At 46.1% G+C, this 71,615-nt stretch overlaps 1 protein-coding gene across 1 annotated transcript; it reads right to left on the bottom strand.

The window, feature by feature from the left end:
* Window positions 1-31,999: 31,999 nt before the first annotated feature.
* LOC111156500 (heart and neural crest derivatives expressed 2) lies at window positions 32,000-34,795 on the bottom strand. The gene is made up of 2 exons (XM_022517441.1): window positions 34,241-34,795; window positions 32,000-32,868 (listed from the first exon to the last, which is right to left on the bottom strand). Exons 1-2 carry the CDS (start codon window positions 34,793-34,795, stop codon window positions 32,770-32,772), a joined length of 654 nt encoding a protein of 217 aa, XP_022373149.1. The 3' UTR covers window positions 32,000-32,769.
* Between the last annotated feature and the right edge of the window lie 36,820 nt (window positions 34,796-71,615).

Genomic DNA, 71,615 nt, shown 5'->3' with positions numbered 1-71,615 from the left:
GCAGAGGGCGCAGAGCGAAAGCGCCCGTCTGGGGCCGGGCTCTTCCTCCATCTCTCCTCCCCACTCGGCGCGGGCCGGAGGATCCGCCCGCTCTCGCAGGGGTTGAGAGTTGGCGCCACCTGGCTTTTTAAAGAAGAATGGAATCGGCAGGCGGCGGAGGTCGAAGAAGATCCGCAGCGCTCCTCTGCACCGCGGGCTTGGGCGGTGTTTAGCAAGCCCTGGGGCGCTCTGCACTTCACAGTCCCGGGGGCAGCCGGGCAGCTGGCAACTGCGCGCTGCGGAAGGAGAGGCAATTACCCTGCCGGGAACTGATGTGACAATCGCGGATTCCACACTTAAGGCCGGTCCAATGTACAGAAATAACTGTGGCAACTCAAAGCATTAGACATAAGCACGGCTCAGTTTACACCTTGGTCAGCTCTGGCTCGTTTGCAGCAATCACTTATTCTGTGCAAACTTCCTATGCCGACACGGGGAAAAAGAAAGAAGACAGGAGAAAGGGCATCTGAGGGTTCTGATCTCCACCCGGTTGCGACACTGGAAAGAGGGCAGGTTGTTAAAGGAATCTTCCGTGTCTCCGTTTGTTCACATGCAAGACGAGGAAATCAACGCCATCCATCACTGCTCCAAGTTACCCATGTAAAAATAAAATGAAAAGCTGGCGGGAAAGTGTTTCAATGTTACCGTTGGAGTAGGAAGGTACAATAATAGCCGTAGTAAATAGTAATGGGCTGTAATTACCCGTTCAGTGCTCTATAAATTTGCACTGTTTGTGTATGTGTGTTTGGATATAATGATTCCACAGAATGACTGCTAATTGGAGGACACTGCTACAAACTGCTTTATCCAGAACCTGGACTAGTTATCAAAAGTATTTATCCACCTATTGAGCAAGTATTTTAAAGGGTAGAATCTAGAGAAAGGTATGTTTGGAAATTGTTTGTAAAGGTTCTGCAAAACTGTATGTTTTTCCATGTAACCATGCAGGTAAACAAACACAGACATATGGATGCATACAATAGGTGCACATTAAGTGCACGAATGAAAACATAAACATGCATCGGAAATGTGGGTCTGTACTGATAACAACTGAGGTACAGCACTACACAGTTTACAGAAGACTTGCATTCACTTTTCATTTAATCCTCAGAATATTAGGGGATATTCTTAGTCCCCATCTGAGGCTGAGGCTCAGAAAAATAACTTCCCCCAATTTTGATGATATGAAGCTACAGAACCAGTGATTTATTTTAATTCTGGGTCATTCTCATATTCAGCAAACATGTGATAAACACCTACTGTGGGCCAGGCATGAAAGCCTTGTGGCCACAGAGATTAAAGATTTATTCCACTGCCCTCAAGGAACTCACACCTAGTGGAGAAGAGAAAGCAATTATAATCCTATAAAACTCTGTAAGGCTCAGGAGTAAAACTCTGTAATCAGCCTGAGGCTTGGTGAAGGCTTCCAAGAAGAGAACACACAGGGTGAATCTTGAAGGGCAAGCAGCAGGAGTCTGATGAAGGAGGCAGCTGGGTACCAGGCGAAACACAACATGTGCAAAGCATGAAGGCAAAACAAAAAACAAAACAAAACAAAAAATCCCACAAAGAAACTCAGTGTAGTTCAATAGAGCCAGGGCTTCGCAGGTGTGAAGGGAAAGTGGTGAGAAAGAAGGCTATAAAGAGCATTACACACTCAGCATTTGGGTTTTCCTGCTGTCTATGGGGAATGCATAAAAGATTTAAAGTAGAGCAATGACATGATCAAATTGCATTGCATAAAGATCACTCCCACTGCTGTGAGGACAGACTGGAGAGTATAATGTAGGGGAAATGATGGAATGATAACAGGCAAAACTCACTCGCTGTTTGTCATTACTAGGCAGGAGGTCCTGTGTGGATTTGAGCTATTGGGGAGCACCTGGTGACAGTTCCCAGGTTGCTGGCCTGAGCTTCTGACTGGTAGTGGTGTGGTCACGGAGACTAGGAGAACAGACTCTGAGTGTGCAGCAGAAACTAGAAATCCAATCTGTTTTGAGCATAGTGGGTCTTACAAATCGAAGTCCATCTACATGTAAATGACCTCCAGTACAGGGTTGGATATTCAGATCTAGCAAGCCCAGAGAAGGTCTGAATTGTAGACAAATATGTCTTTACCACCAAATGAAATCATAGAATGGTTAATAATAATTGCTAAAATGCACTGATACTTGCTATATATCTGGCACCAGGGAAAGCACTTTTAGTAGATTTTCTCATTTAATCTCCATCACGACCTCAGGAAGTCAGTATTATAATTATTGCTCAGGGAGAGGTTTTCATATAAGCTAAGGCCCAAAGCAGGATCCTGAGGATGATGTTAAGAGGATCTCTTCCTACAATGCTGCACAGCTATAGCCACAAAGAACAATTTACATTACCAGCCAGATTTATTAATTAAATATTTTATTCATTTATTTTTTTATTTTTCAGAGAGAGAGGGAACAAGCAGGGAGTGCAGCAGGCAGAAGGAGAAGCCGAGCAAGGAGTCCAATGTGAGACTCGATCCCAGAACCCTGGAATCACACCCCCAGCTGAAGGCAGAGGCTTAACCATCTGAGCTACCCAGGTGTCCCTATCAGCCAGATTTAAACACAAGAGGCAACATGCCAACTTCCAGTTGGCTGAATTTTCAGCTCTATCCTTTCTCTGCATGCCTAGGACAACATCCTAGAGTGACTGTCTGGGCTGGGCAGGCCAATTCCACACGCCTAAGTCCCTGCTCAGGGAGATTCCCTCAAACCTGGTGCTCTGTGGGGTTCTTTTAGCCCCCAAGGCATCAAGGTCCTAAGCAGGAAGGTGATAGAGAAAAAGTCAGTTTCAGTGCAGAGAAGCTTCCTGTCTCACTCCATACCCAGGGAAAACACATCACAACTGCTCCTTGAAACACGCTGGATTCCAACCAGGCAGCATCAGGCTAGTCAAGGTCAACCAGGGCCAGGCGGACAGGAGGGAGAAAGTGCCCTAGACTTGATTTTTCAATGTGGCAGACAGTCCCCAAGTCATTTTATCATCAAGAAGGTGCTCTCCCCAAACAAGCAAGAACAGTTTCATTGTCTTAATGTTGGATAATTTGTTAGCTCCCCCTGCAACTCACCCCAGATATTGATAATTTGGGAGTTTGTTGTGTGAGGGGAAAGGATCAGTTGAATATAAATATGAACATTGGCCTTATTCTATTATTTGCTTATTAAATTTGACTAGGGTTATGTTGGATCTGAGACTCTAAAAACAAGTTAAGACCAGCTCCTATACTCCTCATTAGAGGAACCCTAACCTTTGTCCCAACGGGCCTTGAGAGCTCAAAGTCTCCTGCAACAGAGCTGATCAACTTAAAGAACCACTGCCCAAGTAAAATGGTACTGACTTCCAGTTCTGCTTTAAATTCACTGTCCTGAACCCAAAACTATTACGTTCTAGCTAAGTTATTCCTGGTTTGAATGAGAAAGTGGGGGCAAGGAATGTGGATAAATGCGTAGTAGAAGGAAGCATCCTAAAGAATTGACCCATGCTAGAAGGTGGCCAGCAGCAGAGCTGGATGGCTCAGTCAGCAGAGCATGCAACTCTTGATCTCAGAGTTGTGAGTGTGAGCCCCACTTTGGGAGCAGAGATTGCTTAAAAATAAGAAATTTTAGGGACGCCTGGGTGGCTCAGTTGGTTAAGCAGCTGCCTTCGGCTCAGGTCATGATCCCAGCGTCCTGGGATCGAGTCCCACATCGGGCTCCTTGTTCTGTGGGGAGCCTGCTTCTCCCTCTGCCTCTGCCTGCCACTCTGTCTGCCTGTGCTCTCTCTCTTTAAAAAAAAAAAATAAGAAATTTTAAAAAATCTTTAAAAAAAATGTTTAAAGAACCTAATTAATCCATGCTCATTTAAACCTGTCATGGAGACTGGTGGACACCCCCCCCATTTGCAGTAACTTTCTTCAGGAAGTAGGAACTCTCTTCCTGAGCAGGAAGCTAACTTGAGCTCTCCAGCTGTACAATAACAGCATGGGGAAATCGGCTCTCAGCTCCAGAATGAAGGGGCAGAAGCATCTCTAAAGCACTTTGCCAGTTTAATATTCACTCAGTACTAATACAAGAATAAGAAGGGTTCTAGTGTTGACTCTTGTTTTTCCATCTGGAATGGGTAAGGTGTTCACTGTATGTTGATACATTAGAGATACAAGAATTGGATTTATGAACAGATCACCTAGATTAAAAATTAATATATATGTGTATATATTATTGACACATAATACACACATACACGTGTGAGTGTGTGTGTGTGTATGTATATATACATATGCATACACATACATGACAGAGAGAGAAAAACAGATCCAGCAAAATTGATTGACTGGTCAAGATATGCAGCAGGTTGATGGTAAAGCCAAATCTAAAGTCCAGATTTTTGAACTACTTGTCAGGTAATTTGCCCACTGCTCTCTCTGTATAAGTTGTATAAGGCATCAGAACACTGGAAGATACGATAAGATTCATGTTTAATCAGCTTCATGTGCGATGTATTTCCTTCCCCCACCATCATTAATATTGCATTAGAAAAAGCTGAACTTCTGGCAACAGCATGCTTCTTCTTTTAAATGGGAGCCCCAAGAATTTACCCCTGCTTTTAATACTTACCCTACATGTAAATTTGCAGAAGGAGAATATCATTTTTCAGAGGTGATGATAGGAATCCATTTAATAGGAGAAACTAAAAGAGAAGAAATTATCCAGCTTGTCCTTCCCTTGAGGGTAATGTGAGGTAGTGAGTCCTGCAGGCACTAGGCAAGGAAAGAGGGCTCTTTCCCAGCTCCCTCCCAGCTGTGTGCCCTGAACAAGTAACTACCTTTCTGTGTCTCAGTTCATCTTCAGAGATATTCAGAAGTTGAACTAGATCAGATGAATGACCCTGACATTCTGAGATTTCTTCTAGAGAAATTCCTGTAGCAAACTGCCTGATCTTTCAGCCAGCTGTTTCCTGCCTCTCTCTGCTAAATAAATAAGAAAAAACCTGGGATAGTGGTCTACATAGTAGTAATAGCAGCAGCAGCAGCAGTAGTAGTAGTAGTAATAGCAGCAAGTTAAAGAAGAGGAGGAACTTTGCAACTAACTCTTGCTTAGACTGAAGTTAAAAAAAAAAAAGTAGTTTGCAGGCTATTGCCTTCACTTAGTACATTTAACATTCGTTCAATAAATATTTAAGGGCCCCCTATTTGAGCACTGTACTAAGGCCTGGGGATTCAGCCAGTGTAACTTGACCGCATTAAGGAAGCACTAACAGGAAAACGTGCTTTTTCAGATATAATGCCAAAAGCGACCTACAGCCTCTGAATCTGATAAGGCCTCACTCTGCACGGCCGGTTCTGGGTCCTGGGCGAGTCAAGGCCTCCCCAGCCTGGCTCCTGCAGCCGGCCGGCCCATCTTCAAGGTTCCTGTCCTGGGCTACATTCAGTTCCTGAAAGGCTTCACTGATCGCCCCGGCAGAGAGGCCAACTGCCTCCTGCAAACGCTACACGTCCTAGGTAACCCCAGCCCGCGGCTCCCTCCCATTTGGGGAGAAAAAAAAAAAAAAAAAAAAGATGGGGGTGGTGGGATCGAAAAAGGAAAGGAGAAAAATACTGAGAAACATGTTTTGGCAGGCAAGGCCTTCGGAGACTACCATATGTGCTCCATATTGAGCAGCCCCTGGTCTTTGATGTTTTTTCTGAAAGTAAAGACATTATTCTTTCTCAAACTGTGCCTAAGTACTACAGACATTAAAACAATGAGGCCAGAACGGGCAGACCGGGCCCTAAGTGTTTAATTCGTCCTTCACCCAAGTGCTCGCCACCGATTCGCTCCCCAGCGTGCACCCCGGCAGCTGGCAGGGCTGCCACCCCGACCTGGCCTCGTTCCCCGTTCAGGCCCGCGTTTGTCTGGATCCTAGAACACCTTCGCGCCAAGTTCGGAAGTAAGTAGTTTGCCAAACGCCCCGCGCAAACTCCCCAGATGTTTCCTGCGTCACGGAAACGAGCCCAGGTTGGATCTGAAGCATTCTTAGGACGGCGGGTCACGGGGCCCGCCCGGCGCCCGCGAGCCCGGCTCCCCTGAGAGCAGCGGGGCGCGCCCGGGGGCCTCCCGCCCTCCCCGCGTTCGCGCTCGCTGGGGCGAGGCCAACAAAGCGGGACACTGGAGGGGTGGGCCTTTTATGACTTGGCAGAATTGTGAATCACAACGGAAGATGCCCGGTAAATTTACACTCTGATCTTTCGGGAGCTTACGAGTCATCAGGCACCGATTGTAAATTCCTCCTCCTCTGTGCCTCCCTCCACCCACGGCCGGACACAACGGCGACCTTAAACGAGGGACCTAAACACACTCGGGGTTCCTCCGGGAACCGGGAAGCCCCGGGCGCGCCAACAGTGAGACACCCAGAGGCGGGAAATTCCCCACCGCGTGGCAGGAGGGTGACGCGAACCCGGGACCCGCCATCGCGCGACGCGAGGCTTCGCAAACTGGGGTCCCTCCAAGGTGGGCGGGACGAGGAGGGCTCCCACGCGGGCAGAGCAGCGCCCGCGCGCCCGCTGCTTCCGGGTCTCGGGAAGCGCTTCCGGGGTGCGCGCCACGCGGCAGCTCTCTGCGCTTACGGATAATTACCAAAGGCAACGGGCAATTTAACGCAGGGAGGGAACAGCAACGTCCGTGGCCGATGATGAGGCCGGGTTGGATGACATCAGGACCCCTCTGAAGAGTCATAGTCAAGCCCTAGTGCTCGAGCACGTCCACATCAGCTCTCCGCCGACCAGAGAAGGGGATTCCTAGGGGCTCGGAATGACCCAGGCTTGCGTGAAGCGGGGAACCAGAGCGCCCGCCTCGGCATTTGCAGTCCCACCCGTGGTCGCAGGGACTTGGAAACGGCCCAGGGCCCCACTTTACCCAAAGTATATTCAGTGGGTGCACGAGGAATGGCCTTTCTGTGCTCTGACCTCCAGAAAGTTCTCTGCTCCTGGTCATCTGGATTGAGTCTGACTCAGTCATGTGGGCTCAGCTCACCTTGACCCTCGAGGGTGAGGAAAGGAGCAGGCAGAAGTCACAGAGATGCGTGTCTGCAAATGGGACCGCTGGAGAGGGCTCTCTCGATGGCAAGATTAGAGTTATCCAGGGGAAAACGGCTTGTGTTGGGGCGCTGGGTTGAGATGTAAGAGCAGATCCTCGAGGTAATCTTGTATGTGAGCCTGAAATTAATGGAATGGGCACAGGCGCGCTTTTACTTAGACTTGCTCTTAAATAATTGCCGCCTTCCAAGCATCCGTTTTGTCAACCAGAATCTCTTGTCTGAGCTCCTACTGTGCGCTCAATACCTTTACCAGACCCTATGGGAGAACAAGGCCACAGAAGGCTAGGTTCTTGCTCATAAACCTGACTCAGAACTGGGAATTAGCTAAAGGAAGGGAGTTTGCCCATTAAAATTACTTCTTGTGCTGTACTTTTTTTTTTTTTTTTCCTGAAATGATTCAAAGGCACCCGGAGGAGAATATAATAATGTATGCTTGGACTTCAGGCTCAGCTTCCTTTTTCTGACCTTTCTCAACCCAGCTTTCCCCCCTCAAAAGATTTGGAATTCCCCTTAAGGAGGGTGGGTGGGGAAACTGCCAGCCCAGGTAAGTATGGGAGCCACATGGCCTCTGAATGCAAAAAAAAGGAAATCATCTCCAAATGCATCCAGGCTGGTGGGGGTAGATCGAATCTGAAAGGGAATGGGAAATCTGAATAACCCTCAAGGCAGCAGATTCAGTACCCAATAGTGAAGTGTGAGAAGCCGTCAACATTTGGAGCAGTGGAGTCAGGAGGGTTTTGGCAGCTGTTAGATAACTTCCTGATCCACAATAAAGTTCATGCGACTGACCGAGAGGATGTTTTCCGCAATTCCGTTGCCTGGCTACCTTCCTCTCTCTGCAAGTCTGCAAGTTTAAGAGATTTTTCTGGGTCCCAGTTGAATGGTGGTGCTGGCTGAATGCACGCCCTGGAGGGGGTTCCTGGCAGACAGCATCTGCTCAGGTTGGACAGGTGCAGTCCAGGTCTCACTGATTTGTTGCCTCCCCAGCTCTCACCTGCAAGGGGACAGAGGCCCCTGTTTTGGAATGGGGAATCCAGGTTACCCCTGCCTCCAGCCCTGTTTCCAGCCCTGGGATCTATTTGTTCCGGACCCTACCCAGATTCTGCAAACTAAAGATTTGTTTTTGTTTCCTATGTAAAGTCCCAAGTGCCTTACTCCGCCCCAGGGTCCTCAGGCCACAACAGCCAAGTTTCTGCAAGGCCATCTTCTATAATTATTAGTGCCTGACCACTGTGGAAATAGACCCAAGACATTTACTTTCTTAAGTGAAAAGAAATGTGAAGGGAGCCCATGAGCTCTTCAAGACTCCATGGGAAGCATTGTGCATTGTGAGGGACCCAGACACGTGGACCTTGAACCTTCCTCTGCCTGGGCAAAGGTTGGGAGAAGGGGTAGTGGAACAGAGGCCCACGATACTTCCCACAGCCCAAATTCTCAGGTTCATCCTAGCAAAGGATCCTGTACCACCAGTGGGGGTGTTGCCCCTGGGTCCCTGTGGCCAGCTAGTCCTCACATCCTTCCCATTCCTAGAACACCTAATCATACACATGTGGATTGGCCCACCCCACCCCCAGGCAGGAGGGCAGGGGGCAGTGCTCTTCTAGCATCAAAGGTCTGAATTTTTGCAGGGGGTTCTGGCCTGCTTTGAGGGACCATCTTTTGGGTCTGTTGAATATGGGCTTTCCGGAAGTGTAGCTGGAGGTTAGTAGAACTAACTGAAGAGTGATAACAAGAATGCAAAAAATCAAACCTTGCCACCAGAGTCAGAGAATGCAAACAGGGGCAAGATCTAGAATGCATTGGTGAGATGCAGAGGGAAGGATTTGAAAATTTCCGAGTTGCTGGTAGCTGGTGGTGGGTGGGGAAAGGGAGCCTAGCAAGCCATACCTCTTGTGGGAAAGGGAACTAAGTTTTGTTACATTTCTGGAGTTTCTATAAAGAAAATACATCTTCGCTCCCCCCACCCCCCGCCCACCCAGTATGAATAAACATATGCACGACCTTGAGGACTGCCAGGGCTAGGAATGCCACTTTCAAACCCCTTATTGGGCAAATGTCCTGGTTTTGCAAACGCAGAAACAAACTCTGTGAGACCAAGATGCTAGCTGGAGATCACAAAATCAGTAAGTCCAGAAGCCAGGACCCAACCCAGCTGTACCTGGCCACAAAGCACAAAGCACTTGCCTCTGACAGGGAGGTCAAGAGGGATCTTAGATACTTAATTCTCCAGGAGTCCATGATTTGTCCAAACTCCTGATGGATGTTGGGGGTGTTGGTCATCCTTAACGAAGGAGAAACTTACCTTAAACATGCTGCTGAGGAGGAATTAGAGGTAGTAAGTCTTAAGTATGCCAGGAGGGCACCCCATTTTCTGCCAGCCGTAAGCAGGCATAGTCTAGTTGTTTCCTATAACTGCCTTCCACCCCCATACAACTACAAAGCCTGGAGCTCAGAGCCCACCTGCATGTACCTCGTCGCCTGGCAGGGAGTGGATGCTGAAGAAGCAGCTAGGGACTTGGTCAGTAGTGCAATCCCCTGGCTCACGGCCATCATACCGAATCCAAGCTGCCCTGCTTTCTTCATTTGGATCCATTTCTTTTTGGTCTTGGCTTAAAAAATCAGTCTGGTCATTAATAACTGTAATAAGCACTCTGGCTCAAGTCACCTGGAAGGACCTGGAGCCCAGAGGCTCCCCAGGGGTGCTGGGTGGCAGCTGCTAGTGCCCTTCCGTAGGGATGGGGAGGGGCTCCACCTGACATACCCCACTTCACAGGGCTTTTCTCACCTCACTCCCTGCTGCCACCTCCCACTGTCCCTACCCACCACTGGTGGGTAGAGCCCTGCTGGATACCGAACCTACTTGAATGTGCCCTTCCCAGGCAAAAGCCCCCAGAAATACTGAGCAAGGGAACTGGGTTTGAGAAGCCAGTGGAGAAACCCAAAGGAGACAAACAAGCTTTAGCTTCGGTCATTGGAAATTCAGGCAGAATTCCAAACACCCTCCCAATTTTGTGTACGAGTATTTTCCTTTTCCATTCCCTCTCTTCCTACAGTTCCCTGTTCTTTTAATATTGCTCTCGAGTTTATTGATTTTTTTCTTTTTTTAAGAGTTTCCAGACTGCCAGTGTCTCTGAGAGGAGAGATTTTACACCCGAGTCATGTCATTCTGGTCAAAGGAGGGAAAACCAAGTTCAGTTCAAACTGGCAACCTAGTCGTAGTCTCAAGGTCAGGCTCTTCCAGTTGGTGTTCCTAAAGTCCAGTGAGGTGCCACTAGCCATAAGCAGCAGCAGAAACTACGGCAGTGTGTGCTAGAGGAGAAATACGTGTATGCGGTATAGCTTTCTTTTTTTTTTTTTTTTTTTTAGATTTGTTTAAAATTTATTTGACAGATAGAGATCACAAGTAGGCAGAGAGACAGGCAGAGAAGAGGAAACAGGCTCCACGCTGAGCAGAGAGCCCCATGTGGGGTCATGACCTGAGCGAAGGCAGAGGCTTTAACCCACTGAGCCACCCGGGTGCCCCAACGGTATGGCTTTCTTAACTTGATTTGTACTAGTTTGCCATCTGCCTTGCCACTGAGCTAGATAATCAATAGTTGTAAAATAAAACCATGGGGAGGAGGCAGAGAGACTTAACTAGTTGGCACTTAGGAGGTCACCATTGTTTCTCCCTCTCCCACCACAACCACTCACAATAAAGTGAGTTAATATTCCCTGGTAGGTTTTTTTTTTTTTTTTTTAAATCCTATTCAATGACCACCCATTTAGCTGCCTCCAGGTTTGCAAGAGTGCTCCAGGGGCAATTAGGGTCCAGAGGTCTTAGATTAACCAGAAATTCAGGAAATGCCCCTGTTACCCCAGAAATTACCTTCCATGCTCAGTGGGAACAGAGGGCTCAACAGGATGGATATAGCTTTAGGGACTCTTCACCACAATTTGTCCTCAATACCTACCTGGAATCTGTGTCCCATGCAGCAACTAACCAAAAGAGAAAAATATGGGTATCTTGCTCTCTATTTCTCCTCGGCCAGGCCCAACATTAGGAGAGTAAAGAAGAAGGAAAATGGGAAAGTACGTAGACAATGGAGAGGATCTAGACTAGGACTGTATCTGTGTAGGAGAAGAAACAGAAAAAGTTTCCCTAAGCAACTCCCAAACCACAATCGCCTGCCCGCCCACCCCCAGAACTGTGCACTCTCCTTCCTTGCTTTCCGGCTTTGCCTGTTCTGTTCTCACCCCTCCTACCTTCCGTGAATGCCTCAGATCCAAGATCCAGATCTAAGGTGTTTTCTTGAGTGTGAGCAAACAGTCATCAGAAACCTCTCTGCAGATGGAAAGTCCGTGACACCAAGAAGCAAATACTGAACCAGTGCTGATAGGTGGGTGCGCCAATAAAAATGTCTGGGTGGTGGAGCTCCTAGGGTTTCACTGCCAAAAGTTGAACCATGGGTGTCCAGAGCCCACACTCAGTCCTCCCCCAGCTTAGGGGTAGGTGGTCTCTTTTGTTCCCTGGACAAACTCTGGTCCTGACAAGTGGAGAAAGGTCTAAGGTGTCACTTGGAAGTTAGGAACCAAGGTAATTCCTTTGTTGGTCTCCCCAGGCTTCAAAGCCCCAGGCTGAAGGGGAGTGCTTTGGGACCAGTTTAATTGTTATTGGCAAGAACAGAAAATCAGATCCAGTGAATCTGAGTTTAAGTCTTCTCAACCCTGGTGTGATGGAGCAAGAAAAGTGACAGTGAGGGACATGTGTACGACAGACTCTGGACTCCTCTGGTTGTGTAAGAGATTCCTGCTAACTTAGACTTTGTCATGAACATTTTGGAGGAATAGGTATAAAGGTCTTACAGCTTAGAATGGTGTTCAAAGCTTCAACTCCTTAGATCTGGATTTTCCATCACTTAAATCACTCCCTGGGAATGTATATAAGAAGCTCACGGAAGGCAGCTCATCTTCCTCTTCAAGGGCAACAAGAGACCTGACCCAAGCTGCAGGACCCCTCATGGTGTCATCAACTCTCAAGACATTGCTAGAAGCAAGAGCCTGGTAGTAAGAAAGCCTGGAGTTTGTTTGGATGCACAGATCTATGGCGTGGCCAGGTCCTCCCTCTCTGCACCTCAGTTTCCTGGCAGGCACACAAGGTGTGGAAATACTCCTCTTATGGTTTGTGAAGATTAAACATTATACAAAATGCTTGACACTTAATAGGCTCTCATTAAAAGTAGTTATTTCTCCCATGTTCTAGAGGTAGGAGCAGGCAGATTTTATTACTTTATTAAAAATTTTTTTTTGAAGATTTTGTTTATTTATTTGACACAGAGAGAGATCACAAGTGGGGTGGGGGGAGGGAGGAGCAGGGTCCCCGCTGAGCAGAGAGCCCAATGCAGGCTCAATCCCAAAACCCTGAGATCATGACCCGGCTGAAAGCAAAGGCCCAACCCACTGAGCCACCCAGGCACCTCCCACCAAAATTAATACCTACCTGGAATCTGTGTAAGCTCTATACCCAAGGTGGGGCTTGAACTCACTACCCCAAGATCAAGAGTCACCTACTGTATGGACTGAGCCAGCCAGTCACCCCTACCCCTCTTTTCTTGATGATAGAACTGAGGAGAGGTCCTGGAAGAATAGCAGAGAACCACCGTTAACTTCCCTGACTTTTCAGATTAAGCCTCACGGCCGCCGGCCTCACTCCTGCTGTGGTGGCAGATTCTCAGTCCCTCCCCGCAGGCACCTGCTAGGAGCCCAGAACCAAGCCTAGGCAAGCCCCCAGCACTGCGATCCCTAGTGCACCAAATGGAGCACAGTCTGCGGTAACTGGTCTCTGAAAGCGGCGGGTGGAGGTCCCGGCGCGAGTCACTCCCAATTCATTTGACAGCCAAAGGGCTAGCAACTCTTGGTGTGAAGAGTGGTGACTTCCCCTGGCGAACCTTGCTGCTTTGTGCTCTCCTCCAGAACGTTCCTTACACCGACAGGCCGCAGGGGTCTAATTTAATTTCCCCCACCCCACCCCCACCCCTGGCTCAGGTTTATGGAGCTACCCCAGATTCTCAGAGCTGCTGCAAGGCTGCCAGAGGGCGTGGGGGTGGGGAGAGCATTGCGATTTGCTGTCTCAGAATCCCTTAATGTCCAAATGCTACCCGTTGGGCCTGGAGCTCCAGAACACAAGTCCAGGAGGTGGTGCTTATTATGTGGGACAGGACTTTCTCCTAGCTTAAGGACAACAGGCAGGACTTGGTCTTTACAAAATCGCCAATCTAGGCTCACGCAAGTACCAAAAGCCAAAAGAATCCTCAAATCTCCAACTCCTCCCCCCGAAACGCCCCCGCCACATCTGAGGGCTTCCAAACAGGGGCCACCACCAGCACCACCTTACCAGGGTTTGGAGGTAGATCCCAGAGAGCCGAGAAGAGGCCGACTATTCCCCGCAAGATGGGAGAGCGATATTCGTTCCCATCACCGGGGGAAGGTGGATGATCTGGACCGGTCGTGTGAGGGCTGGCTTGGTGCATGGAAGTATTTAGTAGGTCCAGTGCTATTACTTCCTAACAGGGTGTGAAAAGTAATATGAATGTGAAATAGTGTGGGAAAATGGAGAGATTCCAAAGCAGGAGGCGAGACCCCTCCGCCGTCTGGCCTGGAAGGCTCGGGGTCCCTGCTCCCTCATGAGTGGCGCCAGGAGGCGCTGCTACCGGACAGGGACCACGGAGGGAACTTGCGCGGGAGGCATTAAGGACCGAACGAGGGGACGGAGCGCACAAAGAATACTACGGAAGGGGTGGGGGTGTTGGGGGCCAAGCTGGCAGCATAGAGGAAGAACCCCAGTAAGTAATGCCTTGAGGGCTCTCCGTTCGCGGCCGCCAAGGTTGACACTAGGCATTTTCTTGGAACTTCACCACCTCTCTACTATTTATGCACCTATAAAGACCGACTTTTTACTTATTTTTTATTCATTTTATGAAACAACCTATGAATCGACTAAGTGAAGCCGCCAAGAGGTATGTGAGAGCTTTCCGCAGGAGGTGGGAGCGGAGGTGAAGCGGCAAGGTCCTAGTTGATGGAAATTTCTCCAATCGATTCCAGATCAAGAACGCACAAACCCATCAAGCATCCTCACACACACCTTGTTCTGAAGACAAAGACTCCTCTTCGTGGTCTGACAATAATCCCCCCACCCTGGCACACGGAGGGGTTCAGACTTTTTTCTCCGTCCCAGGCCTCAGCAATCCCTAATTGCAGAACGCTCAAACCACAGACCGGCGACAGGGGGAGACAGACCACAGGCCGAGGCCCCGCGTTAGGTTGGTGCCCAAGCGCTTCGTCCTGGGGCGATGGCTGCGCCCTCCAGGAAGACACTAGAGAAGAGAAGGCCTGGGGCCAGGGTCTCCCCAGTACAGCGTCGAACTACCTCTCAACCCCCACTCCAACCCCCACCCCCGGGAGCCAGGCTCTGGGCGGTCGCCAGGTGTCGTCCAGGCGCGAACCCTCTCTGCTACCATTAAGCAAGGACTTCCCGCAGGGCCCGTCTGGCTGGAGTAGCACTCGCGGCCCGGGAGGCCGAGGGGCGAATGCTTCTCTTTGGGATAGGTGCCACTGCATTTGCTGGGCGCACTGTCAATTTGGAAACGCGTGTGGCTGCAGTCTCACATTTTCTGCATTCAGGGCCTGGTGCGGGAGATAGCCGGCCTCCCTGTTGTGGACGTTTCCCCAGACCAGACTGTATGGAGCAGTTCGGTGACAGTGTAGTTGGCTACATATGGTACTAGATTTGGAACAGACACCCGGAATATCCTAATTCACTAGTACTAAGGCGCATTCAAGAATTGGTGGCCGCGGTCACCCGGGTTTTCTCATGCAAATCCCAGTCGACGTTTTAATTGTAAATCGGAGTTCCAGGACCTGGTTTTGAGAGGGGCGCTAATGAAAGAGAAGAGTAGGTAGGGTTGTGTGTGTGTGTGTGTGTGTGTGTGTGTGTGTGTGAGAGAGAGAGAGAGAGAGAGAGAGAGAAGAGAGCAAGCGCAGGGACAGATGGAAGCAAACGCTCACACGGCGGGAGGGTGGGGAGACACCGGGATGGGGTCCTCGTCCACTCGCATAAAGCCCTCGCAAGTCTCCAGCCTCAGGTTTCTATCCTCCCGAGTCGGGCCCCGCGTCCCTCGTTCCCGGGAGCGGGAAGGACAGAATGCGCGGCTCCAGGTGGAGTCTTTGCCCGCGGCCCCAGCACTTGGAAAAGCCAGCCTCTGCCCCGGGCCTCCTCGGAGGGCGCCGGTGGTGGGACCTGATCCCGCAGCTCCTCCCCCGGGCTCCGCGCGCCCCAGCCCTGCGCCTCCGGCCTGACGGCGGCCAGCCGAATCGCCTTTCTTTCCTGCCTTCCCCAGTGAGCTCACTTCCTCCCAGTGCGGCTCCCTTGCGTCAGCCGGAACCGGCTCCTGGGCCCGCCGCAACCGCGGGGCGCGCGGACTCGGGGCGCACGGGATTCCGGCCGCCGCGCCTTCTACGCGCCCCTGGATTTTCTTGGGGCGACGTCTGTGAGCGGAGAGAAGTCCTACTAACAGGAAAGGAGAGGTTGAAACCTCTGCGAAGACAGGAAGTGGCTTGATTCGTGGCCAAACTTAGAGCGCGGGCAGGAACGCAGTGAGAGCGAGGCCGGGCGGGGAGATCCAGCGTGATAACCCCTTGACTCGGGCCCAGCAGCCTGCGTCTCTCTGCTTTCCTTTTTTTCTCCCCCTCTCCCTGTCCCCTTGTTTCTTTTTTAGTTTTCACATGTGTTAAAAAATTCATATGCCGGCAAGTTTAAAAAGCAATTTCGCATTTTAAAGTCGGCAGGAGCAGAGGGAGAATTACAAATAGGATTGGATTTAATTAGCTGGTAATTCTCCTCTCATGCCCCCATAATTAAACAGAGATTCTAGAGCTGCTTCAGGGCTCACAAGTGATTATTACAAGCATATTTTACATTTACATTAAAGTGCTGTCCCCGGGGTGTAATCCAAGATCTGGCTCCATTTATTCGGTTTTCGTACCTGAGCGCTGAAGCCAGAACGTTGCTCTCCAGCTATGTTGTGGGATGGCTCGTGGGGGCTGTTGTTTAGTTTCCTTGGCTGATTTTTAATTTTGTTCAGTTATGTTTCCGGGGCGTAAAGAAAGATAGCTGAAGGCTGGGGGAGCCCTCAACCTCAGATCCCACGGAGAACTCACGCCAAAAGAATTAAAAAAAAAAAAAAAAAAACCTTTTAAAAGCGTGAAATTGTGCAAAGTTCAAAGCCACCTTGGTGGTTCCCCACCACGCACAGAGAGGGCACACCCAACCCAAGTATGCGCGATCTTCAGCCCCAACAGCGGACCCGATCTGGTCACCCTATGTGGGTGGACTCTGTTTCCCTATAGAGATCCGGAAGCCCCGTTTCGTGACTATTCAATATCTCTACTCCCGCGATCTCTTCTCCCCCATTTCATCTTTTTCTGTCGGGGCCATGTACCAACCTTCCTTCCTCAGCGATTCCCTGTGAATCGTCGTTAGTTCCCTAACCGAGCCACAGCCTCTGTCCAGGGATACAGCCCTCCCCGAAACTCCAAAAAGGCACTGGAGAAGGCCTGGGACCCCAGTCTCCCTAATACGGCGTAGAACTACCACCACCCCCACCCCCGCCACCGCCAAACCCCAACGCAGCCCTCGCGCGCTCACCTTGGGACTCCGCGGTGCTAGCTGTCCCCCACCCCGCCTCCACCGCCTGACAGTTTCCAGGCTCCAAGAGAAGCGCGTGTCCGTTTTGTCACCAGATCCACGAAGGCTTTTGATGAGAACTGCTTCCCTTTTGAAAACACCATTCCCTTTCCCCAAGAGAGAAGAATCTATTCTCCTGGACTGGTTTAAACACACACATACGAAAAGTATCTCTGTTGTGAAAACATCAGCCTTTAATAATTTCTTGGAGTCGAGTAAAGACTTTCAGGAAATGATGGAGATAGGCCTGCTCAAGTAACCCATCCCCCAGATTGTCATTTCTCTGGCTACCTCTTCTCTTGCCTGGCCCACTACATCACTTTTTCTTTTCTGAAAAACTGCTCTTAAGCAACGTACTTCTTATTTATGCCTTTATTTTAAAAAAGAGATCCCTGGAAATAACAACCTAACCAGAGGAGAGGAACTCACCACTCCCAGTGTCACTAATTAGTGGCACATGCTGGCTAGGTACAAGGAGCATCTTTGAGCCCGAATCTTCTCATCTGGAAAAAAAAAAAAAATGACTAGAACAGATAAATTCTAAAGGTCTATTTCCAGTCTTAAACTCAATACTTTCAAGACAAAAACTTTTCTCCTTACTTCTGAACTCTCTCTGTGTGTGTGTGTGTGTGTGTGTGTGTGTGTGTGTGTGTGTGCCTGTATGTATATTTCCAGTAAGTGGTCTGTCCAAGACGCAGATGAAGAGGACATTTTAAACTTCTAATGTGCCCTCTTTGGCTGGTTCCTCCCAACCCAGCCTTTCTCGCTGGGCATGGAAAGAGAACAGGAGGGATAGATCTCCAGAACACAGTCCACTTATGGTCACATGATTCATTAAGAACCTTAATCCTCATCTGATCTGGCCAATTCAAGCACCGCCAGTGAAACCTCATAAACCCAGCCAAGAGGCTGGCCAACATATGCATGCTCTAATTAGAGTTATTGTGGGCCTTTGGCTTGCAGTCTGATGAACAGCTCCAGGGCTTCAGGGGGCAGAGGGTTGGAGGTCCTTTCCACCAACCAATGCCCTTTGGTCCTACCAGGGCATCAGTTGAACTCAGTGGGTGATCTGAAAGCTAGTCCCCTGAAAGCTAACCACAACCACTACGACTGAAAGCTGGCAGTGGGTCCCTAAGAGAGACAGGCAAGAATCTGTCCAAAGGAGGTAAAAAGGGTATCAGCAGTGAGCTTTTCTTATTATTAGTGCATCTAGTTTTACTATGAGAGAGAGGGAGGAGAAGCCCAAAGCGAAAGAAGAGAAATTTTTAACATTTATACACTTAGCAACCCTCTCCCTGAACACACACACACTCAGAGTAATGACTACAATTTATTAAAAAAAAAAAAAAAAAGAAGTTAAAGATGCTTTCCACCCCTATTTACAAGGATAAGGGAAGGCGTGGTGAGGAGGCGCATGCGGGCTTGAGCCAATTTAGCAACCACAGTTCTGGACAGGTACCAGGAAGTCACAGAGCACCCTAGATAGCAGAACTGGCTCCATCCCTGGTGGGGACTCTGTGCATGGTACTTTTTCTACAAAAGGTGTCACGGAGGATGGTCAAGGTCAGTCACTGCCAGCCATCAAAGACCTTTGAGCCTCTCTCAGAACCGCTCTGATGTAACTGAAGGTGTTTTGTATAGGGAGCAATCAACTCTGGCTTTATCTTCATCTCTCCTTGAACTGTAAAGGGCAAAATACCTAAGGTCTCTCAGGTCTACATATGCTTACTTATTACATTGCCAAACTTATCTGTTGTTTTGTAATACCTGTGCATATCCCAAACACTTTCCCCATTATTTATAACCCATTCAAGATATCTGCAGGCTAGAACATCGCAAAACCTCCCTTAGAGTAGGAGAGAATTTGTTACTTATTTGATGCATAACAATGTAGTACTTTCCAATGTGTCCCAATGTGTTTGCTTCAAAAGATGAAGAACCATACAAAAAGAGAGAGAGAGAGAGAAGCCACATCCCTACAACTCTAGAATGTTACAACCTCACTCTTTCTGCTTGCTTTCCTTCCTTCCCTTCTTCCCTGTTTCTTTATTCTTTGAACGCAGTCACAGAGAAAAAAAAAACAACCCAGTTTGGAACTTTAGAAATCGTGTGTTCTGCATGTGCCCCATCTTCTCTTTCCCAGATACTTTTAATTACAATCGGGAGGCATCTTACACCCTGGCCAGATTGTATTTGATGAGAGCCTCTTTTAAAATTCTTCAAAGCTTCCAGGGATCTTCCCCCACTCACTGCCAAATCCTCTGGACCAGCAAAATGGATACAAAAGGAATAATTTGCATCATTCTAGATTCATAGAAATTATGTTCCTATTTGCTTTTCTATGCTTAGGAAGCTTGGGAAGGATGTTCAAGAAATGAACAGTGGGAGAAGCACCTGGACAGATAATGAAAGAGAGACTATTCACACGTACATTTTGTAGATTTTGAACCATGAGAATTACTGCCTATTCATTAGAATTAATTTGATCAGGATATATATGAAAGATGTTAGATGCTAACTATATTTAGAGATAATATCACCCATTAGGGAGGAGGATCTAAAAGATCTAGAAAAAAAACATGAAATAATCTTTGTTTGCTTAATTGGTCATAAGCTAGAACTATGATTAGAAAATAATATTTTATGCAGATATATGCAGAAGTATAAAACTTTAGGTGAGGCAAAATGCACACTACTCCTCTCTTCCAATATCTCTCTCCTATTCCCTGATGTGAATATATGTCAGTTTAAAGCTATTTGCTACTCAAGCTAAGTCAGGTTTTACTGGGAACACAGACTGGCTGAGCCCTCAGTCCTAAGTAGAAAGGTTAAGCTAGAACACACTGTAAAGGACTGACGTTTCCTAATAGACACTTAAAAATGGACAATTTTCCTCTTTGTATGAGGAGGACAAGATCCTTTCCTAGAAATGGCTGCCCCTCCACACACATCCTTTCATTCCTCTGAGGGTGGGCTAAACACTTTGCCCTAGGACGTCTGCCCCTTTCCCTAAACTTTAACCAGGTGTAAAAGTTTTTATTAGGCAAATTCTACTCAGGAAACAATATTTTAAGCCTAAATTAAAAAAGGGGGGGTATAAATTCCTTTAGTGATGTTAACAAAATCAACCTAATTCCCCAGCACCCCCAGGTCATTAGATACCCTTGAATGCCAAAAAGACTTGGAAGTTCAAACTGCTATGCCCTTTAAAAAGTAAGCAAACAACTCCACCCTACCAGGGGACGCAGCTCTTCAGCTAACACTAGTGTTTACATCTCCTGCAGTTTTTCCTGTTGCATAGTCCCTGCTAGTAAACAACCTAAACCGATCTCATGGCAAAGGTCAAATTGCAAAATTATAAGGACTTTCATATTTAAAGGTATGCTATATAGAAAACCACATGGGGAATAATCTCAGTTCTACCCACTTGTGTTAATAAACAAATCTTCCCCAAACACAAAATCAGCCTTTTTCTGAAAACAGGTGGTTAACTACGTGATTTCCAAAGAGGTACTCTATATTGGAAATTAGGAGAGATTTCAGAAGACAGACCGGAAAAGAGAACAAACAATGTTTGTGAAACCCCAAAAGGTGGCATTTGGGGAGAAGGGGAGGGCAGGAAGGAAAAGGAAGGGAGTTGAAAGAGCCCTTGGTTTCCCCAGCTGCTTGCAGAAGTTGGAACATATGGAGCCAGGGTTTTCCAAAGATGACAAGGGATAGAAGAAAAAAAATATTTTTTCCCCAAGGCATGCCTTTCCCCCAAACAAAGATACATCTTCAGGCTGGAGACATTTTTTTCCTTCCAGAGGGAATGAGCAGAGGTCACTTAGAACGAATTGTCATAATTTAGTGAAAATAACGGTGATTATGGAAGCAACAGAAGGAGTCAAGGTGTTCGTGCTAAAAAACTTCAAGATCAGGCCTGGCCCAGAGTGGGGATATCCAAACAGGTTCTTCATATTTCACGTTTTATAGACAGAATTTTCCCTAAAGGATATACTTTCATTAGGTCATAAATGCACCAACAGAGAAGGGGGGAGAGAGAAAGGGGGAGAAAGGGTAGGAGGGGTGTGTGTATGTACATGCACGCGTGCGTGCGACTGGCAAGGGGGCGCCGGCGTTGGAGTACCTCCAGGGTGAGAGGTAGGGTCTAGGCACAGAGGTGTGTGCCACCCTGGGGGCAGAGTTCTGGGACGGTGACTTGAGACCAACCTCGTTGAGGCTTCCTAGGGCTTCTGCTTTGCCTTTTTAGTTCTTACATTTCCTTTGGGTTTCACCGAAGCGCCTAATTGCCCCACATCCAAGTACTTACTTGCCTAAAGGCCACAAGAAGGGGGTTGGGGGAGAGAAAGTGTTTTTTTCAAAAGTTTGTTAACAGTTTAACTCGGGGAAAACTTTTAGTTGGGGCCCTAGTACCTGAGCCTAGATGGCAATGAAAGGCGTTGTCTGAAGACTTTCGGGACCCCATTCCTGGAATGGAGAAGTTTACCTCTCTCAACACCCAAGGGATGCGACTTCGTGCTCTCAAAGGAGAATGCTCACCGTGTCTGGGCTCCCTGTTGGTGCCAGGAGAGAAGGCTGCAGACCCAGAGTTGCCCTGCCCCAGCTAGATAAGCCACGTTTGGCTTCTTTCAGCCCATTTCTTAAAAGTGAGTTGGAGTTGTGCAACCAGCATAGTTAGCCTCTACTGAGTCAAGGAGAATATTTAAATCCACGGCGCTGATTTCACACCTAGAAGTCGGTAGCAGTTTCGAAATTATTGTAAAACACCGCCGGGATGATATATTGTCTGTCTAGGCCAGGTTAGCAAGACACTGGCGCATACTCGACGTTTAGATCACACGCTGAAAATGCGGAGATGTTTCTATGGGGCTTTACACGTGACACAGAAAAACTGAACAATTCACTATTTCTCGTTTTTGATTACCTGTTTCTAAAGAAAGCATTGGCATCAAGGACGAGTTAGGTAATGTGAACTAAAAGGCTCGCAGGTCGCCCAATCACAGTTCGTTGTAGTTCAAGGAAAACTGCTTTTAATTGACACCGTGTATATTCCTCTGCTCCTCTCGAGCTGCCCCCAAGAGTATTTATTCCTAGGGCTAGAAACAAAACAACTAACCCGGTCTGCCGCATAAGAGAGCGCTCCAAGATGGACTGCCAGAGAAAGGCATTTTGACCCCGATGGAAATTAGTCATATTGACAGACGCCCAGGGAAGGTAAATTACCCAGCGCGCTGACGTTATGCAGAAGCGCGCCCTGTTGCGACTCTGCTGCGGCGCCCAGGGGCCAGAGGCTCCCTGTTGATTTCCCCAGATTCCGACAAAGCCCATCTTTGCTTCTCTGGGCCTAGGATTTCAGCGTGAAGGCACGGAGAGAGCTGTAAAAAGGTGCTAGAGAGGAACAGGGCCAGAGAAAACCAGAAAAAGTAGTGGGAAAGAGAAGAGCTGCGCCACAGCGCAGGCGAGCTGCGGAACTCGGAAGAAAACGAGCAAAATACGCAGGGGAGGGAGTGAGGGAGGAGGAGGGGGTGGAGTTGGGGGGGGGTGTGCTGAGAGGACCGCGCGGCTCTGGGCTCCCAGGTCCGCCACTTGGGAGGTCTCGGCCCCAACGCAGGCCGGGCCATACGTCCCCCCGGGAGGCTCGCCGCTCGGGCGGGGTCACAATTACACCTCGGCTCCAGGCGAAGACTTAAAAACCGAGTGGTGGGGGCTGCAGTCTGGAAGCAAGGCCCTGCGGTCATCAGAGGGGGGCCGGGCCAGCGCGCAGGAACTTTTTACAAGGCATGTGGGTACAAGGTGGGGGGGGGGGGGATCAAAATAAACCACTTTCATCCAGCGTGGGCCATGAAAATAAAAGCTACTTTATAAAGGGGGGGAGCGGGAGTTTTGAAATTTAGTGTGTGTTTTGCTTTTATATAAAGAGTTTTGTGGTTTTACCTGATAACCAACGGAGAACCGTGGGGGAAATAACTGCTAGGTTTTTGTGGGGGTTTTTTGTTTTTTTTTTCCGGAAGAGAGCTGCAATAGAAATTCACAGGTTTCTCCCAAATCAGCTTGTGTTCCAGGACTGCAAACAACTGCGCACATCCATATAGATCATTACAAACTGGGGACAATACACGCGTGACCTGTTTATTGTTGACGGAAAGTGGGATCCAGTGGTCCCACCTTCACTTTAAAAGTGAGTCCTTAAAACTGAGTCTGCAGAGGAGGAGGAATGGAAAGGGTCAACTAGTGTAACATCTCATTTTACCAGCGGCTGGACCGGAAGACTTCTCTAAGAGTAACCGGCTCAGGGTGCAAAGACCAGGCGAAATTCGCCCGGCCTCTGCAGTAAGGGCGTCCAGCCAAGCCGGTGCCCTTGTCTCAAAGGAAGGGACCCCACGGCCGGCCCCTCCAGGGCAGGGCAGGTCTGGGGGGAGGTGGCTACGGCCTCCTGGACTGGGGCCTCCTGTCTGCGGTATTTTTAGCTTTTCTCTCTGCTCCCTAGAGGCTCTTTTGTAAGCCGAATGGAGGCTCTCCAAACTGCCCTCACTGGGAGGGGGTGTGGGAGTAGGTGGAGGCGACTGCACGGGGATGTTGAAAGAAAAAAAAATTACTTGCGTTTAAATTAAAACAAAACTCTCTAGGTTTTGATCCTTACTGCCTTTTCGACCCTTGCCCCAGCCCAAGTCCGTGGGAACACGCCAAGTTCCATAATTAAGTGGACCATGGGGGTAAGGATGGGTGGGATCTAGATATAAGAGCAGAATCAGAGTGTCGTGTGCCTTCCTTTCTGCCTTTCATGCCCGCTCTTCCGTCCACTACTGCTCCCCTGGAGCCAGCCTAGGAACCCTCCGGAAGGGATGGGAGGAGGGGAGGAATCTCCGTTGCCTTCGAGGAAGCAGGGACACGCGGCATTTATTTATTTTTTTAAATAGAGACTTAAAGTAAGTCCAAATGTTTTTGCAACGGGGTTTCGAACCCAGTGTACGCCCAGGGATGCGAAACTCGGGACCCAGACTCACAAATGAACAGAAGTTTCTTGCATAGAAAGCCGGGTCTCACTGCGCCCCCTCTCACCTGGGAGATGCCCTAGTGTAGCTTCCCATCTGAGGCCGCAGCCAGGAGGACTTTCCCCGTCCCGCTTCTCCCCATCCCGGATCGGGCTGGGCCCCGCTGGCTCCCGTGGCTCGCCTTCACCCCACTTCCCGATCCCCGAACGCAGCCCCCGAACACACCCCCACCCCCTTCTCAGGCTCGGCGCCGCCCCTCGGAATTGCCCAGGCTGGGTGGATGGCGCGGCGCTGCGGAAAAGGGGAGAGAAGCGGCAGCCCAGCGCCGCCGCTCTCTGCTTTCGCCTTAGGTTCAATCCTCCCTTCTCCCCCACCAAACCCGCCCCACAGGAAGTGTTGGGCCTTGCGGTCCACCCCAGCTGCCTGCGGTGCTCCGCGTTGCCCCCGCATCCCGGACGCCGTGCCTCTACCCACCGGATTGCTTTCCTGGCCCCTCGGTGCTCTGTCGACGTCGCGGCGCTGTGGGTCGCGCGAACTGGAACAGCCAGGCCGGCCAGGTCCGCGCTCTTAGCAGCCGGGTAGCCCAGCGAGTCGAAGATGCTCAGAGGAGGAGGAAGTGCAGAGAAAAAAGAGAAGAGGAAGGAAAGGGGGGTGGGGTGGGGACCTGACACACACACACAAGCACGCAAAACCAGCTTTGGTGATGGACTTTTTCAGTTTCACACGGAGCGACCTGTAGTATCTGGAGAAGGTTTTTGAAGACGTTTAGGAGGGAGGGTGAGTTTTCTGCTGAGAAACTCAATCTGCCATACAGTAGCGGCCCCATCTGGGATCTGTCACTGCTGACAGCACCACAGGGCACAGACGTGATCTTCTGCACAGCCTGCACTCCCCGAAATACCCTCCTTAATCAAAGGATGTCTGCGCGCCGGAGCTCAGCTGACCGCGCCGGGAGCAGAACGGCCAGAGAATTCCACCCCCGCCCCCGCGCGCCCCCTCCCCACGGACACAGCCGTGGCCCCTCTCCTCTAACCAGAACATTATTAAAAGCGGAAAAGAGAAAGAGGGTGATGTCATTGCTCTCAGAAGATCATAAACGTAAAAGAGTCATCCTGTGAGAATCCCTGAAAATGACTTTAATGAATAATTTCAGAGACAGTTATGGCTTTGGGTAATTACTGAGCGGGAATATGAAAACCAGATTTGCAAAGCGAAGGCGATGGTCAGGCGGCCTGGGGGCCACTTTCTCCCATTAAAACTGCACCAGCTTTTCTTCACCGCCAAATTCCAGTTACAGACTTTAGATGTATATTTTTCCTTAAAAATAAAAGCAACAACTACACGTTTTTCTTTTTCCTGTGTTTTTGCCTTATCCTAAAGACAAAACTGTCAGCTCAAAGCATCGACAGCCCACTTTAACTGGAAGTCAACCGTGCAGGGGCTTCAGTGGCCATTGGCTTCCATCTTTTCAGGAAGGAGGTATTAATGGCCACTTTGATTTAGAATGATGTCTTTTTTGGCCTCTTCTTGAGGCAGTATACTTAATAAAGGTTGAAAACTCCTTCTGCCCCGTAAGAAATTGTTTGTTTTAAATCCTTTCAGCTGGTGAAGGAGCAAACAAGTGAACAGTGAATGACCCCACTTCTTACAGGAAAAATATCTGCAGGTCTCCTTCACTCTAGTTCTTGTTCCCCATGATGATTTGGTTCTACAGTAAGGAAAGATATTTTGAAATACTCCATCTGGTCACAGGGAAGCATCAGGTTGGGTCTAGCTGTTCATAATTAGTGGTGCATTAAATATACTATTTGAGAAAACTGGATTACTGGAGAGGAGGTTGCTGAGTACCCGATCTTTTATATGAATGGCTTAGCTGCTTGCAAGCCTGTCTCCTTTGCTTGGAAATATTAACTGGGATTCTCGGATGTGTGGCCCATGTGAATTCATTCTCTCTAATTCAAGTTAAAATTCATTTATGCTATATGCATGAAAGTATTGATAAAAAGTAATGTAGCAACGTGGGGTTTTGTTGTTGTTAGTTTTGAGTCTGTATCATTTGGAAAACTGCCTTTTTGCCTGAGTAGACTCCATTATTAAGGAAGATAATGGAGAAGCCACTTACCAGCACTGTGGGAAACTACATCCTGCAGCTATTACCTGCCCCTCCTCCCCAAAAGCAGAGTTAGGCCCCTCCTTCTCCAGTCATCAGAGTCAGCTGTCTAAAGCCTTCTCTATTCCTAGCCCCCAAGCCCTCTCCACCACCCCAGCTCAATTTTTCTTTTCCCTTCTGCTAGGGATAAAGCATGGGTAAAAGAGAGAGTCAAGCTCTCTCAAACGTGACATTTTCACTGACTTGGGAGGAAATGGTCCTCATCCGTTCTAGATTACATGAAGACACTTTAGAATTTGGAGTTTTGAGTTGCCTCAAAAACTGAAGAGAGGTGAACATTTGGGAAATTTTCTCCACTGGATTTCCTGTTTATTTTTGATATCCCAGGCCCCCCAAATAGATCTTCTAGTCGCTACTTTCAAATCACAGGCCATGAATTCTTTCCCCTCTAGTTAAAGTCACTGTAAATGCTGGCTTGGGCTTTGCAACCTGTGTGGAAGTAAATAGCTTTTTCCGAGTTTGTTTTGAGTCCTTGCATTGCCCAATTAAATTGAGGTGTAGGACTGATTCGTGGGATGGTCACTTTTCTCCCTGTAGAGACTTTAAATAATGTAGGCCTTGCCCTACCTCTCCTCCTAGATAAAGCCATCCTCACCCCTAGGGTCCAGTGTTCCACAGCAGAGGTTGACAGAGTGCCAAGAATGTGGGATCAGCTGAGGTGGGTGTGTGTGGCCTCAGGCATTGGTTCCTAAATCTTGAGGTGGGGGGGCAAGCTTTTGAAAATTGAAGATTTCGTTTATCCTACCTGACCTGCTGAACCAGGATTTCTCATAAATGGGTCGAAATGAGGAGTGAATTTATAATTTTATCAAGTTCTTCAGAGATATTGCATAACTAATGTGGTAAGCTCCAACCTACAGTATTCTGGAGTTGGATTCATCCCAGAGACCAGAACAGTGTCCCGAGACGCCAAAGGCGGAGGTCTGGAGTGTTCTCTTCCGGTCCAGGAATTACACAAATATACCTAGCTTCTGTTCTGGGCAACGAGATATAGTAGGGGACAAGAGGATGCCAGTCATTCTTGTTTCAGCCAAAGAGCACTCCCACTGGGGAAAGGGGGAGGATAAACAGAAGAAGGTCTAGCGCCTCCGTTCCTTAGGTCCATTGGACTTTACTAGCAGGTGCAAGACAGAGCCTCCGAGAGAGGCCTGTTCTGTAATAAGCGTCTGCCTGGCCATCTCATTAGGCAGAAACTCCCACTGTTGCTGCCCGAGGGCTGTGGGGGCCAGGCAAGGAGTGTGCGGGAAGGGCAGCCCTAAGCGCCGCCTCTCTTCCCTCTCCCTGCACGGGCACCGCGGCAAGGGCCGCATCTGTTGGTGTAGGAGAGCAGCACGCCTGCGCTGGGGTAGAGGAGCGCCCGCAGGTCAGTCAGGGCCGGCTGTGGGAGGCTTTTCCATGCTGAATGCACCAGGCGCAGCGAGTTGGAAAATTTAAAGTGAGGAGGGGGCCGACAGAAACTTTAACCGGCCCCGCCTTACCTCAAACAAGAAAAACAAAAACGTCTTCTGGGCTAAAAATACATATTTAGAAAGTCCCTGCGCGCAAGCAGGCGGTGCGTTCCAGCTGCCGGCCTGGCCCGGGGAGGACTTGGCCGCGCGGCCGCCGATTACACCCAACTCGGCTGGGATGGCTCCGAGCCGTCTGCCCTGACGTCAGCGAGGCTCCGGGCCCCGCCGCGGCGAGATAGGCACAGCGGCCGGGCGCGGGCGCGGCGCTAATCACTCCCAGATGTCCCTAATAGCGGAGATAAAGACGGACGGAGCGGCGGGGAATAAATTTGTAATCAGGGCTCTACCATCTGATCATCAAAGCGGACCAAATGCCGGGAGAATTTGAAGGGAATGGGTGGGTGTGGGGGGGGGGGGGGTGGTCACGTTTAGGGGAGAGGCGGGGGACGCGATCCTCGAAGGAAACTGACTTGGGCAGGGTGGAGCGAGAACAGGGAGAGAAGTCTAACTTCTGTGCGCGTGAGTCAGATACGCAGTGCACTTTAACTTCCACAAGACTGGCCGAAGCCGCTGAGCTGTTAGCGGCCAGGTTGAGCCCGGCAGACGGTTGCTGTGCGGAGAGTACTCGCCGGGGTAGAAGCTGGATGGTAAAGCTGCGCGCTCGGAGCTGTCAGTCCCCTGGAAACGTCGGACTGTTTCCTCTCCTTCTCTCGCCCTGCCCTTTCTAAACAGTTAAAAATACTTCGTTCTCCCACCTTCCCACCGCCTTACTGCCACCCCGTAGACGTGAACCCTACAGCTCGGCTGAGCTTCCTCAGGAAGGGGGATACTGGGGCCTCGAGCCCCAGTCTGAGGGCGTCTGCAAGGTCTTTCTCTTCGAGGGATCCGCGGGCTGCGACAGGCCAGGAGTCCAGTGCGTCGCAGAGATTTGTCAGTGCCTCTTCTTCATGCAGGGGTCTGGACGCTAGGATTTGGGCTGGGTGGAGGGAAGGCGTTCCCTCAGGTCAACAGATCCAGAAAAGACAGAGCCCAGGGTTCAGGTTCAGCCCTTTACGAGGGCTGACGCCACAAGCCTCCTTTGCAGATCATCTCGGCTTGGCACCTACCACCCAGTTCCTTTTCCAAAATCCAGGCGCGTGGGTGGGACTCGCGCGCAGAGAGAACGCAAGGCGGCTGTGGAAGAGAAAATTGCGAGCCGTACAGGCAGCGTTAGAAACAGCATTTCTTTAAAGCTACAGGAATAGCGGAGAGGTTTCCCGCGCTTTGTCAGACCCGCAGTACAAATGCAGTTCCGGCTGTTGTGGAATCCTTGGGCCAGTTTATTGTCCCCTGCACGCAGGACTCAAGCGCTCCCAACTGGCTCGGGTTCTCTCTGCAAAGTTAAAGTCTCCGAAGTAGCTCACAAGCCTGCCTCCTGCCGCTCCCCGTGGCTTTGATTTTGAGCTCACTCTCACCCTAGGCACCCCTTCCAGCGAAATCAGCGTGCACGGAACTCACCCTCCCGCTTCTTTAACAACACGTGGGATACCAGCTCTGTGATCCTCACCAGTAGCAGGCAGCGGCCAGTAGAGGCACAGGCCAGGGGGAAGGGATCTCGCCACCCTCCATCCCCGACTCAGGCGCACTTGCTACCCTTTCTGGAGCCAACGCTGTCCCCACCGCTGTCCCCACCTCATCGCAGGGACGACTAGGCCACCTGGTCCTGAGAAGGGCAGTGTAGGCCAGGAGGTCCACCCTTCGTAGGTGCCCGGAAGATTCGCTAGCCCACTGGGATGCTGGAGCTTCCCACCAAGCCTCCAGAGGGTGGGGCGGGATTTAGAAGGCAGGAAGAACCCCTAGTGATCTTGCTCTATTCTTCTCATAGTTTTGACCTGAAAAAATCTCTTAAAGCTGCCGTTAGTGTTTCAGTTGGGGGCGAAAATCCTAGAAAAGGAGTGTGCTTGGTCCCGCTCTCTTGAGCTTTCCAGATTACTTCCCAAGAAGTTGAGAATGGGTATGTAGGAAGGAACACACACACACACACACACACACACACACACACACACACACACACAGCGGCCAAGCCCTCTCCCCGCCAGTGCTTCGGGGTTATCAGGCCCTGGGCCTGTGCGGCGGTCTGGGGCCGGGGCCCTGACAGCCAGATCTACCATCAATTTACCTTCCGCCGCCCCAGCTTCCCATTTAGCTTTTAACGTCAAATCCTGCATTTTTGTCGGCTCCGGCCTGTCTAGAGAGCTTGTGATTTCGCTGCAGGAGTGATTGCTTTTAACAAAATGGCAGCAACCACATTATCCGAGCAATTAAAACAGAGGCCTTTTAGCCGGTCCCGCAAGGCAAGAGGTTGGAAACTTTTTTTTTTTTTTGAGCAAAGAAGAAAGGGAGTTAAAAGAGAAATAAATGTGTAGAAGAGGTAAGCATGGAAGCTCAGAAGAAATGCCAGCCCAGCACACCACTCACTTCCCAGGAGCCGACAACTTGTGGCAGGGATGTTGGGTGGCTGGGAATGTTCGGAAGGTTGGGAAGTCCCCCGTGACTGTAGAGATGCATAATCTGGGGTGTCTTGATCCTTAGGGTGTGCATCCAGTTAGGAGTCCGGCCCCCTGGAGTGTCAGGTCTGCTGGATGTCTGGCCAGTTGGGCTTTCACACAGGTTGGGACGATGAGATGGTTGAGGTCTCGGCCTGGTGCTGCTGGGCCAGAAGAAGTAGCTTCTTCTGGCGGACAGGCAGGAGAGAAGGCCGGCAGAGCCTGGCCCTGGCCAGACAAAGAGGACGAATTTCTGCAGCGTGGGTTTTAAAGCGTGTGTAGCCACAAGCCGCCCCAAAGCGATGTTGCAGCCAGGCTCTTCGGGATCTCCTCTGCTGGTGTCTAATAAACCAAAAAAGGGTTAGACCAGCAAGAGTGCATTAAGGCCCGGATGGTAAAGAAGACCAGCTACGGAGGGCAAGCCCAGGCCCACATGCGTGATGTGGGTTACTCCTCTTCAGTTCCTGGCTGAAAAACCTCACCACTGCCACCACCACTCTCTCTACTATTTCAGTAAACCGTTTTCTTCTACTGCTGGGATATGAAGTCTTTCTCCCGATGGGATTAAAGTAAAGATGCAAAAGGCCCTTGGAGGCAGGAAAGGGAGAGAGCCACTCGGTCCAACCGACAGGAATCCCAAGAGTAATAGAAAGTCAGGGCGCGCCTCCCTACGCCCCCCAGTGCTATAAACAAAGGCAAGTATCTGTAAACACAGCTCGTGCCCACCACGTCCGCCCAGCGCCGCCTGACCCGAGGGGAGAAAGTTCAGATCGCTTTGGCCTAGTTGTTCTAACCCCTCGCCCTCGCGTTGTCAGCTGCCCGCAGAAGAAACCCGCAGAGCCACTCGCCCGTCTCTCCCCCAGCGCTTGCGAATTTGCCCACTGCAGGCGGCAGGCTCAGTGTGGGCACCCCCGAGCCGTGGGAAGCCCTGGGGACCACTGGGACATCGGGGGGAAGGTCTGTGCCTGGAGTCGAGGTGCGAACATCACCCCGAGGATGGGTTCCAAGATGGAAACCCTCTGGCAAGCCTCCCTAACACCAGATTTATATACGTGGCGTTCCATGAAACAAACCGCTTTTTAATACATTTCACCTTTCTTCCCCACCCCCTCTACTCCATCGTTCCCCCTCCTCCCCACCCCCTCCCTGGCCTGCCGAGTCCTTTATGGCACTTCAGTTTCTCTGGTTCCTAGAGCAGAGATTCCGGCTCTAGCCAAGACTACGGGCAAAGGAGGCCTCCGGGACTTCCTTTCGGGATGTGCTGGGACTCGAGGAGACCAAACCTCAGGTGGGGTGAAGTCCCCAGCGGCTAGTAGCCTGGGAGGGAGCAGCTCGCTGGGCTGGCCTGGGGCCGGGAAGACTTCAGACACTGCACAGTTAATATTGAGTTCCCTGTAGCTCCTTGTAAATCTAACCCCCCCTTCACCCCCCTTTAAATCCTTGGTTGTGTTCGCGATTTCTTACTTGATGTAAAATTCCTTGTTACCTAATCATGGACTTTCCCCCAAAAGCTCTCCCCCCACTCCAAGGCCGGCACCGATGAGAATTCCCCTGATGGAGATTACAAACAAAAAAGTCCTCTTTTCCTCTTTTTTCTTTTTCTGGACAAAAGACCTACATTTGAATTAAAAACTATAGACTATTTCCTGCGGCTGCAATAACTCCTGGGATCTTCCTCAAGTCTCCTCCACCTAAAACACGTTCCCCAAACAAAAACCAAAGGCCCCCCACAGAATGACATCCGGTTGATTTCTGGAAAACAAGAACACCTTTCCACCTTTCTAGTGAACTGCCAAGCCCTTTCTCTGACCCAGGTCCTCCTAATACTGACTCCTGGGCCTACTGGGGTACTGGGGGTGGGGGGGTGAAGGGACAGGGGCAGGAAGAAGACAGAACTCTGATAGAACCCAGGTCCTTTAGCAGGATTTTCACCAAGAACACTTCCCTGCGGGGGCTGGAGCTCACGGTGAGGACTGATCCAAACTACTGACTCTTTCAAACAAAGTTAGAGGCAATCATGATAATTTAGTTTACTTCTGAATATTTTAAATATTATGAAAACAAGTATAACAGTTTTGTTTTCAAAACTCTTTTGAGGTATCAACCATTAAAAGATTGTTTTTTTTTTGTAAAAAAAAAACACACAGTGGTTTATTGAATACTTACAATGTTTACACCTTCAATATTAATTAAATTCCACTTAGTTTTAGAGGACGGAAGTGCACGAAACAAGTAGCTGTTGGAAACATCTTCGAATAGGGAACGACCACAGATGATAAGACAGCACTAGATATCGACCCCAATGGAAATGTTAGCGGCCCCGTTTTCTGCTTTGAAATAAAACTTTATAATCCCCAGGAATATTTATATCCAAAGGCCAAGTATTAAAGATACACTTCACATACACACTGTTGTCTGCTGTCTTTATCTGGAAGGGGTTGGGTAAGTGGGGAGGGGGCAACGCTGGTGCCTACGCAGCCGTGAGGGAACATTCACACACACAGAATCTACGAGACGACGGGATCCCTTACCACGCGGGAGTGTCCTCTTCATATTAAAATATGGAATGCTTTTCTTCAAATATCCACTTTTTTTTTTTGGAGGGGGAGGTGGGGAGCGGATGCCTCAAAGGGGGGCAAAGAGAGGGGAGGCAAATTGCACATAAATAAACCGGATGATTCCAAATGCAAGAAGTCCTCAGAGCGGAGCCTGGAGAGCTTGCCCGGAGTCCTGGGTCTGCTTCCGGCTCCTGGGCCCTGGCTCACTCGTGCTCTCCTCCTCCTCCTCCTCCTCACTGCTTGAGCTCCAGGGCCCAGACGTGCTGCGGCCAGCCCGTCCGGCCTTTGGTTTTCTTGTCGTTGCTGCTCACTGTGCTTTTCAAGATTTCATTCTGGGCAGAGGAGAGGCGAAAGGGAGAAAAGTGCAAAGAGAAATTCAGAAGGGAGACCTGGTTCCACGCCACCCCCTCACTTTTCCGGCGAGAAAAGGAGACAGTGAGAGAAGGAGAGCAAGAGATTAGAGGTGGGACGTTTTCAAGACCTAGCTTCTGTAGAAAAGCTATGAAGATTTGCGTAGCCCAAGCTACCGGCCGGCCAGGCCTCCCCGCGCCTGAAACGCTCAACTACCGGATAGTCAAGCTTATAAACAACCAGCCATTTCCAAGTCGTTTATGGAGGAGCTGGGGGCCTTTTCTCTGACTCCAGATGTAGGGGCGCAAGCGGGGGTGGGCGCTAAATCTGGTTTCCCTGTTTTCAATGGCAGTCCCAGGTTCGCGCTCTGGGGGAAATGGGGTTAAGTTCCCTCTGCCCTGGCCTGGGCTGGGGGCTATCGGCCCCCAACGCGGCCGTGCCTCTCCTCCGAGGCCTCTGAGATCCCTAGTTATTCGGAAGGTCAGTAGATTATGCACAGACTAAAGCGCCGCGAGCCCCAAAGAAGAAAAATGAGACAAATGGTATTATTTTCCAGGCCCTCCACGGCAACAGCCCTGCTCCGACCACCACCAACCTATGGGCACTTGGTAGGAACTTGAGATAACTAATTTTCAGTTATAGTTCCATGTTACTGTTAACAACAATAACAATGACCATATTAATATTTACTGTTTCTCTTAAAATGCTCATGCAAATAAAACAAGAAATACCCAGAAAGTTCACTAATCGGGGAAGTTACGGTTTAACCTCATGGCCAAAGAGAAACTGGAGGTGCATTCTGAAGTTAAAAATACTGATTTTATGTTTACCTTTACGTCTTCGGACCACTGTAGTAACAACCACAAAACTTTCTTAGAATCAGTGGTGGCCAGGTTCTCCAGAGAGGGATAGGGATCAATAGTGAAATAATTGCTAACTAGCGCTTCTGGGCGATTTATTTTAGAACCACCTGAGAGCAAGAGAGGACTGGAGGCCAAATGAAGGCTCTAAGAGACATAGAACACTTGGGCCAGGGCAATCAGAAGATCAGTGGGGACCCCGAAGTCCGAAAAGCTCGGCCGAAGTGCGGGTGGGAACAGCGATAACCCGGAGGGAAGATCAAGAGCGCGAAGCATCCCTCTTAACCTCCTCCTCCTGTAGCTGCTGACATCCTCCCCCATCTCCTCAGCTTCTTGGGGACACCATCCTTTCCAGAACCTGGTTCAAACAACCGTGGCTTAGGATGCAGCCAAAGAACGAGGGATGTCATTGCTCAGCCCAATTGGAAAGAGTCCGGTAGCACGGGTCCCACGAACCCCACACCCCTTCTGCCCCCTGCCCCTTGGTACTGACCAGCTCCTTCTTCCTTTTCTCTTCTTTCACATCTGTCTTCTTGATCTCCGCCTTGAAAGCCTCCGCTTCGCCATTCTGGTCGTCCTTGGCCAGCAGGTCCATGAGGTAGGCGATGTAGCTGGTGGCCAGGCGCAGCGTCTTGATCTTGGAGAGTTTGGTGTCGGCGGGCACGTTGGGGATACACTCGCGCAGTTCGGCGAAGGCGCTGTTGATGCTCTGAGTCCTGCGCCGCTCCTTGCGGTTAGCGGTGCCCCGGCGCTTCACCGGGCGCGGCCCCCCTAGGCCCGGGGGCCCGGCGCCCGGCGGCACCCCCCCGTAATGGGAGTGGTCCAGGCCGGCGGCGCCGCTGGCGTACTCGGGACTGTAGGACAGGGCCATGCTATAGTCGGGGGGCGACATCTCGGGGTGGCCGATGAGCCAGCCATGGAAGTAGGGGTTCTCCTCGTGGCTGCAGCGGCTGGCGGCGGCGGCAGCGGCGGCGGCAGCGGCAGCGGCGAACGGATAGCCCTCATGGTGCACCACCGGGTGGTGGGGGAAGCCCCCCACCAGACTCATATCGCCCTCCGCGCCCCTCCACGCGCCCCAGCGTGCGCGTAGCCCCGCCGCGCCCTCGGCCGGGGCCCTTGCTTCGGCGCTGGGCGACCTCCCCCACCCCCCACCCCCCAGCTCTCGGGCGCCCGGGCCGGCCCGGCAGCCGCAGAGGGGACTGCTGCAGCCCGGGCCGGGATCCCCCGCCTGGCCCGCGGGGCCCGCCTCAGCAGCACTTCGGCCGCCGGCTCCCCATAGGGCGCGGCGAGCTGGTCCCGGCACCGTGCGCCCCTGGCCGCCGCCGCCGCCGGCTCCCGCCTTGCTCCTCGGCCTGCGCGCCGGCTCCTGCTTCCCGGGCAGCTGCAGGGAGGCAGAATCCTCTGGTGCTCATGCAAAGGTGCCGGGGCTCCCGCGAGGCTGCTCTGCGGAGTCGCCGGGCTCCACCGCGGCCGCGATCCTGATACCGAAGCTAACTCGGGAGTCCCAGGACGAGTCCGAGCCGCGGTTGGGAGAGCCGGCCCGGCTCTGCAGGGAGGCGGCGGGGTCGACTGCTCACTGTGAAGCTACCTCCATGCGACCCTCCCCTTCCCGCCCCTTCCCCTCCCCCCCACCAGCCCGATCTGGGTTCTTGGGCGCTTATTGTTTTAATGAAATTTTTGGTTGTTGTTGTTTTGGTCCTTGAATGTGATTTTAGCAGCGAGTAACGTGTCCTCACTCCTCTCGGGCTCCCTCGGAGGGTTTTCAGAGAGGTCTCAGTGCATCCATTTTCTCAGATCCTTTCCTTCTTTCAGGGGAAGGATCTGGGGCCCTGCAGGCGCCTCGGGGCGCGAAGGCGGCGGCTCGGCTTCTTGGAGGGGTCTGCACGGTGGCCGAGGGAGCTCCCGGGTGGCAGCCGCGGCGGTTCTCCTGGGCTGGACGCCGTGAGGGGAGTAAGCGGATTTTCCCAGCAAGATCTCCATGTACAGCTACATCTTTAAGGCTGCTCGGGTTAATATATGTCGTCAGAGGCTCCTCACGCCAATCCCGGGGCGGCAGGGGCGGTGCCTCTTGCTCTCCGCAATAAAACTTTTTGATGTTCTCGTTGCTAATTGTCGAAGTCCTCTTCCAGGATTGGCTGCCCCTTCATAACCATGAGATAATTAAAACGAGGGGGGGCAGGGTTAAAAAAAAAACTTTTTTTTTTTTTTTATCAGCCAGAGGTTAATGCAAGTGTTTAGCAGATGCTTTACTATTAAATTATTTTTTCCCCCAAGTCTCAAATCTTGAAGAATCCCAAACCAGGTATAGTATCACTCCGTTTTCTTTTCTCTTTAAAAAAAAAAAAAAAAAAAAAAGGTGGCGCGGACGCAGATATCTCTTTTCGAAGTGTTTTTATAGGTATCCGAGGCAAGAAAGTAAGCAGGCAGCCTCGTGCCATTTTTGTGCCGTGGGGGGTGGGTAGCAAAGGCAGAGCTCGGCGGGGCCCCCGCAAAGGGGCTGCTGGGAGCCGGAGCTGTCTCCTGGCCCGGGCGGGCGGCGGGCGCAGCGCGGGGAAGGCTGCTGCTTTGACCTGGGCACAGGCTGGACATGCCCGTCTAGAGGTCTCTTTACTTACCCAGCACGTAATCCTGGCCGGGGCTGTCTGAGGTGGCTTCTGGTACCGTGGCCGCTTTTGAAGATCCTGGTTGAGACCCCCGGACCAACGGTCAAGCCGATTGTAAATACTCTTATTTCCATATTCTTCAGGGACAGCAGCCCCCGCGACGACCTTGGGCGATTTCAAAGCGCAGGCACCTCGATTCCCCGAATTTGTGGTGTGGCCGGTATCGGTGTTCTCCTGGTTTAACTAGCCTGTTTGGTAAGTAACTGAATATTTTTTACAGCGTGTTCAGAGCTTATTTTCCAGTTTTTATGAACAAACATATAAATATATCTCTGCATTCCTGCCTCTCCCATAAAAGCCGGCATCTGTGGAAAGCAGGTTTAGTTATCGGAGGGGAACCATTAAACGGCAGTTTAAGAGGCAGACCCGGAGGACGGCTTGTGGATGTTTAGACTGCTGGCCTTAGTGATCTTGAACGCATTATAACGGAAAATGGATCTCCATTTGTAAGTCACCGGGCCGCAGGGCACCGGGCCGTGGCGCCCAAGTGGCGTGAGCATTTTGAGAAAGCTGGAAGAGAGGTTGGGGCAAGGGATGGACAGTGGCAGGAGCTGGAATTTCCTCGGGGCTTGGTTGGGAGTCTCGAAGGGAGACTGATGAGTAGATGAGGAGTCGGCCTGACGGAGTCTGGTGTGGAAAAGAGTGTCAGCCAGGACCCTGCTAGCGGTAAATTAGAGGAAGCCCAGGGCAGAGACTACAGAAGATCCGGCGAGGTGTGCGGGTCTGGGACTCATCCCTGGCCCTGGCTGGGCTCACCCAGAGGATACCCTTGCCTTCACCTTGGGTATTGTCGTTTGGAAGCAGGCAGGGTCAGGCCCCAGGTCTCAAAGGGAGCCCCACCCGGCAAGGGAGACCTACCCCAGGGACTCCGTGAAGACAGTCCTTTCTCAGCCCTTGGGCGCTTTCTGCGGGGTCCAGAGTTGCGGTTGGAAGGCAAGGTCAGTGAGAATGGGGGGGGGGAGGGTTGTTGGGGGCACCCAACTCCTCTGCAGCAGGGTTCCAGAGCCGGCTCCACGGGCCACTACAGCCCTGAGCAGCAGCACTGAGAAATAGTTTTTAGGTTTGAGGTGGCTGGGTGGTAGGAGAGGGGAAAGAACTGAGAGGGGCTCGAAATAGGCTCGCAAACCCAGTGCAGGAGTCCATTCAGGGCCCATCTGTCCCCTAGGCAAGGGGTCAGTTTCCCTGCATGCCCGCAGCATAGCATCTTAAGGCAGAGAACAGGGTGTAGGGAGAAGCTGAAATTGTATTTGTTGGTAACGTGCCACTTGGGCATGGAACAAAATAGTGACCTAGAACTTTCAACCCCCAACTTGGATGGGTCTGCGATTTTAGCACGAGTGGAATGTTTTAGAGCCCTCGTTCTTCAAGGAAAGAATATGGTAGTGTGGTGGGGTTCTGTTTACATTTTCACCAGGGAGGCAACCCCTGAATGTGTAAATACTGGTAGTTCAATCCTCTGACATTTGATACTTAAAAAAGAAAAAAAAAGTCTGTTTATAAGAGCACATCTAGGCCTTGGAAGCAGGTAGACAAAGTTAAGCCGGTTGCACCCCAGCTGGAAACAGATAACAATTCAGGGGAAGTAGTTGGTAGGTTGCTTTCAGACCCAGAGGGGGTTTTGGGAATGGAAAGGAAGAAGACGCCAGGCAGAAGGCTGAGTGGGGGTCTGGGAGGCTGTGTCCACCAGAGGCGAGTGGCCTCAGTGTTGAGGCCATCAGAATTAGCCACTTTCCATCTTCCTCATGCTCTTTTAATTGAAACAAAAAATGGGCAAATCTCTTCATGGTTCCAGATTTCATGGCAAGTGATAAAGGAGATGGAGAACATGGAACAGAAAAAAGTCATAAAGATTCTAATCTGAACATCAGTCCTCACTGACGGTGTCATCATCAGTTAATCACTGCTGTGTGAGGTTCTAGGGCTTCGTACAGCTCAGAAAGTCAAGCCCTGAGACTACAGCCTTAGACAGGCAGCTTGGAGGCAGGCGACAAATGGGTGAACTCAGCTGTAGTTGGTGACCGGCAGAGACCAGACTGGCTGAAGGCCACTCTGAATGCACAGCCAAAGAAGTCCCCTTTTTTTCTGTCAATGTCCTCTTTTGTACATTTTGCTGCTGCAGGTCTAGTGGGATGCTGGGCTAGTCTTTGCTTTGGAAGGCTGGGAGGCAGATGCAGTCTCTGGTTTGCCCCCAGTTTAGATGGCCTGTGCCTTCTGGGGGTGTGTGTGTGGGGTGGGGTGGATGGTGAATGAGGGAAAAAGAAAACGGGGCAGATGAGTTTTCCACCTTCCTTGTCAGCCCAGGGACTGTCCTAGTGTGGACTCTGGTATGCTGCCCCCTAAGGAGACTTGGTCTGAGTATTCCAAGGGGCCACGCAGCTGAGATGATACAGGCTGTAGGCCACCCTGGGCGCCCGTAGGAAGGATCCTGGTGAGCGCATACTAACTTGCCTCTCCTTTTCCAATGCCCTCTCTCCAATGCTCTCATTCAATGTCCGGTCTTCACTGTAGTTGGTGGTATACCCACTGTAGGGCGCATGACCTCTGCCTCCAGCTAAAAAGACCTATCCGGGTTCAACAATTTATTTTGCACCCATGTCTCTTGGCTCTTTCCCTTCATTCCCACCCCTTCCTCTGGAAAAGACTCAAAGCGCATGGGAGAGGCTGAGCACTCCCTAGCAAACATTTTGGTCTTGTGAGATAGTCCTTTTAAAATCAATCTAGTTTAAACTAAATTTTTTTTTTAAAAACTTCAGTCTGTTTTTTAGGGAAAATACAGATCTTTTTGAGGTATTTATTATTACAAAGGCAAGGGCAGTTTGTATCTCGTGTTTTGCTCACAAGAACTCAAAATAAACTGGACCTGAAAAGAACCAGGCCGGAGGGCCATAAACACACATTTTATGTTTACGGGAATTATGGCTCAATTCCCTTCATCGTTTTTCAAGTCTCGTTTTACCTTATTTTCCTAACCAACTAAGTAGAAGTGACCGAACATTCCTGTACATATCTATAATGCTCTTACATAAGGTAAGCCTGAGAATGTTTGCTAAGAACTCCAGAGAGAACGTCAAACCCAGAAGGTGGCAGAAAAAGCAACGTGTTCCTGAAGGTGTAACCATAGCCCCCCACCTGCTCCAAGATAGGTGCTTCTTATGACACCTTGATAGCTTTGCATTTTGTCTGTCCTGGGGTGGGATTGAGTCATTTTATATGCTAGTCACTTGGTCCCAGAACTTTTTTTTTTTTTTTAAGATTTTATTTATCCGTTTGACAGAGATCACAAGTAGGCAGAGAGGCAGGCAGAGAGAGAGGAAGCAGGCTCCCTGCCGAGCAGAGAGCCCCATTGGGGCTCAATCCCAGAACCCTGAGACCATGACCTGAGCCGAAGGCAGAGGCTCTAACTCATTGAGCCACCCAGGCACCCCTGGTCCCAGAACTTTTAGGACATATAGAACAAGGCACATTGTCTGAGTGGCGGCAAGGATCTCCTTCAGACTCAAGGTCTGTAGTGCCTTCCTTTCTGGTTTGCCTTTTGGGGAATAGTTGTCCAGAGACAGGGCAAGTGACAGTGGTTCCAGAAATGTGGTGGTGCTCAAAGTACATACACTTCTATAAAGCAGACTCAAGTTTGGTTGAACATCTTATGTCTGTTTCAAAAATGAAGGACTGGAATAGTGGTCTTGGGCGCTGAGGAGGTTTTATTTGTTCTGAGCATTTTCCGTTTGCATTTTGTGATGGGGGTGGGGTATTTGGTGAGTGATCCCTCTTCCCCCCTCTTTCCCATCCAGAGCAGATCTGTGGAGATGGGGGCAGGGAGGGGCTGATCTAACTGCGTTGACTATAGAGGGGCTGATTGCTTATGACTCCATCAGTCCAGTTTTTTTTTTTTTCTTTTTCCCCAGTCCAGCTTTGATGAAGAAACACTTAAGTAGGGGGAGAAAATTGGGACTTGCTTGATGCCTCCCTCCCCACCCCATTTAGCCTTTCTCTCCCCTTTCTTTTCTCCCTGACCTTCCTTTTTTCCCTCTCTCCCTCCCCCCCCCCCTTCTAATTTGCCTTTGGGCAATGCTTGGATTTCTGAGGTTTCTGTTGTCATTGAACCTGAAACTGAAGAATAAGACTTAAGAAAGAATAAGAATAAGAAACTGAAGAATAAGATACTAGTTTATCTTTTAGTCTTTTAAGAAAAAAATGTATTTTTTTTTTTTAGAAATTGAGGTATAATTAACATATCACATTGCGCAAGTTTAAGATGCACAAAGTATAAGAACAATCTTAATATCTGGTACTACAAGCAGTGGAAATTTGCATTTTCTTCTAATAATCAATGACTGGATCTTCATATTAGCTGGCAGATGTGCTGTTGGTCTGGAGGGTTTTCATTGAAGAGGGAGAACGAGATACTCTGCCAAGTATCCAAGCCAGTCTGTAAAGCTAAAATACTTATTCAGACTAAAGAGAACAAAAGGTAATGTACATGAAAGGGCCACTCTAGAGATAGCAGGATGTGTACCTGGGAGATGTTATTAAGGTTGTTATAATGGTGTTTAGAAGTAAGGTAGGTCTGATCATTCCTACTTTCCAGTAAAATATAGATAGATCTTAGAGCAAAAGCGGCATGAGAAAATACATCTCACAGGATTTCTATTAACTACTTTGTTTGAAGCAAATTACATACACACTGACAACATTTTCTTCCAAACCAGAAAGAAAGCATTCAGCATTCTGATGAGGAAGTAATTGTAATTTTGCATACACGGTGCATGAGAAATAAGTAGTAGTTAACTTTGACTAGTCTGCAATACAGTGTGGGGTTCAGAATAAAATACAAAAGCAAATGACGACTTAAAATGTGAAACTTTGGACAAACCTTAAATTTAAGTGACTGAAGGTTTTGTTTGTGACTTGAGGCCCCTGTGAATTCCCAGTTCTAACTGCGGGGTTGCTCACATTCCTTGGAAGTCCTGTTCTGAAGCCTCCTTTGCAAATTCGTGTAGATTTTTTCCCTTTTTAAAAAGCCCTGGCAATTTCTTCCAAACCTTTTCTACTTTATTCTGGGGCCTTTGCTTCTAGACACAGGACTTGAGGCAGGATGGTTAGGTTTCAGGTTAACAAAAAGAAACCCTTTTATTGTCAATATTAATGGCAAACCTCGATTTTTACAAGGCTTAGGTTTAGCAGCATGAGTAGATCAAAAGCAGCTTGGTTTGATTTCTCAATATTCTCTGGAGCTTAGACAATTAGCTGCAATTTTGCTTCTAACGAAACAACACAAAAATGTTAGTTACAAAAATGTTAAAGTTCGCCTTTCAGCAAGAGTTTTACCTGTGTACAACATGTCAGATTCTAATAAATATGTCCACTGATCCTGAGTTGAGTTTTGGAGGAAACCTCCTTAAGAAAATGCGTGAGCAGAGTGTCTTCATTTGCAACGCCACAAGCCTGCTTCAGTGTGTGCATTCCACACTTGCCTTTCTGGCTGGGTAAGGATCCGGCAGACTGAGGTCCCCCCTGGTAATTTGGGTACACCGAGTCTCCAGTTAATGATAGATAATCAGCCTTTGGGTCATTCGGTCATTCTCTTATTACAAACCCCTCCTGCTCTCTCTGATCTCCTTTCAAACTAAATTTCACACAAACAAATAAAGCAAGACAGGGACAAGTTCTTTAAAAAAAAGAGGGAGAAATATTAGAAACTCCTGATACAGAACTCTAAACAAGGAAAGGCAAGCTAAAAGAGGATAGGAAAGAACATCTTATCAAAATGAACATGTTGTGTACAAAACATTAGAAGAAAAGGCTCTGGTTTCTGTTAAAGTGACAGAAAATTAAAATAAAAATAATTGCAGGCAAAGAAGTTATAATATAAACAGAGAAGGCAGGATGCTTGCTGGAAATGCGCAGCACAAGGAGGCTAATTTGTTGTTAGAGATTATATATCTGTACCATGATAGGAGAGGCGCTACTTTGTTCTATTTTCCAGAAAAGAATGGCTTTCTTTTTAGTACTTGTATGAGTGCCCACTTAAGTTAACACAGGCCAAAACCTCTAGGAACAAAAAATGGAATTGCATTCTGCTTGTGAAGCATCCAACTTCAAAAGAAGGAATTGGTTGCATACAGGGGGGAAAAAAGCAGAATTCCATTCAGAACACAGTTAGATGGTTCACTAAATCCGTATGACTGATGCTTTTTTGCTTTGCTGACAGAAGGTGCAGATCATTCTCAGGGAACTACAACTGAAACCAGTCCTCCCCTGCCCTCTGGGGGTCTTCCTTTTCCCAGCCTGCATCTGCTCCTGACTCCAGAAAGACAGACTTCAGATTGGCCAAGGTACATCTCTGAGCAGATCCCTCTAAGCAAAGCTCAGCACTGTGTGGCTCTCATTGTTCAGAACTCTGGTGAGAACATCCCCAGTGCCATGTTTCCACCTTGTCTTTGACAATCGCTTTTGGCTCAAGTCCAGGGCTCCGGAAGGGTCAAGGTCTAGCTGCTGGTGTCTGTCCCCAAGTCTTAAATTTTCAATCTTAAAAGAGATTGGAACTTTGGCTCAGGGCTTGATCAACCCATAGTTCTCCCAGTTAGAGGGGCAGTCAGGAGATGGCAGCAGGTGGTGAAAGTGTGACTCCCAGATTGTCCCCAGCTGTCTGTCATTCCTTGATTTGCCAGCAAAGCTGGCAAACAATCCATCTCTCTCTCTTCTTAAAGAATCCACACTTCTTTGTTTCTTCTAGGCCCAGTTTGACTGCCGCCTCCTCCAGGAAGCCTTTCCAGGTATTGCTTTTCTTCTCTCTGATAGACCTTCTTTCTCCCCCAAATCACGTCCTCTTTCTGGTATACCCCCTCATATTCTCTCTGATAGAGGCGGCACATACCTTTAACCTCTGGTGACTCTGGGTTCCTTGAGCCCCCAGATCAACCTACCCAGTAGGGGATTAGAGAGCTTGTGTAAAAGGCATGGCTTAGAGAAAACGGGTGAATTTCGCACACCCCAATTGCAACTGGATTGGTTTTCTTTATTTTGAAAGCGACTAGACCTAGTAGAGGAGGTGGAGGGCTCATTAGGAAACAGACCTTCATCTCCAAGCCCTCCGGAGAACCAGGGAAAACTTCCTCGGGATGGATCCCGCCGGCAATGGGTCAGCGTCAGCCGGCCTTGGCTCGGAGAATGGAAAACCCAGCCCGCGCCAGGCCTCTCCCGGTGACAACCTAAGCTCCGGAGTCAGAGCTGGGTAGGGCGAACTCTCGGGCACCAAATACTCGTGCCTGATCTCGGACAAGATCGGCCACGTCTCTAAGCCTTAGTTTCTTCGTCTGAACAATGGGTTAATGACACCAACCTCGAGGGTGTGTAGGAGAGATTAAATGAGATCAAGATGCACGCGAGAGCAAGACTCCTGACAGACAGGCTGCGTTCAATAAATATTTATGCATTTTCTCTTCCTGCCTCTTCCGTCCCCCACCCCCCTTACAGCCTGCTGGAGACCCAGCCTGACGGCGATGGCCCGGGTGGCCGCGGAGGGCACGCACCGCTTGCCTCAGTGCTCTGAGCCAAGCGCAACCGGGGCTCCGCGGGAGACCGCAAGGGCCTCAGGCCTCGCAGGACCTTGGGCGCCGGAGAGTGAGATGCGAGACTGCAGCGGTTCCCTGGGATGGTTTGGGAGCAAGGGGCGCGGCCAGAGCCGCCACCCCGGATTTAGGCCGCCAGCCCTCGGGCCATTGCGTTGGCTGCTGGCCGTCCCCTCCATCCTGGTTAAGTTATCCTTTTGATCCCCATCCCCCTCTTGGCGTCCGCAACCAAGGAGGCCGGTTCCCCGCAGCTCAGGTCGGGGGAGGTCACCGCTCCGGGGCGGGATGGACCCCCAGCTTCCCCAGCTGGTGTCCGAGGACTTTTCGCCCGAGGCGGGCCGGAAGGGGTTAACCGCGCCCTTTCCCGCCCCTTCGCCACCCCCCGCCCCCCACCCATTCCCGAGCCCTCTGCGGCAGGCGAAGGCCGCCGCTTCCCTCCTGAGGTCTCATTAGGGAAACCCTCACCGCTATTTTCAACATTTCCTCAATCAAGTGCCTTTAAATAGAGCTGCACAAACAAATTGGCGGCAAAAGCGTAGATCTTGTCACGATTGAGACCAATCCAATATTTCAGCCTTGTTTACTTTGCAATTACTGGTTGGCTTGTGGCAGCGGTGCCACCGGGGCAAATCTGCAGCCGCCCGCTTTCTCCTCTGCACCCTCCGCGGGTGGAGGAAGCGACCCGCAGAGCCACTGGCGGGAGGAAGCGGGGGGGGGGGGGGGCGGGCGGCTCTGGAGGAGGTGACGCGAGGGGGAGGCGGGCGGCGGAGCCCTTCCTAAACCCGCGTGCGAAGGGCGCGGGTGATGTTAAAGGAGAGGGATTTCTCAGGTTCCCTGGCGAGCCCCTGAGATGTGTGCAGTAATAATAAAATGTGCAATGCACATGCCGACCTCGATGTCCTGTCCGTATCCAGCTCCTTTTCTCCTCTCTTCTTTTCCCCTCACTTCTATCTCCATGACGTTTTTCTTCAGTGTTTGTTACCGGGGACAGGTCTCCCCTTCTTTCTCGCTGTTAAACTGCTAGCATGATTTGTTACGTTTTGCATAGCTTCTGCTTCTTGTTTGACTTTTTATACAAAGTCACTTTAAATCGGCCGCAGGAAGACTAAAGCTCCAAGCCCTTTGGATGGGCTCCTGCCGGAGAGTGCAGGCCCCCCTGCCCTCCCTCAGTTCTTGCGGGACGGCTCTTTTGTGTGAGCCTGCCGCTGGGTGCGTGGGGCCACCGCGCAGGCCAGCCGCGTTTGTGTCGGCAGAACAGTAGTGAACTCAAATCAGGTCCTAAGCCTTGTATTTCACAGACAATTAAATCTTGGCTGCTGTTTAACAATATTGTAATACTTACTCTGCTCTGTACTGAGGAGCACTTTTAAAGTCAAAAACAAATACATTTCAAAAAGAAAATATGATAATAAATCTCTTTTTATGGATTTTCTCTGCATAAGTGGAAACAACATGATTTAAATCCCCACGTCCTCAGCTCCCCCTCTCAGGCACAGCTGAGCAGATACAGTCTTTCAAAAGACATTCTTCATGCTTGGTTGGGGTGGGGTGGGGGGAGGCACCTGCATTTGTTAGAATCAGTTTAGTTTCTAAGATTTCACACCCCAGCCTAACTCCCATCCGCAAAAAGCAGCAAGGATTTTGGAATAATTAGGTCTAGGATGTGAACGTTATTTTCACACTGATTCAAGAAAGGTGAACACGACTTGGGTCATTATTTTACGATTTCATATTACCTTATAAATGATTACTCATTTTCCTCTCATGTTGACTTCAGGTTGAGGCAGAGAAATATTTTTGTGAGCCCCCCGGGGGGGGACATATTAAAATATACTTCTTTATTATTTAAAAATGTGTAAGATATGGATGGACCTATATTTGTATGCTGGTGGTCATAAAATAAATTCATAGCCGTTCTAGTCAATTAGCAATCTCTTTCAAGCTTTACGTTTTTTTCGGTTTATAATCCCACCTGGATTGTAGCTTCATTCTTCTGGATCGCATTCCTATTGTAACATTTTGGTGTTCAGTTTTATTTAAAGCAAACCTCAGAAATAATGGTTTCATAAAACTGTGCGATGTCAAAACCACAGCATAATATTTCAAGTTCATATGTCATGCACACTTATGTCTATCTCTCAAGAAATAGGAAGCAGTAGCTAGAAAGGGTACCATTTCATGAGAATTCTCTCTTCACCAAAAAAATTGGTCTGGCATATTATTCAATACACAAATTATAATATTACTTTCATGTGTGTTAATCTGTTTAGTATTAAAACTGCTAGTGTCTTAATCATTAACATGTTTTACCACACTGCTTTCAAATGGGTGATCTCAGATAATTACGAAGATTTTGATGTTAATCCCATGTTAAGTGAACAACTATGAAAATAACCTTAAAGCATTATTATTATTCTATAAATGCCAACAAACACAATTGTAGAGGGAACATGGTTACTTTTTATCTGGCATTATCCTATAAGGATATGGCTACATTCATTTCTCTTAAAATCTGAGCAGTTTTCAACTACTTTTTTAACAGGATTTTTTTTCCACACAGCATTTTGCAGTATCTATAAACCACAACAACTTTGTACTGACAGATACTTATTTTTTCAACATTGTTATTCATCAGCTTCTTTGCAAACTCACAAAAATAGAATAATATACAAAAATATCAAAATATAGAGAACAATTATTAGGTTCTACATATTTATTTAGGTAAGCCAATGTTATTAAAATTAAAAACATGTGTTTGGCAAATAAATGTTTCTTTAATAATTCTTTTTTGGATGCACAGTTATTATTTTTTAAACCAACTCAGATTCTCAAGTACTGATTTTTTTCACTCTAAACAGGCATTGCATTGTTTTAAACAGTAGCTCCTGGAACAATACTACTCTTAGTGTTTTAGACTTCCAAACAATTGGAATTGGATAAATGCTTTCAGCTGGGAGCACTTTCTTAATACCTTTGTAGGTAATAGGATTCCCTGTTTGTGTGGGGGTGACAAATGGACAGTGCAGTGGACAGACTGCTTACCCTTTACAGAATCTACCAGAAAATGAAGTTTTTCTATGAGATTGCTTGTGGTCCATCTAAAAGAAATTCTGGGGGTACCTGGGTGGCTCAGTGGGTTAAGCCTCTGCCTTTGAACCAGGTCATGATCTCAGGTCCTGGGATGGAGCCCCGCATTGCGCTCTCTGCTCAGCAGGGAGCCTGCTTCCCCTTCCCTCTGCCTGACTCTCTGCCTACTTATGATCTGATCTCTCTCTCTCTCTGTCAAATAAATAATAAAATCTTAAAAAAAATAAATAAAAGAAGTTCTGTTCAAATGTGAAATCAGGGAAAATGAGCAAGTGCTTTTCCTAACTATAGTTATGAAGTGATGACTGGAAGAGGGGGATGAAAAATAGAAGACAGAAGGAATGTAGAAACATAAAATCTGAAAAAGACAATTTCCTTAGGTAAGATCTGGCTCTTGGTCTACAAATGGGAGAGTGATGAATTGGATCCATATAACCAAAGATATTGTTTTTGTTTTCTTAAATTCAGTGATTTTTTAAAAATAGATTTTTCACTGGGTGAAGAAGCCCAATCAAAGAAAAATATGTAAATTCTTATATATGGGAAAATGCTGGCTTCCATGATATTTAAATATTGGTTTAAAATATAAGGACCTTTAATCCATTGTACCATGGTTCTTTCTAAATGAATAGATTTAAACACAATGTATATTAAATTAGTACACAATATATATTAATACAATGTATATTAAATTAATACAATAAAAAAAAAGAACCTTGAGTTAAATGAATACATGGCAAAAAGCATCCAACTTTTTCAAACTGGTGAAATATATCCATAGGATAATTTACATACACTCCAACATGCTGAGAAAAAATTTAAAAAGCAACTTTTTTCAGGAATAAAACATGGAACTTTGTTATTATTCTGGGATAAATAAATAAAGAAACTGCCTTCTTACATTCTTAGTAATTCTTTTCGTTTTTCCAAACATTGTTAAGCTCTATGCATCTTTTGCTATTCAAGTAAAGATGATGTCAGCAATAATATTACAGAATCTAATTAAGTGACTATTTTTGCTTTGTTACAAATAGAGATTGTATATGGCCTGTTGAAGTACTTAGCTGTTTGAATGCTGAATTTTTCTTTTTTTGGATAGACTGTATTTAATGAAGTGTTCATGAAGATAAATACGATGGCTCATCAAAGGTAAAACAGTCATGGGAACAAAGCAGTATTTGAGTCTGTGAGGTGTGGGCTACACTTTGTAAGCTGTAGTGCTTTTAAATCAGGACCTAGGTATTTGTAATGAGGATATGTGGGAAGGAAACCTCAAGGGTCCTTAACATACACAAACAAGAGCATACAATCCCGTAGAGGAACTTGCCCTCAGAAGGACATTGCCCTTCCCCCCCCACATCCCCAGCCCCCCCCCCCGCCATATTTCCACTTGCTATAAATTTACTATAAGTCACAGAGGGGCTCCTGGATGGCTCAGTCAGTTAAGCACCTGCCTTCAGCTCAGGTCAAGATTCCAGGGTCCAGGTTCCAGCCCCTCTTGGGCTCTCTGCTCAGAGGGGAGTCTGCTTCTTCCTCTCCCTCTCCCCTCCCCCACTGCTCCTGCTCCCTCTGGCTTGTCATGCTTGCTCTCTCTCTCTCTTTCAAGTAAATAAATAAATAAAATCTTTAAAAAAGGTCACGGAATCAAGTGCGCCTGCAACCCAGTGGGCTTTTCTCTCCTTAAATACTCTAATATCACACGGTATTAATAGAGCTACATTAATGATTGAAAAGTTCACTCAGCTGTTCCTCTGTTTGGTTCTCATTGTTAACTGTCTGAATATGAGAAACAACTGCATCAAGCATTGAATTTTTCTCATTGTTTCCAGTGCTAGTTCAGGTTACAATCTCAGATACATTTGACTAAATCGTGAGCCGTGTACATTTTATTGGGTTATTGTTTAAGCTCTGCTTTGTGTTGGAAAGACTCTAACGCCGTTTTTTTTTTTTTTTCAATAACTGGTAAGAAAAAATTTAAAAAATCTATAAAAATAATTCCTGTAAATCTAATTGTAATTTATTTTGACGCTTATTACCAGATCAATGATGTGTTCTGGCAAATCTTTGATCCCAAGATGAAACAAAGTCACATTTGAAATGAGACAAATTTTTAAAATTGATTTTGAGTGTGTTATGTTATTAAGAAATCGTCATCATAATACATGGAAATAAAGCTACGACTACGCATGTAAACTAGCATAACATCGATATTGAGAGCGAGTCTCTGGAGTCAGAGGCAGAGTTCTGGAGCACGTGCACAGACTACAGCACGTAGCAGCAAGTGATCTGGAGAAAATCGCTCTTCTCTGCATCAGTTACCACGTCTACAGAAGGTGGATAGTAAGTGAAGACTTACAGTATCCTGAGGAACACTTTTTTTTTTAAGATTTTATTTATTTATTTGACAGAGATCACCAGTAGGCAGAGAGGCAGGCAGGGGGTGGGGAGGGGGGAAGCAGGCTCCCTGCTGAGCAGAGAGCCCGAAGCGATGTGGGGCTCCATCCCAGGACCCTGAGATCATGACCTGAGCCGAAGGCAGAGGCTTAACCCACTGAGACACCCAGGTGCCCCATGAGGAACATTTTTTGAGACGATTCTCACAAGGCTCTTGCTTGAGGGTCCGGCATAGAGTAAAAATTTAATAGGAGCTCCACAGCATAAAAAGTGGCGTGCCGCAGTTACCTTCCTGACAGCCACTAAGTGTGGGGATGTTGACAGCCCACAGATTTCATGGAGTTGGGTATGAGAAGCCTACACTGGCCTCCAGACCTCAGTGTTGACAGGGTAAAGGCAATGGCTTCTGTCTGTCTTTAGAGGCTCCAGAAAGGAATATGGAGATGGTCCTAGTGATAGCAACCTTCCAGATTGGCAGTGGAAATCTAGTTTCATGCCGTTTTCCCCACGTGTAGTGTGGTCTGTTGTGCCTGATGCTACGGTCTAAATGGAGGAAAAAGACACATTAAAGAAATGAAATACATTACGGCAATGGTCCCTCCCAGTGTTTTAATTGTGCACTCCAACAGTAAGACATTTTAGGTACATATTTATTGGCAAATTATAATCTGCACTACTTTCCTGATATGATGCATACATTATAAGCCCATGCAAAAAATGAACTAAAAAAGGGCAAGGGAAGGAAGACTTAAGCAATAGGTGTAAATAGTTTCAGATGAGACAAATTCGGTTATCATCAGCAGCGGATGCAAAGCCACCTTTTTAAATGGTCTTGGTCATTTAAAAATGTTTTTTAATGGCTTACTGCCTGATTTGTGTTGTCATCGTTTCTGCCTTGCTTGGTGGCTGACTAAAGCTCTTTAGTAGGACAGTGACTGTTTATGCCCATATTTGAATGATCTTCTTTAAAAAAATATTTTATTTATTTATTTGACACACACACACACACACACACACACACACACACACACACAGCGAGAGAGGGAACACAAGCAGGGGGAGTGGGAGAGGGAGAAGCAGGCTTCCTGCTGAGCAGGGAGCCTAAAGTGGGGCTTGATCCCAGGACCCTGGAATCATGACCTGAGTCAAAGGCAGACGCTTAATGACTGAGCCACCCAGGGGGCCCTTGAATGATCTTTAATCTAAGGTTCATTGTAGGGCTTTTTATAAAGCCCCCTGTCCATTTGGTGAAGGTTAGTTTAGTTAGAACTCGATTACATCATCTGCTTCCACTGAACTGAGCCAGAGAATCCATAATGAATCTCAGTCCACGTGAGCTCGTGCGAGGGCTACTGTCAACCCCTCCCACAGCTGAGATGTCCTCCTTCCCTAAGGATACCATGCGTGTCTCGGGCAACTTGACTAGAACCAAGCAAGGGTGTTGGTGAACTTATTTCTGGTTGTTTACATAAAAACAAATATAAAGAGGATTTCTGGGTCACCTGGGTGGCTCAGGCGGTTAAGCGTCTGTCTGGGGCTGGGGTGGTCTTTGGGTCCTGGGATCAAACCCCAGGTTGGGCTTCCTGCTCAGTGGGGGGCCTTCTTCTCCCTCTCTCTGTGTCCCTCCCACCCTCGTTTTGTGCTCTCTCTCTCTCTCACTCTATCTCAAATAAATAAATAAATATTTTTAAAAAAGAGAATTTCTTTGTCTTCTTGGACCACATTGGTGCCACTGTCCCAGACTCAGACATAATTAGGGTTCCTGGCATTTCTCTTCCTTGAGGTTCTACAGCAGAATGAATGAGACCTTTAGGCGCACTGGACTTTGTTTTCTATAATTTGTCTTACTCTGTTCATGTAGCTCTTCACTGTTTATGAATCACTTCCACATATTTCTGTCATTTACATTTAGCATTTCTGTAGGAGTGGCAAAGCAGGTCTGATTCTGTTCAACCTATCGATGGAAGAGATGAATCATCAGTGGCCTTGGCTGGAGAGGTGAAAGAGCTGTCCCAGTTCACACAGTTGGTAGGACTTGTTTTCTGAAAGCAATATCCTGCTGTTGCTCATACATCATTTTTAAAAAAAGATTTTATTCATTTATTTGAGAAAGAGAGTCAGGAGAGCATGAGCAGGGGGGGGAGGGGAGGGAGAGAGAGAGGCAGGGACTCTGCTGAGCAGGGAGCCCAACCTGGGGCTTGATCCCAGGACCCTGAGATCATGACCTGAGCTGAAGTCGGATGCTTAACAGACTGAGCCACCCAGGTGCCCATTGTTTCATCATCTTAACCAACTTTAAACTGTATTCATATTTGTCTGAACTGAGGCGAGAGGGAGCTACGAAACCGAACAGAAGAACTGGTTCTAGGTGGTGCTGGGAAGGGATTAAGAGGAAGCAGGCATAGTAGGACACACAAGGATCAAATGGAATTATGTGGAGGAAAGCAATTAGCATTTATTGAGCACTTACTTTACCCTGTGCTCTTTACATACACTGTTCCTTTAATATGCTTCTTAAAAGGGGTAGGTTTTTTCATGTAAGGACATTGAAGTTCAGAGGTGTTAAAGTAATTTGTCTCAAGTGCACAGCTTTTAAGTTGTGGGGTTGAAACCAAAGAGAGCCGACATTAAAAATATATACATTTTCAGTATCCAGGTAATGTTAAATGAACAAAACACATTAAACTTGAAAGCCTTGCAAGCAGTTTTCTTTTTTTAATTTTATTTATTTATTTATATTTTATTTTATTTTCTTGCAAGCAGTTTTTGTCCCAAATTGGATCTCTGGCTTTGGCTCAAAATCAAACACGACAACACCAAATGCTAGCAAGGGTGGAGAGAAACTGGATCACTAAGACACTGCTGGTGGGAACTAAAATAGTACAGCCAGTCTGGAAGGCAGTTTGGCAATTCCCTAAAAAGTAAAGCAATTGGATTAAGCAATTGCACTCCTGAGCATTTATCTCAGATAGATGATGATCTAAGTTTGCGTGGAAACCTGTACAAACAGCAGCTTATTCATGATTGCCTAAAATGAAAACAACTCATGGATTCTTCAATGGATAAACAAACTGTTGACATTCTGTTGACAAGTAAGCAAGTGTTGCTGATCATAGTATAGCCATACCATGGAATACTATTCAGCAATAAAAAAGGAATAAATTATCAATAAGCTCAAGAATCTGAACGCATCTCCAGAGAATTGCACTGGGGGTGGGAGGGAAGTACTAATCAGGATGAGTTCTAGACTGTATGTTCCCACTTATGTAACATGCTTGAAATGCCAGAATCATAGAAGTGGAGAAGAGGTTAGTGGTTACTAGAAGTTAAGGAGTGGTGGAAGGGGAGTGTGTGCAGCTACAGAAGGACAGCAAAAGGGATGCCTGTGGTTATGGAAATGTTCTGTATCTTAACTGTATTCATGTCCATATCCTGGTTGTGATGTTTTACTCTAATTTTGCAGGATGTTACTATAGAAAGAAACGGGGTAAAGGGTGCAAGAGATCCCTATTTGTTAAAACTGCATGAGAATCTATAATTACATCAAAATAAGAAGCTTAATAAGAAAGTTGATTGATCTTTACTGACTTCCAGAATTGACCTGAAAAGAGAGGAACATTGGGATTGAGAAAAGGGTTGTGAACTTTAAGAATTGTTTTCAGTGCACCACTCAAACTGGGTCTGAATGTTTTCCTTCTGATTTTTATTAGGGATTATAAAGCATTCGTACCGCTATTTTGGGGAAGAAAAAAATGCCACCTCTTCATTATAGGACTTCCATTTTGCAAACTACAGTGATTTTTTTAGCTCATCAGGTGACTGATTTACACATTAGAGGATGAAACTAGACTGGTGCCTGGCTGGCTCTGTCGGAAGAGTGTGCGACTCTTGATCTTGGGGTTGTGAGTTCGAGCCCAATGTTGGGTGTAGAAATTACTACAAAATAAATAAACTTAAAAAAAAAAGAAGATGAAACTAGATTGCATTGGACTTGACTGTCACATCTGTCTTTCTTTAAGATTTTGTTTTGAAGTAATCTGTATATCCACTATGAAGCTGGAAATCATAACCCAGAGATTGAGTTACAGACTCTACCAACTGAGTCAGCCAGGAGCCGCTCTCACATTTATTCTTAAAGTCAGAGAAGAGTTTTTGTTTGTTTGTTTGTTTGTTTAAAGGTTTATTTATTTAGGGCACCTGGGTGGCTCAGTTAGTTGAGTGTCTGCCTTCAGCTCAGGTCATGAACCTGGAGTCCCAGGACCTAGCCCCTCCTCGGGCTTCTTGATCTTTGGGGAGTCTGCTTCTTCTTCTGTCCCTTACCCCACTCATGTTCTCTCTCTCTCATGCTCTCGTGTTTCTCTCAAATAAATAAATAACATCTTTTAAAAAATGATTTATTTATTTGAGAGAGAGGGCACATGTTCAAGTGAGTGCCCACGTCCGGGGAGGGGCAGAGGGAGAGAATCTTCAAGTGACTCCAGGCTGAACGCTGAGTCCTTTGAGGCGGTGGGGAGGGGTGGGGGTGGGGGGCTCGATCTCAGGACCATGAGATCGTGACCTGAGCCACAACCAAGAGTCGGTTGCTAAACTGATTGAATCACCCAAGCACCCCAAGAAAAGTGTTTTCATTACCCTTCTTTTTCTTTGTCCTTTTAAACTTATTTTTTTTAAATATTTATTTATTTGACAGAGACGGAGACACAGCGAGAGAGCGACCACAAACAAGGGGAGTGGGAGAGGGAACAGCAGGGGAAGGAGTAGTCAGAGGGAGAGGGAGAAGTAGGCTCCCCACTGAGCAGGGAGCCTGATTCTGGGCTTAATCCCACCACCCCGGGTTCATGACCCAAGCCAGAGGCAGACGCTGAACACTTAACGACTGAGCCACCAGACACCCCTATTTTTCTTCTTTTCTCCATTATCCTAGTTGAACTCATATTTTCCCATACTGTACTATTTAATCTAAAAACCAATAAGTGTCCTTATTGTAGATGAAATTAGGAATGTCATTCTTAAAAATGCAAAATATAAAGATATATTGAAATGCATGCAGTATGCTTGGATATTCTTATTTTTGGAGAGGTCTAGTGGAGATTATAAGTGTAATTAAAAAAATCTAGTGATGGTTTGTTGAGAAAATAAAGCGGCAGCAGGATTCCCGAGGGTTGGTCTCGCCCTTCCTGGCCACCGGCATGGTCATTCTCCCCCTCCCACGCCAAGCACCTGACAAAAGCAGAGAGTGATTTAGTCATTGCCGAGGAGCTGCCGTCATGACAAATAGGGGTTAAATTGTGAGAATTTCAGGACATATTTTGGGGAAGGATTAAATAAATCAGGGGACTTGCTGACAGCAAATTGTATCTTTGAGTGGCTGATTTGAAACACAGCATCAGAGAATTGAGATGAATCCCAGGTGGTCTTTGGGAGCTTGAAAAAGTCCCAATGAGTTGGCCGACTTCCGCCTATGCTTCCTTTCAGCATCATTAAACAGTCTCTAAGTGATGGCTTATCAATTATCACCTTAAGAAGAGATTATGCTAAATACAGTGGTGGAATTAATCCAGTGAACATTATTTATAGTTCATTGAAATTATTTCCTTCATTGCAGGGTTAGAAGGCCCTCGAACTGCTTCTTTTATGGTATTTTCAATTCTATCACCGTCTTACTACAACATAACTTTTTCAAGGAATTTAAAGTGCATTAAATGCTTTCTTAACTGTCAGACTGAAGAAGAATGCATGTAAGCTCTTACTCATAATAGTGAATGATAAATTCTATTCAAGGATGCCAAGTTGGATGCTAAAATGAAGTCTTTCAATTCAACTAGCTCTCAGTGGAATGAGAGATGTCAAAAAGAGTGATTGCTACACATAGCCTGAAAAAAAAATCCTGGCACACATAGGCATTTCCAGCTGCTTGCTGGGAGGAAGTGCCATGGGGGACAGGGGTTATGAAACAGGTGAATGCCAGGCAACACGGAGTCCTCACTGCATGTCTGTATGAGAGAATTTAGCATGGGTGGCCCACTTCGGTTTGTTTTATCAGACCAAATAGACAAAGAAAATACAAACAACAGAAAAAATGAAAGTCCTGAAACCGACAATAACACAACAAAAACTTTAATTTTTTAATTAAACAAAAATTGGGATTTTATGAGGTTGACTTGAGGTCAGGAAAAGAATGGTAAACTTTTGAGAGGAAGAAAGAAACCATCAAAGCCGGGGGAAGCTCGAAGTGGGGTTTAATAGCAGCTATCATATTGCTCCCAAGCCTTGGCCATTTCTGACGCAGCTGTTTTAAGATGTTCCCAGTCCTGTTCCACTAACACAGCCTTCCACAGTGACCTGAGTGCACAAACCTAGGTACTTGGGGCATTCTAGATAACTGTATACCCCTCAGAGAATTATTGCAGGAGCCGTGTAAATGAAAATGATGAAATCCAATATAGCATCTGGCATTTAACCTTGGTTGTCTTCTTCCTTCTGCTCTCCATCTGAGTGGATAGGAAGGTCAGCTCACTTAAATGTGAATCCTCAGAGTCAAGCACCTTCATTATATCCTGGTGTATCTCTCAGGTCACAGGCTAGGTGGGAGGGTTCCCCACTGGGATATAGCTGTGCCAGTAATAGTGACAGTAGAGGGGGACTTGGGGCGGGGTGATCTTGGAATGCATTTCTGTTAAGTAGGCTCCACGCCCAGCATGGAGCCCAATGTGGGGCTTGAACTCATGACCCTGAGATCAAGACTTGAGCTGAGATCAAGAGTCAGACACTTAACTGACTGAACCACCCAGGCACCCCCAATACATTGGTGTTAACCCATTTTTTATTTGGTTTGGTGGATAGCCATATAACTCTGGAATATGACTCTGGGTTCACCAATTTCAGGATGGCCTCCAGAGGTGATTCAGGAGAAAACTCTGAGGTTCTCTTTTTCATACAAAGGAAGGTCCAAGCAACCTCTTCTAAAGATACAGTCACATCTATTATCTTTGAGTTCTGACTGACTAGTTTTGGCTGGATCTTTTGGAAACCTTAAAATTATTTCTTTCTGGGATTCAAACTCGGAATTACATGGAATGAATTACATGAAGTGGATCTGAGCCTTGTTTTTGAGACTTTTATCTTGAATTCCTTCTGGGATCTCTTCTAGGGTGCACCCTTCTGTGACTCTGGTTTGGGTTCCCAAGTTCATTAATTCATTAATGGGATTAATTAATTAATTAATTCTTCCGTAAGTGTTAATTGAATGCTCACTGTATGCAAGACCTAAAATAAATCAAGCTTGAGATCCTAGAGTTCATTGATTTCCTTAAAAATTCTAAAGTCAAAAATGCTAACTTTAATGAGGATTTAGGATTAAAAGGAAATAAGTAAGTCACAGAGTGTTCAGGAAATAATGACTTATTTTGCTCAGGAGGAGAATATTCAATTCTAAAACATACTGATATATATATAAACACATTTGGTAATAAAACAATGCAATTTTTACAGGAACATATCTAATCATGAACACTGAGATCCACCCTCTTCCAAATGTATAAAATAAGTTAGAGCTTTATTCATACTAATGATAATGGGAGTTACATATGTGCATACAGTGAGTTCATGGTTGAAGGCCCAGCTGATTAGAATCTGTGTTCTGTGGTTTTTGTCACTTGTGTGTGTTTAAACCCTATAGAATAGGATCTATCCCCATGTATTTGGTTTATGAAGAAAACTGGTAACATGATATTGAATTAATGATCCAGTTTCTCAAAAGGGGAGACTATTGGCCTAACACCTTCCTAAATTGTAGCTGTCAACATGTTTAGTTTGGTTCTAATGGGAGCTGGGCTGGAGAAAGGAAAAGTTTTATAGGAAAGGTTATGTGATATTAATAAGAACCACATTCTGTTTGATGTTCTCTCAAATTGTATGTCTTTATCTTACTAAAAATCGAACCATTCAAAAATAATAAATCTTTTTCTATGGCCCACAAATGATCAACGTTTTGGATGATCAAAAAACTTTTGTCCTAAAGATATCCCCACTTCTAGCTCAGCTTTATTTTTTGAGGCTGATTTATAGCTAAGAGCACCACTTCATATTTTTTCAAGCATCAAAGTCATAATGTATTTTACAAATACTCAAAAGTGCTTAAAATCCAGGAACCTCTGTATTCCTATTTTTTATTCTTTTATATGTATTTAAATTGGTTAAACAGATGGCTTCCTATTTTTGGAAAAAAAAAAAAAAAACAACCTGCTAAGAATATTCACCTTAAGATGGAGAACTCGTAGATTAAATTTCATTCTGGAGTGCACTTTTACAACCAAGTCGTTAACCTTTGGAAACGAGAGTATTTGGGAAAAACACGGGAAATCTTAACAAGATGATCTCACAAACACTGACTTGGTAGACATCTCAGAAGCAGAGATGCTCCAGAAGGTTAATTATGAAAGACCTTAAAATGTTTTGCAGACATAGCTATTTAAATATTGTTTCTCTTTATTACAATAGCCTTAAGAAATAAATACTTCAAGGAGTATTTTATCATAACTATAGGAATTGGCACAAAAATTCTTGGTGGGAGGATGGAGATTTTGCCATTAGTCACTTTTAGTCAGTCCTATTTGTTGGGTGCTTACCACACACAGAGGTCTTTTCTATGCTTGTGGAGGGGTACAGCAAATTGTAACATGTAGAATCAGTCCTTTGAGCTTATGGTTTCGTTAGGCTGAAAGGACTGGATTCATGGAAAGTGAAAGGCTAAATAGAAGGAATAGTAAATGAGGGTGTTGAAGTGGTCTGCGATTGTTATTGGAGACCCTTTGTTAATGACACGATGTTAAACCAATGAAAGGTCATTATGGGGTGGAGTGGACAGGTATGAATTCCTCTCCTTGCAGCTTTCACTAGAACTTGAAAGAGACACCAATTTGGGAAAGGCAGAATTTGGGTACCTGAAGGCAGACAAATATCCTAGATGGGAGAGGAGTTTCTTTTTGGAGCCAGACAAGGTTTAAATTTGGGTTCAAATCTTAGTTCCATTGTTTTGTAGATGTGTAATCTTGGGAAGTTACTCAGTTTTTCTAAGCATCTTGTGAAAAACAGATTTCTTTTAGGATTAAGTGAGATAAAATATATAAAATGATGCATAATAAGCACTGAATAAATGCTAATGCCCTTAGAGAGAAAGATCCTCAACAAGAACAGAAGGAGGAGAGGGCCAGCTATGTTTGTGGAGCAATGGGAAGACTAGTATGAGTCTTGAAGGGAATGATTAAGTAAGAGAAGTGGAGTGAGATGATGTGGAAAGATAAATCAGTATCAGATTTAGTCATTCAATTGTTTCTTCATTTAATAATTTATTGACCTCATTTTATATGGGAAGTCCTCTGCTAGAGATGGGGATGCAAAGACGAAGAAGACTTAGCCTTGAATTTCTGCTGGATGGCAGGATAAGGAATTGGAACTTAATGCTGAGGGAAATTATATCTTTCAAAAGGGGAGTTTTACAATGGCATTTATTAAAACTTTTTTTTTAAAAGATTTTATTTATTTATTTGACAGACAGAGCTCACAAGTAGGCAGAGAGGCAGGCAGAGAGAGAGAGAGAGAGGAAGGGAAGCAGGCTCCCTGCTGAGCAGAGAGTCCGATGCAGGGCTCAATCCCAGGACCCTGGGATCATGACCTGAGCCGAAGGCAGACAGAGGCTTTAACCCACTGAGCCACCCAGGCGCCCCTACAATGGCATTTTTGAGTGGCATTTTTGGCATATATTTATTGTGACCCAAGATATGACTTTAGTTGTTGTCTCTTAGTGGTTGGGGGTTCATGCTGTGCCTATGGTCTTGTTGACCAGGTTCCTAATGGAAGAGTCCATTCAAATGAATGAAAGGGAAGAACTTTTGAGTGGAACTTTATTTCATCCCTTAACACAAAACCTCGGTAATGAAATTGTTCCTGTTTTACCTGTGGTTAAATTTCTCATAAATCTGGGATTTTTCATACTCAGTGAGGATTGCATTGGGTCTACAGTCATGGCGACCCTTAGGACTTGGTACCAGTGTAACAGTCTATTCAAGGTTAAGGAGAAACCGGATAATCTAGACTTAGTGAATTTCTCCATGATTGTAGGTCCTATGAATGGAAGTCCCCCCACTGTTAGTAGATTTCTGTAACCAGAGGCCCTGTGACACACAGAACACATGGACATTCAATCACAAGTTGTAGATTGGCTGAGTACAGATGTTTTCTTCATGAAGATTTGCCTGAATACACAGCTTCTGTGTCTTCTAATCACAGATTATTGGCTCATATTCTCACCTCTATCTCTACCAACTATTCTTATTATTTACTTCCCCTTTTGGCCCAGGGCTCAGTGGAACACAAATCAGATGAGTTGAGAAACCTCTTGTTTTCTGGGATCTTCTAGCACATTCCGGGTAACTACTATTTCAATGGCCAATTTCTTTATTTCAGGGTTTGTACCATATTGACTTGTGGCACAGAACTGAGATAAAATTCCTTTTAAGGTGATTATATTTTGGTTCTCAGCTTGGAAGTTGCCACTGGGCATGGATTCCAAGATATATAACTTATCAGAGGATGTAATACCCCCCTTTAATACCTAAGCACCAGGTTTATGCCCATTGCTGTATGTTATTTTATACCTGACTTTACACCCCCACACAGACATCTATCTACACAGTGTTCAAGCTTCACTTTCTTTTCTTTTCTTTTCTTTTTTTTTTTTTTGTGGCTGTTTTGCTCAGGTGACTAGGGCATTGAGCTAATGAGAACAAGGTCACAGGTTCAATCTTTGTGTGGGCCAGCAAGCTTTGCTTTGTGCAATGACCACAGACCTGGTCCAGCCAGCTGTCTAGCATATGTCTGCCCCAGGTCATAAGAGGACATGGCAGGAGTGTGTGGATGGACAAGAGCAAATCCATCACCACCATTAGAGAAAGCTAAACCAAGCACATGTCCTACTAATGGGGGTCAATAATGTCTCATTTAAATAAGGTTGACATTTTAATATCTCTAGCCGGGAGGGCCTTTTGATCGCCAAATTTAAACATTGTTGCTTTTTTGGTGTGAATTCATTTTTAATAAATGGAAGGCTGTACAGGACCTCAGATGATTTCCAAATATCTAAATAGTTGGGTATTAACAAAATTCAGTATGGTTATTCAGTTACCATCCTTTTTTCTTAAAACCTGTTTAAGCTAGTGACATAAATAAGTAGTTTTTCAGCAAGTGTTTGATAATCATTATCTTTGTTTAAGAATGAAAACATTTATATTCAACTTTCTGATAATTAGACCATTAAAATGTTAGCAAGATGCCACTACAATTTTGTGTTATTCAACATGTTGGCCATTACCCAGACCACACATCTCTTCTTTCATTTCTAGGCAAATGTGTTCCCCAAATTATTTCATTATTAAGCATCATGTCTTGGATCAAAATCTACTCCATTCTGAAGTGCTCTGCCTCAGGTGTTTCCCCCAGCCAGGTCTTTCTCCCAGCCAGGTCTTTATGAGCACTGAAAAGCCATTTGATATGGAAGAGGGGAGGGCAGAGTACAGAAGGAAATTTGGTGAGAGAAGGACGGAGAATAATATATTGAAGATTCTCTGAAAATTCATCCGTTCATTATTAGACAAACACTCAAAGAATGATAATGGAAATGTACATTTACAATTTTTTGAATAGGTAATGTAATTCACAAGGTTAAAAATAAAAAAATATAAAATGGTATGTTGTGAGAAGTTTTGCTCCTTCCTCTGTCCCTCATGTACCCAATTCTATCTCCCTTGTACAGCAATTTTTACTAGTTTTTTTTAAATATTTTATTTATTTATTTAACAGACAGAGATCACTAGCAGGCAGAGAGGCCGGCAGAGAGAGAGGAGGAAGCAGGCTCCCTGCTGAACAGAGAGCCTGATGTGGGGCTTGATCTCAGGACTCTGGATCAGGGTCTTTAACCCACTGAGCCACCCAGGTGCCCCCAGCCATTTTTACTAGTTTTGAGTGTACTCTTCTGCAGTTATTTTATGCAACTGTATCTTAAACCCTCCCCTCTTTTGATGCAAAGGTTAACACACATCGGCATTGTTCTTAATCTTGCTTTTTTTCACTTAATGTATCTCAGAGACCATTCTGTGTAGGAAGAAAAGCCTCATTTTACATAGTTGTATACTACTCTGCTGAATGGATGTACTATAACTTATTTATCTAGTTACCTATTGATGGATTTTGATGTAGTTTCTAGTATTTTCTGTTACAGACATCAATGGAATAAGTTGTTTTGGAATGTATTATATTGAAAACATTCTTATTCTTTTTAAACATTTGATTATTTTCCATTGAATGGATATATCATAACTTATTTATCTAGCCCCCTATTGGTAGGCATTGAGATTCCAGTCTTTTATTTTTTATAGACAGTGTGGTAATGAATAACTTTATACATGTATTATCTAATATATGTGCAAGTACCTATGTAGACTTAATCCATAGAAGTCAGATTTTAAAGTAAAGATGAAAATTTTAATGAAATCAAAGTAATAAAAAATTATCATATTATACAATTACTATTTTCATTTTTCAAATCACCTCTATGCCTAAGTCATTTTTTTCCTGGTTGTAGAATATAAGTTATTTTGTCTTCACACTTGACATTATAATATAGACATATGAAGGATATGGATTCTAGAACTATAGCAAGAATTAAAGAATTGAGGGAAATTCAAAAAAGAAGAAACTTTCATGGATTGGAGGTTATCGTTGTCTTTTAGGCAGTGTCAGGGCCATACAACAAATTTAATTTAGAAAAGTCTATGTAGCCTACTTAAGATTATAGAAAATGATGTACATAAGAAGTGTGAACCCATAAGTGCATGAATGAAATGTTTGTTTGTAAAAAATACTTTCATTTATGGATAATTTTTAGAAACTATTAGCTTTGGGAATGGTGGGGAAAAACTCTTCTGTCACTGAGTTAGAAATTTTGTGAGAAAACAAGTTAGTGCTAATAATGATTGATATTGTCATGTACCATTTCAAGAATGTACTATATCCAGGTAATTCTATTTGATATCCAATTAAGCATGAAATGAAGAATTCTTGGGGCACCTGGGTGGCTCAGTGGGTTAAAGCCTCTGCCTTTGGCTCAGGTCATGATCTCAGGGTCCTGGGATCGAGCCCCGCATCAGACTCTCTGCTCAGCAGGGAGCCTGCTTCCTCCTGCCTGCCTCTCTGCTTGCCTCTCTGCCTGCCAACTTGTGATCTCTGTCAAATAAATAAATAAAATCTTTAAAAAAATTAAAAAAAAAGAAATAAAGAATTCTTTTTTTTTAAGTTATTTATTTGAGAGAGAGAGAGAGTAAGAGAGTGCAGAGATTGGGTGAAGGGCAGAGGGAGAAGCAGACTCCCTGCTGAGCAAGGAGCCTGATGTGGGAATTGATCCAGAACTCTGGGATTGTGACCGGAGCACAAGGCGGACGCTTAACTGACTGAGCCACCTAGGTGACCCTGAAATGAAGAATTCTAACATTTATTTTATATGAAGAAATAGGAAGGAGAAAAGAAGGTAAAATTCAGGGAATGTGGCCAAAGTACAGGCCAACCTGCTCTGTACATGAACAACACAGCGTTGTAGTTAACATTTTGTTGAGCATTTCTTGTTAGGCATGACCTTTAAGGAGAGGGAATTTAAGAAAGTCATTGGTGGAGACTCCTGGGCCGCTCAGTCAGTTAAGCAGCTGCCTTTAGCTCAGGTCATGATCCCAGGGTCCAGATATCGAGTCCCACATCCGGCTCCTTGCTCAGCAGAGAGCCTGCTTCTCCCTCTGCCTGCTGCTCCCCCTGCTTATGTGCTCTATCTCTGACAAGTAAATAAAATCTTTAAATATAAATAAATTTAATTAAGTCATTGATGAAAGACTGGGTTAAGGTAGGACAGTGTATTTTTGGGCGATACCAATACAGTTCGCTATGGGTTTTCATTCATTCAGAAATCAGTTCACTTATTCATCTATCCCTTGTCACATTCCATATTTATTTGTATATAATCATCATGCTAAAACTCTGGAAAATACCTTACAGCCTTGTAAGAGAATTAAGAAATGGACAAGATACAATGAAAGCATTTAAGTACCTCAAAGATGACATAAAATGCTATGGCAGTTCCAAAGAGGAAGACATCAATTTCTTTCTTTAAAAGATTTATATATTTATTTATTTATTTATTTATTTTTCTGGGGCAGAGGGAGAGAATCCTTCAAGCAGACCACCCCGCCCCCAATAAGGGAGGAGCCCGAGGCAGCCCTCTATCTCACAACCTATGAGATCAAGACCTGAGCTGAAAGCAAGATTCAAACACTTTCTGAGCCACCCAGGTACCCTGGAAGACATTACTTTCAATAGTCAAGAGACAGTGGCGTTTGTCTTGGAGAACAAGACAACTGGAAGAAAAAAAGTGCAATATAAGATCTTACTGACGATGCTGTAATTTATTGAGAGTCTAGACTGACTGGATAAACTGTCAGTCGCCCATGCAGGCACTGTGCCCCTGCCAGCTGCTCACCTTTCCTTAGTCCTGGGGCTGATACTTAACTCACTTCATAGCTTGGCTTCATGTTGTCCAGGGGGCCGGATGGACCGTTTTAGGTGTTTCTCCAGAGGCACACAGGAGTTGCCTGCTGCCGGTGTACCTCATGACCCAAAGATTCTGCTTTCATGGTGGATTCTATCCCTTCATTTTTAGCACGTGTTTTGGTGAGCTGAGCTAGCACCTTCTCAAGCTGTCCCAGTCTCAGCAGATTCTGAGGAAATTAGTATATTTGACAGAGTTGAGGGATGGAGCAGTACCAGGCTGCTTCAGCGTGGTCCTGATGTGGCCTCTTTAAATGAGCCAATCCCGGCCCCTCCTGCTAAGCTATCATGGCTGCATCTCAAACATTTTTTCTTTTGAGCTTTGCCAAAAATAACTCTGGAAAGGGTCTTGATGAATTTGGACCTAGGGAGGGTGTGGGAAGGAAGAGAAATCATTCTCAGTGGAAGAAACACGACAAGCAAAGGTATGCACAAAGGAAATTGCCAAGTGTGAGGGATGGGGAAACAGTTCAGTGTAGCCAAATGAGGGAATTTAAATGGGAACCGTGGATTGTAGGCTCCCGTTTTTGAGCTTGCTGCTCTAAGGTGACATTTGTTGCTATGTTTTTTCAAGAGAAAGGAGCATTAGTGATTGTCATTTAAGAAATGTACATGTTGCATTTGTAATGTATGAATTACATTTGGGATTAAAGCTGGCGATGAGATGAGAGTAATAAAGTTAATTGGATCTGTTGGTAACCACTAGAAGGACAACTATGATAATTATTATCACTCTAGATCAGATTTGTTCAATCAAGCTTTTGGCAGTGATGGAAATATTCCCTATCTGTGCTAATACAGTAGGAACTAGTCACATATGGCTATTGAACACTGGAATGGGGCTAATGCAGATGAGCAACTGAATTATTTATTGTGTTTGGTTTTAGTTAATTTAAATTTAACTGGCGACATTTGAACGAATGGCAATTGTATAAGACAGTGGAGCTTTAAACTGTTCTTGGGTATTGTGAACACGTAGAATCATAGCATTAAAAAAAAAGATTTATTTATATATTTATTTATTTGAGAGAGAGGGAGAGAGAAAGAGAGAAACCCAACTGGACTCCCCGCTGAGTTTGGAGCCTGATGCCGGACTTGAATCCTCAATCTGGCCATCACAACCTAAGCCAAACCTAGAGCTGGAGGCTCAGCCGACTGGGCCACCCACGCACCCCAGAATCATAGCACTTAAGAGCTGGAATAAACCTTCTCATTTACCTAGTCTAGCACTTTGATGTTACAGATGAGGAAACTAAAGCCCAGAAAGTGAAACATCTTGTCCAAGAGCTTGTCTTGGGGTTGTGACAAGCAGCTGGAACCTGACCTGATTCCTCGTCTCCCAGTTTATCGGACTTTGACCCCACCATTCTGCCTCCCCGTTTATGACAGTAGGACTGCGGCTGCACATAGCTAAAGATGGTTGATTGGTAGATGAGGAAGTGAAGTCAAGTGTAGTCCTTCAAATCAAACAACCAAAAAATATGTGCCGAACATGGCGCCAGGCACTGAGTTTATTAGGATAGGGAGCTGAAAAATGGCATAAGGAACTCATAATTAACTTGAGAAAACAGGAAATGTGTGTGTGTGTGTGTGTGTCTGTATCTGTCACTGTACAAGGTAATCTACATGAACTAGCTGAACAAAACCCCAGGTAGGTCTATGAACATTTAGGGAGAGCATCTTGGGTGGGTGGGTTTCAGGGACAAGACTTGATCTATATTAAAGTTTCTAGCATAGGGGGTAAAAGATAACATTAATGTCATTTAAACTTAACAGTGGTTGACATGAAACAAGTTTCTGATTCATAGTTGTTTTTGTATTCTTGCATTCTATATGAATTATACATGTTCATTTGTGACTGCAGCCAGAATGAAGAGCTTAAAATTGGTCCTGGAGGTTTAAAATGTAAAAGGAAAGGGGTTTGTTTCAAGATGATTTTCCTATAGATTGGTAATTATATATAAGTGTTTAGGCGTGTTGTTAGATCACAGAAAGGCAAATAATCATAAAAGACTGTATATCTGAATCAGGAGAAAGGTTTTAGCCGTTATTGTCTTGTAGGGATAGCTGGGAGAGCAAATCCTCACTTCATTTATTAAAGTCTTAAGGTAGAACTACATGGCAGCATTTCTAGATTTATTTTTCCCATTGGTAGGCAAAACAAACGAGACCTGAGTCCTCACAGAACATTCCAGAGAGTCAACAAAGAGAAATGGAAAGTGTTAGAAACATTATTGTGTTTGGAAGGCAGGCATAAACGTAAAATAGGGAATGAAAAATCATCTATTATCCGAAGTCGAAGTCCACATTATGGATATTTCTTAACATTTTTGTCTGAGGGGTGCCTGGGTGGCTCAGTGGGTTGGGCCTCTGCCTTTGGCTCAGGTCATGATCTCAAGATCCTGGGATCGAGCCCCGCATCGGGCTTTCTGCTCAACAGGGAGCCTGCTTCCTCCTCTCTCTCTGCCTGCCTCTCTGCCTACTTGTGATCTCTGTCTGTCAAATAAATAAAATCTTTAAAAAAACAAAACAAACATTTTTGTCTGATTTTTATGAAGGTTACATGTGCTTCTTGTCTTTAGCTAGGAAAATAAAGAGAAGATGAAAATGCAAATAAACATCACTTTTAATCTTGCTCAGAGAGGGCCATTGTTAATCGCTGTTTTCCTACTTTGCAAACACCTAGTTTCAAATGTTGAGGCAGTTACAATCATAGAAAGCTGTGTATTCTAATTTTTCACTTTGCCTTAACTGAGTTTTGGATGGAGAATATTTTGAGTGAGAAGTGTTTACTGGGGAAGCCCATACAAGATGGGAAAGCTCTGCAGCATTTCTGTCCTTCAGGTCTTTAAGGATGTTAATAAATTACGTCTTGTAATCAGTTGTTAATGACTTCCAAAAGTTTTCTTTGCTGGCGTGCTTTGGTAAGTGGGTTAAATAATCTAGCTTGGTATCTCACTCATTGATCAGTGGTTGATATAAACCATCCATCAATCTGCACCAAGTTTCTTGAATCACCAGAGGCTGACAATTTAGAAAACATTGAACGTCTTCAATTGGCAGGACCTCAAAATCCCTGCCTTGTCTCATTGGTTTATAGAGATCTGAGCTGGTCTCTGGGGCTTCTGGAGTGGACTTGAAGGGCCATCTCTTTCCAATGAAACAAATACATGTAATGATGTTGTATTTAATATAAGGTTGTTTCCCATTTCCAAATAAATGGATGAAAATAACTTCACCTGCTCTTTGGCTCAGCCCCCAGAAGGGATCCCTGATTTAGCATTTGGGTAATTTTTTAGTTTTTTATTTTTCTTTCTTGCTGCAAATGATCTACTAGAAATATTGCTAAAAATGTTTGATCCAACTTGGGTAACCCAAGATGATACTCAGTATTTACTAATCTTGAACTTTATAAATCAGTTTCTCATCCTCAGAGGAATTTTTTAAAGATGCTGTTTCCTGTGCAATTATTGCCTCCTTTGATCTCACACTACATTTGGTCTTTCAGATAAGAGAGACCAATAATTCCTCAGCTATAACTTCAGCAGCACAGATAACTATCATGCATTGTGTGACATGCAATTCATTATTCAGTTGTGGATAACCACCATGGTTCTATATTAAATGTTTTACAGCTCATCTCTTCATGGCTCCCTGAGTTAATATAACACTTATGACTATTTTCAGGTCCAGGAGCAATAAAACAACTCTTTATAAAATGGCATATAATATTTAAATTAAAACATTTTAAGACCTTTTAGAGGAAGAAAATAGCATAGTGAAGTAAATCTCCATATGTAGCTTAGTTATTTTATTTTATTTTATCCAATAAAGGGGCCTCCTTCCTTTGATGTGTCTAGTAATTCTCATTACTGCCTTCTGGATAAACTAGTTAAGTGTGTCGAAGCAAGATTTGGCCTTCAGAAATCTTATGATCAGTCTTTACTGATGTTCCATCAGCCTTCTTTATCCACTTAATAATGTACTGTTGAGTTATTTGGCCCGCATAAAGACCTCTTTGGAATGTAACAGAAAACAAAAGATTGGTTCAAGATCTAGTCCCATATTTACAGACAATCTTCCTACAGTTTTCCGTTCGCCAAATCAAGAGTTGGCAGTCTGGAGATGGCTGGAAGAGCAGTTTCCTAATTTTGAGTCTTTGGCAAGCTGGAATTCCACCTGCTAAAACTGAACAGTGTAGAGATTGTTATCCAGTGGGGACATTTGCAACTTCTGTTTGGTGCGCCAAAGAGCAGACTGCATTACTGTGGTGGAAAAATGTAACTTGCTGTTCGTTTGAGTATTAATCTATCAAAATATTTCCTGGACTTATTTTACAGACCAACAAAAGAGCTATTATACATTTACCATCAGAAAGTTCTTAGTTCATATTGATATTTTTAATTCCTTAATTGAATGGTTTTACTTCCTAGCTTAATGTAGACATTATTTTCAGATTATTAGTGAACTAAGAAAAAGTTAATTTGTAAGTTGAATTGGATTTTTGTTGCAAACTGAAAAGCCTTTTTGTAGCCCAAGAGCATTTTTTTCCTGGACTCTGATTCTCCCCACCACTGCTTAGTCTGTACCCCTCTGCTCTCAAACGAGGGTCTCTCATTTCTTCATTTCTACTTCTCTGCAGGGAAGTGGCTGGCTACTCTGTCAGACAGGATTTGCTCACTCTTTAGGAGACATTGGTTTCTAAACATCCTAGGAAGGGTGGAGATTTCCAAAAATGATGGATCTAAAGTTTCTTACTAAAGTTTTCTGGTGTGTCAGGATAAAAGTCTAGTCACTGGACCATATAAATTTGAAGCCACTCCAAAGGACTTACATTATTGTTTTCTGAAAAAAAAAAAATCATTTGAGATGACAATATACAGTAAATCCTTTTCTAATTTAGTATATAATTCCAGAACAAGACCTTAATTTTTTCCCCCCAGTGATTTCTGGGGCTGTATTTTTTTTCTTCCTTTAGGGTAAGTTCAAAGTTTGTTAAATTTAAAAACAAATTCAATTTGTTTTTTTGATTATTCAAGAAAGATAGACTTAAAAATTAGTCTGGGCTGATTCCTACCTTAAAAACACAAAATAAGAATTGTTTTGAATTTTGCTGTTCTTCCTTCCTTTTTCTCAAATCTAATTTGTCCATGTGTGTTTGTGTGTGTATTTAAAGTCTGTAGGTATGCATGAACTATTAAAAACAAGAGACTTCAAGGGAAGGAATGACATAGTGAATAAGACATTCTCTACACAAACAAAATTGAGGGTCATTAATAATTATTAGGTGAATTTGGACTATGTAGAATGACATAATGGTTGACTGATCATGGTACCAAATTCCAATTCCTTCAATAAGAATTTTTAAATTATGAAGATAAATCTTTACTTCATCTATGTGAATCCCACTTAAAGTATCTAGACATGGGGTGCTACCAACAGGAGTAAACTGAGCTGACTTAAGCAAGGTTTTGTCACAATAAAAATCTCTAGTTGATAATGACCTTTCACAACCCCCTTCTTTGCTCCTGCACCCTGTGGACTGTGTGCTGAAATGGAAATGTTAAGAATTTTAGAATCAAAAGACCCCAGTTCAGAGTCTTGTAGCTTTGGGAATTCGCTAAAGTCATACAGTTTCCCCGAGACGCAATTGTTTCTTATATAAAGGGTGTTAGGGACTTCTGGGTGGCTCCTTTTGTTGAGCATCTGACTTCGGCTCAGGTCACGATCTCAGGACCCTGAGATCGAACTCTGCATCCAGTCCTGTGTTGGGCTCCACACTTAGTGAGAAGTCTGCTTCTCCCTCTCCCTTTGACTTTCTCCCCACTCACGCTCTCTCTCTTTCTCTCTCAAATGAACAAATAAAATCTTTAAAAACAAAAAGAGTCTGGGCACCTCGATGGCTTAATTGGTTCAGCATCTGCCTTCAGCTCAGGTCATGATCCCAGGGTCTTGGGATCGAGCTCCATGTCAGGCTCCCTGCTCAGCAGAGAGTCTGCTTGTCCCTGTCCCCCAGCTTGTGCTGGCTCTGTTTCACTCTCAAATAAATAAATTAAAAAAAATTTAAAAAGGAGTTAATAACATCACCTACCTCACAATTGTAAGTAAAATTGTAAGTAAAAAAACTGAATATGTGAAAGTGCCTAATAATTCCTGATACATAGGAAGTACTCAGTATACTTCATTTTCACAGAATATAAAGGATTAACTATTACTGATTAAATACTGAGCTGTTTTTTGCAACATGGCATCAATCTCATGGTATCTTGAGGTTATCTCATTAGTAGTCAATGTAGCCTCAAAACAGGTATCTAGGTTATTGTTTATGTGTGTCATCTGATTGTACTTGAATGAAAAAAGGAATAGATGGTACATCTCTTTTCAAACTTAGTGGAGAGGAGCCTGGCTGCCCTCAGATTTTTCTTTCTGGAGATCTTGATGTGTGTCTAATTCCTCGACTTACAGTGGCTATTTGAACATATTGTTTTGTGGACCCTCTGGGGCTTCATGCAGCCTTCCCATACCACCACACATTTATAATCCTGAACACAACCAGAAACTCATTTCTCTTCCAAAATTACAGTCAATCTTAAAGGCCTGGGAGATGGAAAGAGCTGGAGTAGAGAAATGGCTGCTTCCCCTTTGGTCATCTGGCCAGCCAGTGTCTATCATTCCTCTCTGAGACCTTTAAGAGGCCCCTAGTATGGTCCTCATGACCTCCTCTGCCATCCCCTTGGTCCTCTTTGTGGTATAAAAGGCTCTACCTTCTATTTGAAAATCACTCCTGTGGTACATCCAAAACTCTGAAGAGAAAAAGGCTATGCCAAGGTTAGACACCGTTCCTGTTTGGAGGTTGTTCGACATCTAGAATGGTGTGCCCAATGGGTGTCCCAGGGGAGGCTGAGACCTCCCATGCTACAGCTACTTGAGCCATATAACCCCATGTCTGTGGTGGGCCATTCTTTAAGGGATAAAGCTCTGTGACCTTGAGATCTTTGGCCTTTTCTGTCTCTGCTGGCCACTCCATTTATGGAGTGGAGTTGAGGGGGATGGGCCTGGAATCAAGTAACCTTTGCCATGTTGTGTGACCTTTGGTCTTATTTCCATTATTTAAGCAGGCATAATAAAAATAGCTAGCTCACACAGCTCTGTGAACATTCAGGGAGATGAGACGCTGTGGCACTGGGCACATGGTAGGTGCCCAGATGCATGTACTTTACTACTAATAATAACAAGGATAAGTTCTAACACAGATGCCGAGAGCTTCAGAACCATGTGCCTTCTTGTGGGTGAGCAAAGACAAATGACGTGGGTGGATGGAGACACAGGGTGAGCTTCCCTGTCCTGGTTCTGCTAGTCTTTGCCTTTGGCATGACGGGTCCTACACTTGTTCCGGGGGTTGAAACCACTGGGGGTTCAGGCAACTGCAGGGAAACCTGGGTTGGGGGGAGGTGGTCAAGAGTGGCAGGATTTTCTTCATTGGCTTCTCAATGAGCCATAACTCTTTCAGATT

Source organism: Enhydra lutris, unplaced genomic scaffold, assembly GCF_002288905.1.
Source record: "Enhydra lutris kenyoni isolate GAN:26980312 unplaced genomic scaffold, ASM228890v2 scaffoldscaffold3, whole genome shotgun sequence".
NCBI classification, from domain to species: Eukaryota; Metazoa; Chordata; class Mammalia; order Carnivora; family Mustelidae; genus Enhydra; species Enhydra lutris.
The sequence above is the reverse complement of the archived record's forward strand: the minus strand, read 5'-3'. Positions and strand labels throughout refer to the sequence as shown.

Coding starts and splice junctions, on each gene's coding strand:
- LOC111156500 (XM_022517441.1), bottom strand. CDS start 34,795: ATGAGTCTGGTGGGGGGCTTCCCCCACCACCCGGTGGTGCACCATGAG. Junction 32,869..34,240: donor AGAAAAGGAAGAAGGAGCTG/GTCAGTACCAAG, acceptor TCCTCTGCCCAG/AATGAAATCTTGAAAAGCAC.